Genomic DNA, 72,089 nt, shown 5'->3' on the forward strand with positions numbered 1-72,089 from the left:
TGTTAAAATTTCACAGCCTAATCTCTGTGGATGACTTGCAAGTGAATGTGGATAGTTTTGATCCAACCTAGATCAGTTTAGAGTTTGATGGGAAACCAGCAAAAAAACCCAAACATAATATTTAATGCAGGAATTACATGTTGGCTTAAACTAGTGTCTAGATACTGTAGTCCAATGTATCCTGACAATGGCAAGTACCAGTTGCTTCAGAGAAAGTTGCAAAAAACCCTGAACCATGAGTGTTTATATCGCCCTAAAAAATCGTATTCCTTCTAATGTAACTGTGGATGCTCTCAATATTCATATAAACGTCTAATCCTTTTGTGTGTCTTATTTAACTGTTGGCCTCAATGACATCTTATGGCAACGAGTTTCAATTTCAGTTTTTCAGTTCATATTAACTGGAATCGCAAAGCAATGCTCAGGATGTGACTTGTGTATTAGTGAGGGGTGTGGCTGCAGAGACAAAACATCATCTTCCATTTTGGAAGCAGGGTCTCTGGACTGCAGGGACAGATCAAGTAACTGTAGACTCCAGCTTGTGACAGGCTGTGGTTACTGTGTTCTATCATGTTTAAATAAAAATGTCATTGTTAAATACAAGCTCTCTGTGCCTTACAGAGAAGCATATAGGTGAACCTAGGTGAATATAAAATAAAGAAAATATTTGCATGAACCCTGGTAATGTATGTACAGGCACCGAGTTCCACACAGCTGCACTTAGAACCCCTCAGGGCCCTGTGTCCTGGCTAAGAACATGCATTACTCAAGGAATTTATATTCATGCTATATCTGTGTGGGTTACGTCACTTTGCTAATTGTAAGTAACCTACTCAGCAGGTAATATCTTGTAAGATTTCCCAGAGGTAGCTTTTTTGTTTAAAAGGTATTCCTTCAATACAATGGTATTTGCACATTGCTCCACATACTGTTATGTTTCAAGAGGTTAACCTGACATAACTCAGTGCAAAGCAATATAAATCTTAGGGTGCCACAAAGTTTGAAGTAATACTCTGTAACTATATACCAGCTGCCACAGGTATCAATAAAACAAATAAAAATGTATACAGCCTGAACTACTGTAGTTATGGGTCAGTGGTATTAAATATCTTTGCTGTACACAGTTATCAGAGCAAAACTGGTCCAGCTGTGGATTCTACTTGCAATTCTAGCTTCACTGCCAGCTCTAGGACAGTGTTTTCAGTCACTTAAAGCTTGGTCATCCACAAATGGAGCTGTGCAGTTGCTGTTACTTCAAATTCAAGCCTAAATTCACTGGTAGTAATTCATAGACTATCAAACTGGATTGGATGATTCTTTAATGGTGCCAATCTGCCCCCTATTGTAGAATGTTACCACTAGCTCCTGCAGTGGAATTGAGCCCAATAACTTGTGGTTTCAATTAACAAATCTATCTTGCCTACCCTCAGAGAAGTACTGTCATCTTCATTTTACAGATGGGGAACTGAGGCAGAAAGATTGAGCGCCCAAGGTCACAAAGAAGGAAGTCTGTGGCAGAGTCAAGAATTGAGGTCTCTTGAGCCCCACAATATCATGCTTCCTCCTCTCAGGATCATTTCTGTAAACTCATATATAGATTAGATTTTGTTTCAAACGTGAGGGCCCAATGCTATAGTCCTGCCATCTACATTGTTAATCCCGGATTGCAAGGCTTCACATTTCTCCTGGAGCTGAAAATCATTGAAACAGTAATTCTACCACTCCTGGCAAGAAACTACTTAAGATTTCTTTTAATGAACTGTGCCCCTGCGGAGGATTCTCAGTGCATCCATGGTGGTCAAAGCTGGCATTGGGCAGAGTATGAAGCTGGATACCACAATCTGGAAATTGACTAGATTTCAAGTTAAGCTTCCATTAAAAATTGCAAGAAACAAATCATAATGTAGCTCACATAATGGTGCCTATCTACTGCAGTCAGATTACTTTCTGAGAGCATGCAAATGATAGTAATTTCCACTGTGTATAATATTCCCAGACAACAACTTCATGAGAAGATTTAAGGCTGAAAGTGTGTTTTAGTGCAGTCTGCAAAAAATAAAAGTGAAAAAATCTGGAAATGAAAAGTGAATGAATCCAGCCAGTTCCTTACTCAGTTTACAGATTACAGTTCCATATAATCCTTAATCATTTGCTATCACCCCACCAGATTCACACTGCTCACTGAGCCTTCATCTCTTTCTCTGTTCATGCCTTATTTAAAGCTGCCCATAGTAGCCTTCAAACCTAAACCATTCTTTCCCAGCTCACCTTTTAAGTTACTTCCACCCAGTTTTGCCCAGACTAACGGCAAATTTGAAATTAAATCTCACTACCAAAACATCCCTTTCTCTTTAGGTGTCCCTGGGGTAAGCTTTTCCCAACACTCCTCCACAGTTTTAGAGGGAGGCCAAACAATTCAGGCTCATTCTGCCTGGCCTGAGAGGTTAGCAGGGAGTCCTCGTCCAACCAGTGTTCTCTGCACCCTTTGTTATCAGAGAAGAAGCAGATTATGTGCTGCCCTCCTTTCCAGAACTTGTCCTGGTTGATCAAGGGAATGAAGGCAACTCTGCCTCACCCTGCATTACAAGGCTCACCTGGCCAAAGTCCTAAAAGAGAACAATAGTCTGGTTTGCTTTGACACCAGCCATTATCCTGGGACCCTTCCTTTCTCTTAGCAGCACTGTCTGTTGTTCTCTGGGTTTCTCTGGTGAGAGAGACAAGCTTTGAGTTTACGCAGAGCTCTTCTTCAGGTCTGGCAAACTTACTTAGGCCTTGTCTACACTGCCACTTTACAGCGCTGCAACTTTCTCGCTCAGGGGTGTGAAAAAACACCCCCCTGTGCACTGGAAGTTTCAGTGCTGTAAAGTGGCAGTGTAGACAGACAGTGCACCAGCGCTGGGAGCCATGTTCCCAAGGCTGGTAGCTACTCCCCTTGTGGGGGTGTTTTTTTTACAGCGCTGGGAGAGCTTTCTCCCAGAGCTGGTGCCGCAACTACACAGCCATGTTAAAGCACTGCCGTGGCATACCCTCAGGCTGTGGCTACACTTAGCACTTCAAAGCGCTGCCGCGGTAGCGCTGCCACGGCAGCGCTTTGAAGCGCTAAGTGTAGTCAAAGCACCAGCGCTGGGAGAAAGCTCTCCCAGCGCTGTCCGTACTCCACCTCCCTGTGGGGAATAACGGACAGTGCTGGGAGCCGCAATTTGCAGCGCTGGAGAGGGTGTGTTTTCACACTCTGCTGCAGCGCTGCAAATTTGTAAGTGTAGCCAAGCCCTCAGAGTATCACAACTAAATACAAGGTGGAACAGATTGTTTAGCATAAGTAGTTAACACACATTTCAAGAGGCCATTCAAAGTGAAGTGGCCCATTAACACTCCTTCAGTCATAGGGAGAAAAGGAAAGGAGCCTTGGGGAAAAGACAGGTGATGGGTGGGGGGGGGACTCCTGCAGTGGGGTAGACTGCCCTTCCCCCTGCACACCAAGACTTCCCCCTCTAGCCTTAAAGGGCTAGTATACCCCCATTTAACTCCCCTCAGTGGCCCCCATTCTGTTTGGCACAGGCAGACCCTCAAGTCCACACACTGGAGTTTAACTTCAATGCGGCTCTGCATGGATGCAGGGATTATTCTGTGCAGAGCAGCTTGCACGTCTGAGAGCGTTGTTTGGCACATATCCCTCACTACTTGTTCAACTAGCATCCTCTCTCTCTCTCAAAATCCACTTATCTCATGAATTCTTCCTCTGATCTAGCCTCACTTGCACATTCTATTGCCCTATGCATTTCTTATATGTGATCACACTGTAATCATACTGAATCAGCATGTAAGTATCTTCCTAATGTGCACAGGATGTCTGTGGCAGAGCCAAGAGTTGAACACAGATCTCTTGTGTTCCAGGATAGTGCCTTAAACAAGACAACACTTCTTTTCTAGCTATCTTTATGCTCCACTGTTTTCTGCATTCTGGGGGACCATCTTTCCAAAATTGTACGTGCCTGTTAATTTTCACATGATGCCATTAACCATCTTATGTACTCCACAAAGACGTATAAAGTACAGTATTTTTCATTCCCCCCTCCAACTCATTATACATCAAGAATCAAACTATTCTGTTTCATTTTCACTGGAATCCAAACAGTAGCATGTTATCTGAACAGTAGCATGTTATCGAGCTGTTACACGATGTCAGTTACCTGGGTCCTTTTGTTTTGTAAACCCTTTCATTTGATTTTTGTTTTGAAATAACCAGCAACCTTTTTAAACATTGTGAAGTTTTTATGTTTCTGCCCAGCATGAGTTGGCTCCAACTATTTTAAATCAGACCTTTAGACCATTCATGATTTATTTTACTCACAATAAGCCAACAGATGAGGTTCCTTCTTGATCCTGCAGCTGATCGTGAAACTGTCAGAAGAGATTTACGTACTTACGTAAGGCATAAATCACATAGTTAATCATAATTAAGGTTGCGGAAGTTAGACAGAAATGAGTTAAAGGCAGAAAACCCATCCAGCAGCCATTGCAGCTGCCCTTTGCACAAATCCATCATTTTGAACAAGATAAGCATTCAATGAAAAACAAATACCTTTTGCTTGAACACACAGAATTTCCATACTGAAGAGCTACACTGAGATCCTTAAATAATGTAACTTACTTATCTAGAACATGAATTAGAGATAAAGATTGGATTTTTTTCTTAATGTATTTGTGAAAATCCCTCTCTTGCCCAACTCAGAGTTTGCCTAAGGTGGGAAGTACAGATCATTTTTAGATCTTTTAGATATTAGAAAGGGGGATAACCTGAACCCCTTGAAAAGGTTCAATATCCAAACCTGGGTCTTAGTTTTGCAGCTGACTCCCATCTCTTGAATACGCTGAACTGAAATTCTAGATCCAAAGCATCCTGAACTTGGAGACTTGTGATATCCAGATCAGAATTTTTCAGGTCAGGCTCATCTCTATGAAGGGCTCTCTCGTGGCTGTTAGCTACGCTCTGCAATGTGAAGACTCAACGCTGCAGTGATCATTGCTGACGTAAATATTCCTTTAATGTTTGTTCTTTGTTTCCAGCTATCTCATGAAACACTCTGGCAATAAAATGCTCAGTACAAACACTGCTTAGAGATGCTTGGTACAGAAATTACTGCGTGACATTCCATGGCCTGTGTTATGCAGAAGGTCAAATTAGATGATCCCAATGGTCCCCTCTATTAACTAATTTCCATGACAATTGTCTTTTTGAAACCATTTTGAATAAATTCAGGCTTGACATTGTTAGAGTACGGTGGGGGAAAGAAGGCGATGGGAGACTTTCTCTCCCCCCTGCCCTTTGTGTATACTGGCAGAATGCTGCAACTCGCACTCCCTGGGCATGGGGTAGATGGTGGGTAGCATACCAGGTGGAACTCTGCCAGCTCAAGGGAGTGAGATCAGCTCCAGGGGGGTTGAGCCAGACCCTCCTCACCCTATAGAACTGAATAGGAATTAAACCAACAGGGTTCTATAGAAATTTACTGGATTCCAACAGAAATTACTCTTTAAAAACTATATAGAATTTAATCATGAATGATCTTTCTACAGAGTTCTATTGCAGAGATGTAATTTTCTATCATGTTTTATAGGATGATTTTTTAAAATTCCCTATAGAAAGGTCATCATGTTCTATTGCATTAAAAATGTTCTGTGAGGGCTTCAACACCCACTGGTGTCCTCCTCAAGGCTCCGGGGGAAGCATATTTTGCTTGTTTATAAAACTGTCCCTGCTGGGTGTGCTTCTACTCAGCTGTCTGAGCTATTCAGCTTGCATCTCCTGTGGGCAGGCGGAATGAAGTGGGGAACCTCCACTCAGCCACTGCACACTCAAGTATCTTAGAAATACTGGAGAGAGAAAAATACAGCTCTGCTCTCCACCCACCCACACAATCGTTGCAGGGGAATGTTATGCTCTAGCTTTAATTCATTCATGCTCCCACAGAACTCTGTCCACAGGTGAAACTGCTGGCTGACTAAAGCTACATTGCATATGCCTGGCCTTGGTGCACAGATGCTACCAAAGTGTGCATGAGTAACTCATTTCTCTGGTATCCCGGTAAGTATAATTTGGGTGTTTTGTTCTCACAGAGTTACCAGAAAGGTTGCTGTCTTGGGTTTGTTCTAAGTGTGCTCTCATTAGATTGCTGTATCCCTGCATTAAAGCCAGAGCTGAACAAGCAGGAAATAAAACAACTTTAAAGTGTGTGTTATATAAATGGATCAATGAAATCATCAAGGAAACAGAATCCCATTTACAGCAATTGGTAAGGATTGCCAAATAATTTGATGCACACAGAACTTTTGCTTTCAGGCACCTTATTTAAGGCGCTCTACCCTAAGGCTTTAAAACATGAAAGCCAAAAAAAATCCCAAATCCCATGCTGCTAAAAATGGCTAAATGAAGGTTTTTGTGCCCTCCCCCCCCATAACTGACTCCTTAGGGTTCTGTGAACCCACGTGAGTGGGGGGGAAACGGGGCAACATAGAGATGGTCAAGGGCCTGATCACACATCTGACCCTTTCAAAAGGGCTTAGAGATACCAGTTGTAATATCTTAATGATGAGCACACCAGTGTCATGATAAACTCTTTATTATGACCAGAACTATGTGCAGAATTGAGGTACAGTAATAAAACATTCTACTCAGTGTAGCTGCAGCCTGCAACTGCCCTGTCCTGGGCTTCTTTGTTTCTGCCCCAGCAGGATGGAAGTGTTCCCAGAAACCAAAGAGTGTATCTAGAGTGTACGGGAAGTATGGCATCTCTACATGTATTGGACGACTTATTCCATAGCACATCTTCCCTTTTATAATTTTTTTGACTAAACTAAAATGCTATTAAATTAAACTATCAAACTTTTAAAAATACAAGAACTGACTTAACTCTTCAAGTTTCTTAAACACCGCCCGAATGTGTCTTGATCAATCTCTTAGGGCATTTCAGCAATCTTCCTGATCTGCAGTATTGCAAACCCTCTTTAGTCAAATCCTTGTCTGGTACAGACTGTTCAGTCTCATAGTCAATAACAGGGTCAGTCTGTGAATTTTTTTCAGCTTGTATATCTGCTATCACTTCTCTTGGCCAAGTTGTCAGGTATCTTGAACAGATGCTTAGATTTTACCTTCCTCTGTGATCACTGAATGTGAGCAAGGCGAGTCTTCTCTGACTTTGACTACTCATTGTCCATCTTACCATATTCTCACCATATATATTTTTTTAAATCTGTGAAATAAGTCTTGCTCTTTTATTGTAATATTTGGTTTGATTGTAGTTCCCCAGTCTTTTCCTCCCTGTCCCCTCCTACTTCTGGGAAATTGGTAAAGTCATCCACTCTAATCAGGTGATTGTGTCTTCCCAGATTGAACAGCTCAGTTCTGACTTTGTCCCATGGAATTGCAAACTGTTCATGTGGTCTCATTGGTTCTTTCTGCTGGGAATCTGTACTTCTGACATCTTCCACACTTGCTCATCATTTCTTTGATGTCACTATTCATCTGTTGCCAGAATACAAATTCTCCAGCTCTTCTTTTTGATGTGGTCATTTCCAGGTGCTCTGCGTATATTTGTTTCAATATTTTCCTTTTTATCACTGTGGGAACCATGATCTGTGTTCCCTTCAAGAGCACTCCTAAGATCACTGAAAGTTCATTTTTATAATGGGAATAAGCTGGTGGGAAGTGTTGATTCCCTCCCTCCCCTTACCTATCACTTGTATCAGTGCTTGCAGCATTTCATCTTTAACTGTTTCTGTCTCCAATTCGTCCCATATGCCTAGAGATATACAGCATGTGACATTTTTATCATGCTCACATGTATGTTTACTGCTTGTTCCAGATCATCGGGCTGTGTATTGTTAGATGGAGCATATGGTCTTGAGAGTATGTCGGCCATTACTAAGTGGCATCCAGGTTGGAACTCCAGGGTCATGCAATACTTCTGTATTTTCAAAAGTAGTTTCTGTGTCATGGGTGGTGCTTCTCCAAGTCCCTTTCAGTGTATTGCAATCAGTGTTTTGTGTTCTGCTTTGAAGCTATGACCATAGAAAAAGTCATAAAAATTGTATATCCATATGCCAGACCTTGGTCTCATTTTCAATTTGTGCATACGTCGTCTCTGCAGCTGTTCTAGCCCTAGCTGCATATGAGACTGGCAATGTTGGTCAAAAAATAGCAGCACTGGAGATGATGTCAGAATGTCCTTGAACTCACTGAACTCGCTTTTATGCTCCAGCATCCATGCCCATTCAGTGACCTCATGGAGGAGATGTCTTAAGTGAGTTGTGCAAATGGTATATAGTTAGGTCTGAATTTGCTGATGTAATTCAACTTGACTAGCAGCCTTTGAATTCCCTTTTTATCTTCAGGTCTTGGCATGTTCAGTATTGCTTGAATCTTTGATTCATTGTGCAAGATTTCCTTGGAGGTCATTCTCTCTCCCAAGTATGTAATTTCCATTGTTTGACAATTACATTTGGCCTTATTCAGTTTAAGGTTATTAGCTCTCGCAATTTCCAGTACTTTCTTCAGTTGCTCCTGATTTTCAATAACTGCCCCAAATTATGATGTCATCAATGTACACTTTCACACCTCCTAGTCCCCCTAGCATTTGGCTCATACAGTGAAATTTCTGGAGCTCAACATATTCCAAAAGGCTGTCTAAGGAAGCACGTATCTGCCAAATGGTGTTTTGAAAGTACAGATCTTGGAGGTCTCACTGTCCAAGGGGAACTGCCAAAATCCAATCGATGAATCTAATATGTTGAAGAATTTGGCTCCTTACATTTCAGACAACAGTTCTCTTCTTGCAGGCAAGTGGCAGTGTTCTGTTTTTTTGTTTTTTTCTAGCTCCTTAGAGTCCATATACAGCTATTGTCTCCCTTCTTTTTTCTCTATGATTAATAAGGAGTGAAGCCAATCTATTGGTTTGTCAGTTCTCCGAATGATACCATTTGCTGTCATATTTTTCAGCTCTTCTTCTAGCCTCTTTCTTAAGGCTCGTGGAACTTCTTTTGTCACATATACCACAGGTTCTGTATCTTCTTTTAACTGTATCTTCTATGTTTCTGGGAGGCAGCCATTTCTTGTGAATATGTCTTCATGTGATGTTAATACTTTCGTATCTTGTTCTGTGTTGTCTTTCTGTCTCTCTATGGCATACATCCTCTTAACAAGACCAAGCACCTCACGTGTATAGGCACAAGACTGGTTGCTTGCTTCTGTGTACCACCACAAACTTTTGTCTTCTCATTTTCCCTTTGTCTTTAAGTGCCAGTGTGCATTCTCCCAACACAGTGATTATTCCTCCATTATAGTCCTTCATCAGCACTTTTATATGCTCCTTCCATCTCTCTTTTTCAGTTTCTGTTCAGTTACATCACTCTATTTCAGTTTCACTTGTGCCCCTGTGTCTGTCTTGTATGTCACATATCTCCCATTTTAATTAGCCCATCTTTTAAATGATGTCATCAATGATGTCACCTCCATTATTATGCTTAAGAACAGCTATTTCTTTTCACCGGAGGAATTCCTTTCTGCACTTAATACATGCACTTTTCTGCTTTCTCTGCAAATTTTAGCATAATGGTTGGGTTTATTACAGTTTCTACATATTTTTCCGACTGCTGGGTGTGACCAGTGGTGCCCGGGGCAGCCCTCACTGGAAATGCCAAGTCTGCAAAAGGGAGAGTAAATCTCCCAAGAATGGTGGGTGACATTGAAGTTAAAGTCCCCAACCAGTCAGAAACTGTGCTTCTGGTCCCCCACACTGGTTATCAAGAAGCAAAAAAAAAAAAAAAAAAAGAAAGAAATCACACAGCCCCCTTTATTGCATTCCAGTTCTCTGGCTCCCAAAAAGCACCCGGGTCCAGTACAGTGAGAAGTTATTTAAAAAACTCTGCTTGCATATACAAAATGTTCTTCTGGCCCCAAAGAGTCAGCCACATTACCAGATCAGTATAGGTTTGGATCTCACCGAAAATACCATGCTGCCACCCAATCCTTTAGTGTCTAAAACTAAAGGTTTATTATAAAGAAAAAAGAAAGAACAAGAAGAGAGATGTTAAATGGTAAAACAGTCACATACATACAAAGATTCCAAAGTCCATATATCAGGTTCCTAGCAGAACTGGTGAGTTTACTGGCTTGAAAGTCTCTCTGGAACACATCCACAGCTTGGATGAGTCATTTAGTCCTTTGATCAGAGCTTCAGTTATAGCAAAGTTCCTCCAGAGGTAAGACGCAGGATTGAAGACAAAATGGAGAAGATGCAGCTGCCTTTTATAGTCTTTTGCCATGCGGCCTGTGCTTCCTTTTTTTTCAAACACAAGCTGCCAAGCACATGGCTTGAAAGCCTTAGAGTTCTGTCCATAGGTATGCCCCTGCATGCCTAGTTGAGTCATAAGGTGTATCTGCCTTTTCTCAATGAGTCATTTGTATAGCTGATGGTCCTTAATGAGCCATCAAGCAGGCTAGGCAGTGCTGATGCCAAACTGTCTGGGGGTGTCACCCATAAGCATAGCACAAGTTTGAAATACAGACATACATACATATCTATAATGCATAATACAAAGGTGGTACAAACACATACATGAGATTATCATATCTAGCAAATTATAATATTTTTGCAGATACCTTCCATGGCCTATCTGGCATAACTCATTACAATTTTACAATATTGATATTCATAATATCCTCACGTGTCCCCCAGATTCCATACAGAGTCACACTGGGCATTTCCTATACTCATGCTGGTTGCCAGATCACTGGCATGGGTGTCCTGTTTTTCCATGTTTCTGTCCTCGGACAATTTAATTTCTGTGAACTTTTCCATTGATGATGTAGCTATAGTACTTAGAGTCATGTGTTCTGTGCCTTTATCTAGGCTTTTTATTTGTGTTAGAACATAAGAACGGCCATATTGGGTCAGACCAAAGGTCCATCTAGCCCAGTATCCTGTCCTCTGACAGTGGCCAATGGCAGGTGCCCCAAAGGGAATGAACAGGCAGGTTATCATCTAGTGATCCATGCCTTGTCACCCAATCCCAGCTTCTGGCAAACAGAGGCTAGGGACACCATTCCTGCTCATCCTGGCTAATAGCCATTGATGGACCTATCTTCCATGAATCGATCTAGCACCCTTTTGAACCCTGTTATAGTATTGGCTCTCACAATACTCTCTGGCAAGGAGTTCCAGAGGTTGACAGTGCGTTGCGTGAAAAAATACTTTCTTGTGTTTGTTTTAAACTTGCTACCTATTAATTTCATTTGGTGGCCCCTTGTTCTTGTATTATGAGAAAGAGTAAATAACACTTCCTTATTTACTTTCTCTATACGACTCATGATTTTATAGAACTCTATCATATTCCCCCTTAGTCGCTTCTTTTCCAAGATGAAAAGTCCCAGTCTTATTAATCTCTCCTCATATGGAAGCTGTTCTATACCCCTAATCATTTTTGTTGCCCTTTTCTGAACCTTTTCCAATTCCAATATATCTTTTTTGAGATGGGGCGACCACATCTGCACGCAGTATTCAAGGTATGGGCGTACCATGGATTTATATAGAGGCAAAATGATATTTTCTGTCTTATTATCTATCCCTTTCTTGATGATTCCCAACATTCTGTTCGCTTTTTTGACTGCCGCTGCACATTGAGTGGATGATTTCAGAGAACTATTCACAATGACGCCAAGATCTCTTTCTTGAGTGGTAACAGCTAATTTAGAACCCATTATTGTATATGTATAGTTTGGATTATGTTTTCCAAAGTTAGGATTATGTTTTCCTGTTTGTTCTGCTGCTTGTCACATACATATTGCCTTTCTGGTGTCAGATCCATCTCCCTTAAAAACTGTTCTTGGACTTTTTTGATATTCTGGTCTTTAATGAGAGTGTCTTCTAGTATTCCATATTCGCAGGACTGACTTTTTAGTTTTAAGTCTGTGACAAAGTGCTCTCTTTCCCCTTCACTCTGTGTTCCCCTGAATGTGTATTTTTCATAAGTAACATTTTTTCTAGGGACACAATAATCTGACGAAGTGGGTATTCACCCACGAAAGCTCATGCTCCAATACAGCTGTTAGTCTATAAGGTGCCACAGGACTCTTTGTTGCTTTTTACAGATCCAGACTAACATGACTATCCCTCTGATAATACTACTCAAACATTTACATTATTTCTGTAAAGCTTTCCTCTCTTTCCCCTCCATCATCCTTATGGAATGTATTGTAGACATCTAGGGCTTCTGTGCCTGCTGCTATTAGAAGCAGAGTAATCTTTTGCTCATTCTCCAGTTTATTTGCCCATGTGGCTTTCATATACAGTTCAAATTGCTGTTTGAACATTTTTCAGGCATATTCAGCATTTTCCCCTGGTTCTCAGGGCTGGTGGAGAAGTTACTTGTAGTTGCACAAGCTCTGTAGCAACCATTGCAATGTTACCTCTCTCATCCAGTACACTGTACCTTCTACTTCTGGTACCATGGAGTATCTTGCTGATGAGCACATTGGTGTCCAGAAAAATTCTGTATTCTGAGCAGAACTATGCACAGAAATGAGGTAGCCAAATGTCCTACTACTCTTTATAGCTGCAGCCTGTTACTTCTTTGTCCTGGGCTTCTTTGTTTCTGCCCCAGCAAGAAGAGTGCTTGGAAATCAAAGACTGCATCTTTGCACTTCCAGAAGGACTTACCCCATAGCAAACCGCTCTTTCACCTCCCCAACACGCACATACAAATAGGAGCCACAGGCATGCAGGGCCGGTGCAACCATTTAGGCAAACTAGGCGGCCGCCTAGGGCACCTAGTGGTTGGGGGCGCCTAAAAGCCCCCTCAGGCGAGGAGGTGGAGCGGAGGTGAGCTGGGGCAGGGGGGCACGGGGAGGGCCGCCCGCAGTAACGGGGGGAGGGCGCACAGGGGAACCGCTCCCCGCTCCAGCTCACCTCAACTCTGGCTCCTCCACTGAGCACACAGCCCCTGCTCTGTCTCCTCCAATCAGCGCCCTGGGCGGGGAGGAGAATTAGAGCAGCGCTGGCGTGCTCAGTGGAGGAGGTGGAGCCGAGCCGAGCTGGGGAGAGTCTCCCCAGGCAGGGTTAGCTGCCGTGGTGGGGAGAGTCTCCCCAGGCAGGGTTAGCTGCCGTGGGGGTGGAGGGAGTCTCCCCAGGCAGGGTTAGCTGCGGGGGGGGGAGAGTCTCTCCAGGCAGGGTTAGCTACTGTGGCGGCGGGGGGGAGTCTCCCCAGGCAGGGTTAGCTGCTGTGGTGGGGAGGGGAGCCCTACTAAAAGCCCTCCTAAAAGCCCTCCAGACACACTGCAGAACTGGAGCTGCACAAAGAAGATGGGAGACCACCAACACAGCGAGTGAGCAAGCATGTCCTATGGAATTTTTGGGAAAGGACTTGGAAGAAGGGGGTGAATAGCTATCAAGTAGTGGCCCCATCCCCAGGGACACAATGAGGGATAGTGGAGTGAGAAGAAAGAGGAGACCATTGTGACAAGAACAAGCCACCCTACACAAGAAGTTTAAAAAAGAAAAATGCAAGTTTGCTGTACTTGGACCAGCAGCAGTGTCAATTACAAGTACAAACATAAACATACAGCATCTAGCAATGGTCATCGACACAATAACCAAGTAGCAGTACATAAAATGGTCTATGCATCTTGCGAGACCTAGGCTCAGTTCCCTGCTTTACCACAATTCCCTGTTTCTGTGTGACGATGGGTACATCATTTAATCCATCTGTGACTCAGTTCCCCATCTGTCAGAGATAGTAATGCCCTACTTCACAGGGGTGATATAAATACACTGAAGATTCTGAGGCTCTCTGATACTACAGTAATGGGGGCTGAATAGGTATGTAAGATTGATTTGCCTCAACAGCTGCCTGGGAGAAAGGGCATTGCTGGAGGAAGCAGAAAGATTGTCTTTTTGTGCATGTCCAAATGGTTTGGAGAGCCATTTACTCGTAAGAAAATTTAAGAAAGGTCCACACCTTTATTATCTGATGTTTAAAGATAGAATTAACAAATATAATTGTGATGGGGTGGACTAGGCCCTGAGGCCCCCTGCTGGAGGCCCTGTGGCCTTGCCACACCCTGCCTCAGAAAAGGGCAGAAGAGAGGTCCTCCAAGCTGCCTAGAGTGGCAGTCTGGGAGGCAGCCAATCAGGGCCCAGTGGGCTTGTATAAGAAAAGCTGCAAGGCCAGAAATGTGAAGTTTCTTGCCAGAGCTGGAGGAGAGTGGGTGCCCTGGGCTGGGACTCCACCAGGACAAGGCCTTGAGGTAAGGATGAAGAAGGTACTAGAACTATGGGGAAGTGACCCAGAGAATTGTAGCAGCAACACAGTTTATTTAAATGGACATGGTGGATGGCTGCTATCTATGGGGTCCCTGCCCTTCCTCCCCCCCCCCCCCGCCACTGTGAAAGTGGTCTGGACTTTGATATGCCCTACAAGGAAACTGAATTTTTTTTAGTGGCCAAGCCAAATAATGTGGGCCAGAGAGGTAAAGAATCTCCATGGAGGGAGGCCTGGTGGGGATGTGCTCTATAGCAGGGCCAGGACTGCTCAAAGAGCAGGGACAATTTGAGAGAGCCTAGAAGGGGCTGAGACAGTTTAAGCTAGGGTACTGTGATAGGCCATGCTGGACTGATTGAGGAGCAAGCTGAGAGATAAGGCTGCTGATTGAGGGCCCTTACAAAGCGTACTGCGATAGGTCACCTGTTGAATTTATACCCCAGAATGGGGTTAGCTTTGTTTTTATTTCACACATAGATGGTGTCTGACTTGGCCGGAGGGTTGAGTCACCAAAGACCTACCACAAAGTGTGTGAGAGAATGCAGGTGCACACACTCAGCCAGAGGGTGCTTGTGAGAGGTGAGGGCACTTTGTTACAATAATATTTTGTCTCTCTGATCCACTTGCATTTACTCAGCTTGTGTTTTAATGTCGTCCTGTGGGTTTTTGAGCCCACAGTCTCTCAGAGGTCATGTTATAATTCTGAATGATGTCATGTGTGACCCAAATGAAAAGAACAGCACTATTGTGGTGATATCATTCCTTGATGTATAGAGAAAACTAAGCACAAAGGTCCAGATCCTCAGGGTATTTAGGTGCCTTATAACCAGGGAGTTAGATGCCTACATACCTTTCAGGATCTGGGGTTAATGTCTTCAGTGGGGAGCTATACGGCTCAGGCCGTCTGAAAACTGCATTCTATAGGTAACATTTTCAAAAATGCCTAAGTCACTTAAGAGCCTACATTCCATTTTCAAAAATAAATCAGGAACTGAAGATGAAGTCTCGCTGAAAGTCAATGGGATTTGAGCTCTTAAGTGCTTTTGATGATTTCCCCCATATATTTTATCTGTTACAGGTTCATGAATATCTCCCTTTGAAACAGCACTTAAATTGAGCCTTTAAAGACTAACTTGCCACATTCATGGGAGTGGATTATGGAAGGACATTGCATCACTGGAGGCAAAGCAAAATGCTTTAGGGGGCAGTGGACTCCCAGCCCTTCAAGTTAGCGTTCATGGCTGATGGGAATTGGTGCATGGTCCTGTCTCCACCTGGCCAACCAACACTCCCCCGCCCCCGGGATGACTTCATTCCAATGTTTTTTTGCATAAGCCATGTACTGTATTTTAACAATTAGTTTAGATGCTGATTAGATACCAAGTTCATGGTTTTCCATTATTTATACTATCATTTCAACAATGGTGCAGATCAAGTTTAGTTGCTATTAGCTATGCACATACCCAGCTGGCTGTATGATCCATGAAAAGCAAGTTTAATTGTTTGGATACAGTGTTAAGGATATTTTTTACCCACATATCTCAAATAGGAATGACAAAATGACTTGATCTATTTCCTGTACCACAGTCTCACGGTCTATTTTTTTTTCTTTTTTCAAAAAGAAAAACATTGTTTTGTAGGGATATTATTAGGCAATAAAAAATTCTGTTTGTTTTTTCTGTCCACTGAGATAACAGCAGAATGTTTTGTCTACGCCCAGCCAATTTTCATTAGCTGCTGGAAGATGTGAAACTGATTTGAAGTTCTTGGAACTTCAGCTCAATAACAAGCATAATTTATAATGTTTTGGATGGGAAGTTTCTGAGAAAAGAACTTTTTTGTAATAGTTTTTAGAATTTTTGTTTAAAATAAATTTTCAATTAATTGCTGTGCTCTGACTGTTTATGGTTTTTAATTTTGTGTGTTACCTTTTTTGCTATCTAGTATATCTGCCTTGGCATGTCACAGACAGGTTCAACATAACTTATTAGTTTATTATTTTTATCATTTGTAATGCCTAGAGGTCAGCTAAGAACAAGGTCTTGCTGTGCTAGGTGGCATGCAAACCAAATAAGAGCCAGCCCCTGCCCCAAAGCCCTTACAGTCTCTAAATAGAGAGTTGAGGGAAAGGAGTATGTATAACATGCAAGCAGAGTGAATGCCATGTTAGTGCCACAATTGTTTGTTTACATCCTTTGGGTGGGATTTAGTGAGGAGGGGATTAGCTGAAAGGGAGAAGGATCACTGAAGGGAATGGCATGGGGGGGGGGGGGAAAGGAAGGAAGGTGAGAGTCTGAAATGAAGAGAGTGTGAAGGAGGAGGTGGAGTAAACAACCAATGGGGACAGCCTGAAAACTAGAAAGCTTCCTGATGCACTAAGGGCTTGTCTATGGGTACGTCTACACTACAGGATTATTCCGAATTTACATAAAAACGGTTTAGCAAAACAGATTGAATAAAATCGAGTGCGCGCGGCCAAACTAAACACATTAAATCGGTGGTGTGCCTCCACGGTCTGAGGCTAGCGTCGATTTCTGGAGCGTTGCACTGTGGGTAGCTATTCCGTAGCTATCCCATAGTTCCCGCAGCCTCCCCCGCCCCTTGGAATTTCCGGGTTGAGATCCCAGTGCCTGATGGGGCAAAAATCATTGTCACGGGTGGTTCTGGGTAAATGTCATCAGTCACTCCTTCCTCTGGGAAAGCAACGGCAGACAAGCATTTTGTGCCTTTTTTCCCTGGATTTCCCTGGAAGATGCCATAGCATGGCAATCATGGAGCCTGTTTTGCCTTTTGTGACTATCGCCGTATGTGTACTAGATGCCGTTCAGAGGCGATTCAGCAGCGCTACACAGAAGCATGCTTTTGCTTTTGCATGACAGCAGAGATGGTTACTAGCCATACTGTACCATCTACCATACCATAAATTGGTAATAAGATGATCATGGCTACCAGTCCTTTTGCACTGTGCCATTTGCTGCTGTCATAAGTGCCCCTGGCTGATCAGCCAGGGGCGCAAAAGCCAAAATGGGAATGACTCCCTGAGTCAATCCCTCCTTTTTGGTATGTAAAAATAGAATCAGTCCTGCCTAGAATATGGGCAAGTGTACTAGAGAACCACGCTATCATAGAACCAGAGAGCACACTGTGTCAGATCCCACAGAAATTATGAGCTGTATGCTATTCACAGGGGGTGCTCCTGCAACAACCCCACCTGTTGATTCTGTTCTTCCCCCAGCCTTTCGGGGCTACCATAGCATTGTACCCCCACTTGTGTGATGAAGTAATAAAGAATGCAGGAATAAGACACGGTGACTTGTTAGTGAGAAATGAGTGGAAGGCAGCCTCCAGCTGCTATGATAGTCCAGACAGGACAGTAAGGAGTGTGGAGGAGAGGAGCCCAGCATCCCTCTGCTAGTCCAGGGGCAATTGAATCTTTTCTTTACACATGAAGGGTGGGGGCTGATGGAGCTCAGCCCCCTGTTGCTATGATGACGATGGTTACCAGCCATACTGCACCATCTACCAGGAAAAATTAGGACCAGGCACCCTTGATTGACCTTACCGATGCTAGTCGGCATGGTTACCAGTCCTTTTGCACTGCCCCATGTGCCAATAGGCTGATGATGAGGACGGGTACCAGTCGTTTTGTACCATCAGCCACCCATGGCGGGGGGGGGGAGCAAGGATATTGGCGTTGAGTGCTGCAGCATCGCATCTATCTGCAGCATTCAGTAAAGATAGTGTGACATGTAAAAGAGTCAACAGATTGTTTTCCCTTTCACTTCTGGGGGTGGGTGGGGGGGTGCGTAGATTGCCGAGCTATGCCCTGACCCACCGCGGACACTGTGTTTGACCCTAGAAGCATTTGGAGCTCAGCCAAGAATACAAATACTTTTCGGAGACTGCAGGAACTGTGGGATAGCTTGAGTCCTCCAGTCCATGAGCGTCCATTTGATTCTTTGGCTTTCCGTTACGCTTGTCACGCAGCAGTGCGCTGAGCCTCTGCTATGGCGTCTGTCTGGAGATTTTTTTAAAATGATTTTGAATTTCGTCTTCTGTAACGGAGCGCTGATAGAACAGATTTGCCTGCCCTTACAGCGATCACATCCGCATGGTCCATGCGGGAGCTCTTTCTTTATTTTGATTTTTAACTGCATCGCCACCCGTGCTGATCGGAGCTCCACGCTGGGCAAACAGGAAATATTCAAAAGTTCGCGGGGCTTTTCCTGTCTACCTGGCCACTGCATCCGAGTTCAGATTGCTGTCCAGAGCGGTCAGTGGTGCACTGTGGGATACCGCCCGGAGGCCAATACCGTCCATCTGCGACCACACTAACCCTAATCCGATATGGTAATACCGATATTAGCGCTACTCCTCTCGTTAGGGAGGAGTACAGAAACCGGTTTAAAGAGCCCTTTATACCGATATAAAGGGCCTCTCAGTGTGGACGGGTGTGGCGTTAAATCGGTTTTACGCTCCTAAAACCGGTTTAAACGCCTAGTGTAGACCAGGCCTATGCTGCCCTGCAGTTCAGACTACAAGGGTGTGACTAGCAGTGCTGTGCTGTAACTCCCCCGTGTGAACATGGTGGATGCAGGCTAAAAGGTTGCTAGTTCGTATTAACATAGTCCTCTTGGAGCAAGCCTACGCTAGTGAGAACTAGGAACCTTTTTGTTTATGCCCATGCTACGAGAGTCACAGCACAGCACTGTGATGTGCACTGCTGGTCTCACCCCTGGAGTCTGTGCTGCAGATCAGTGTAGACATAGCCACAGTCAGCATCCAACAGCCCCTGGTTAAACTGCTCTGCAGCAATCCTGCTGGTTTATTAATAGTTTTGTCAGTAAAGGTTAGTTTCTTTACTGGGGGTCCACTCCAGTTGGATGACTGGCTTGTGGAAGTTTCCAGCATCCCACATCTTTCTCCCTGCAGATAGGTGTGGCTGAGGGACAGGAGCATGTCTGTGGCATTCCTATGCTTCTCCCCCCATGCCTGCATGGTTCCTGGCTGCTGGATGAACTCCTTGGGGCTGTTGGCCTTAAACTGCTTTAATTTACTCTGAGGGACTGAGCAGCATGTAGCCAGCCCAGGATTAGGGGAGCACAACAGTAGCTGACAGCCACCTTTGCTACCTGCACTTCAACAGAGGATCTTAGCCTGTCTATTTTGCTATGGAAAAAAGACAGGTAAGTAAGCGGTGTGCTTCTAAATATTTCTGGGGAACTTGCAATCTTTTTGATGATTTGAGTTTCAAAAAGAGTCTGCCTTCATGTGATGTAACTGAATGGGACTCTCTGTTAAAGTGTAAACACATTGGTTTCTATGCCTGTCACATAAAACTTCCTGGCCCATGTGACCTGAACAGTTAGGAGTACCTGCATTGTGCAGGTTTTGCTTACATAACCCTTTTTTGGCATTTTCCGGCTTCTGGAACTCTGGACTGAGCCTCTCGGGGCATGTCTACACTCCAGCTGGGAGCGGGCCTTGCAGCCCATGCGGACAGACTCCTACAAGTGGCACTCAAGCTAGCATGCTAAATATAGCAGTGTGGTGATGCACCTCAGGCTGCAGCTTAGGGTCTCGCGCCTAGGTGGGCTCAAGACCCTGAGCTATAATCCAGCTGCAATAGCCACACTGTTTTTAGCATGCTAGCTTGACCCCATGCTAGTGCAAGCCAGTTTACCCTGGTTGGGAGGCTTGCTCCCTATAGGGTCCTACCGTATGGACGACAACAGTAATAGTATCAGAGGGGTAGCCGTGTTAGTCTGGATCTGTAAAAGCAGCAAAGAGTCCTGTGGTACCTTATAGACTAACAGACGTATTGGAGCATGAGCTTTCGTGGGTGAATACCCACTTCGTCGGATGCATGACACACGAAAGCTCATGCTCCAATACGTCTGTTAGTCTATAAGGTGTCACAGGACTCTTTGCTGCAACAACAGTAATGGCTACCATAGCCCAGAGACACCATTTCTCAGCATAGACCTCTACAGGATTCGACCCAGGAAGCCTGGAGAGGAAGACACAGTAAGGGAACTTCTTTTTTTCTTTTGTTTAAGCTGGCCAGCATTCACAGTGCTACGTACTCGTATATCTGGACTCAACCTTAGCATACCATCTGCCTGGGGAGGTTCCAGGGAAGGATCTGGGGGTTATGAAGAGCTGGGGAATTTGTTGATTTGTATGTTTTATTACTTATTCGTTAATCCTAACCCTTTCCTTTCCCAGATCCTATTTTCCTGCTCCCAGTAAAGTTCCCCTTTGTTATAATGTTGGTTTGGGGTGTGTCATTTCTTTCCCGAGGTTTGTGTTGATGTTCTTCACTGTTTCATGTGTACTAGGTTTTAGTCTCCTTTCCAGCTGTAGTAGCATTATTCATTTCCCCAAAACACACTCATTAGGTCTCTAGCACCAGTGAGGAGTCACCTTGGGTGGAAGCACCAGCTGTCACAAAAAAGAGCCCAGGATGCAACCTATGCAAGGATAGGGGAGAACCTCTCCAAACAGCAGTCACCAGGGAGGAGGCTTGAGCCACACCTTGTGGGAGGGGCTATGCTTAGTTGATATTTTTAATATATGTATGAATACTTGAGATTTTATGCCCTCATTTTACCAGTGCTGCAGAGACTCAGTCAAAGGGAAATCCTTATCTGGAATCTCACATGAGGCCTTTTAATGAACTTGAGCCTGGGCCATCTGCTAGCCATACTGATAAATGGGAGAACTACTACTTTCATGTTACTAGTCACATAACGGTTGACATGCAATTTGTTTTACGCACAGTAAACACCTCAGAGCTCTTTTGTTTATTCCAGTGTACATAGGAGCTGTCTTTGCCACAGCTGCTGCATTCTCATTATGTTCAATTTTAACAAAATAACTTTGGAAAAACCAATTATATAAAGTGTTTACATGCCAAATGCCTAAGCTGTGGTGACAACATTGTTGGATTTAAAAACTAAGTAATGTGGTGTATACTGGAATAAATCATACGAAACAATAAAGGCCTTTATTAATTCGTTGCCAAACAGTTTTTTCAGAATAAGATAAGTCACTGACCTTCATACCTTGTGGCTTTGACTAATCCTCTGATGGAAGAGGACAGGAATGGTTTGGTCCTGAATTCCTGGCTCAGGAGAATAAAGGTTGAAGGATCTGGCGCCTGCTTATGAGGAACAATTATTATTTATTTGTTGAAACTGACAGTTCTCAGCCCTGCACAAAACATACCTTTTTGCTTCAAGGTACTTACCTTCAAAAATAAACAATATAGCACAACTATATAGAGTCACACACTGCCTTCATTTACACTGCTACCACTGAGTTTGCTGTTGCCTGCAAAAGAATGGAGCAGAAAACTGAATAAAGGTCCAGTGAAAGAGGTAAACCAGATGAAGTTTAATAAAGACAAATGCAAAGTGCTCCACTTAGGAAGGAACAATCAGTTTCACACATACAGAATGGGAAGAGACGGTCTAGGAAGGAGTACGGCAGAAAGGGATCTAGGGGTTATAGTGGACCACAAGCTAAATATGAGTCAACAGTGTGATGCTGTTGCCAAAAAAAGCAAACGTGATTCTGGGATGCATTAACAGATGTGTTGTGAGCAAGACACGAGAAGTCATTCTTCCGCTCTACTCTGCGCTGGTTAGGCCTCAACTGGAGTATTGTGTCCAGTTCTGGGCACCGCATTTCAAGAAAGATGTGGAGAAATTGGAGCGGGTCCAGAGAAGAGCAACAAGAATGATTAAAGGTCTAGAGAACATGACCTACGAAGGAAGGCTGAAAGAATTGGGTTTGTTTCTTTTGGAGAAGAGAAGACTGAGAGGGGACGTGATAGCAGTTTTCAGGTATCTAAAAGGGTGTCATCAGGAGGAGGGAGAACCTGTTCACCTTAGCCTCTAAGGATAGAACAAGAAGCAAGGGGCTTAAACTGCAGCAAGGGAGGTTTAGGTTGGACATTAGGAAAAAGTTCCTAACTGTCAGGGTGGTTAAACACTGGAATAAATTGCCTAGAGAGGTTGTGGAATCTCCACCTCTGGAGACATTTATTTAACCTACTCTTAAATATCTATCAGGGATGGTCTAGACAGTATTTGGTCCTGCCATGAGGGCAGGGGACTGGACTCGATGACCTCTCGAGGTCCCTTCCAGTCCTAGAGTCTATGAATCTATCTTAGATTTTTAGTGGCCAAAGAAGGATAGGGTCAAACTTTTTTTTTTTAAACCCTGAAAGACTTAAGTTATATTTGAGTGAAATAGGAACTTTATATTTCTTTTTGTTCCAATGGAAGCAGTAGTAAAACGCAGGGACTTAGAATCGGGACTCCTGGGTTCTCTTCTTAGTTCTGACACTGATGACTGATCTTTTCTAAATCTCTTTTCCATGCAGCAATTCATTAATCTGTGACCTAGATATATTTACTGTTTATATTGTAGTAGTGCCTAGAGGCTCCAGTACCGTTGTGCTAAGTACCATACAAATATATACAAGGAAGTTGATCCTGCCCCAAAGATCTGATATCTGTAATCATGCTTAGCTACCTCCCATGGTGTTGTGAAAATAAATTAGTGTTTGTAAAGAGCTTTGAGATAATCAGATGAAAGGTCCTGGATAAGTACAAAGTATAGTTATTGCCCAATATTTAACATGGATTTATTATCAGAATATTGTCATTGTAAACAGTATTTAACTTGGTAAACAGAAAGTGAGAGCTGAGTTGCCCACTTCACCATATGGTATTACTTTAATCCTTCTGGAACCCATCTTTAAAAAAAAAAAAAAAAGACTTCTGGCTTTAGCTTGTTTCAGCTTAGTCACAATATTCTCAAATTAGGCTACTTTGTTGATTAAATATTGTTTGTTTTAGTTATTTAAAAACTATGCAGGAAAGATCCACTTGTTTTCAACAGCTGTTTTTACAAGGATGTCTTGGCAAGAGTTAGTCATTTATTCTACCAACAACAGAATTAACTCATTCAAAGTTTCCTCTTAAACTCTCCAAAGGAAATACATATTTAAAGATGAAACTACATCTTTAACCTCCACTGTGCCTATGCATTGCAACACATGTGGGTCTGGTCCTCATCTGGTGCAAACTGAGGAAGAGCCATTAACTTCATGGGGCTATGCTGATTTACAGACTTATATAAGCTGAGCATCTGGCTCATAATATTCAGCCACTGTTTGACCATACTACAAAAAATAGGTCATGTGATTTCTGATATGAAGGGATTTCAAAAGGTATGACTGTAACAGTGACAGACCCCAATGGTCAGCAGATGGGATTGAACCTGGGACCTTTGGAGCTAAATGCAAAGAGCCTCTACTGCATGAGCTAAAAGTGCAATGCCTATTAGCCAAGGCTGTAGAACAGACTCATTAATATCTCTCTGTAGGTGGCCTTGGTGCCACTAGAGGAGACAACACCACACTGCACCTAGGAGGTGTGTGGGTTACAGAAGGACCAAATTGTGTTATTAATCAGCCACAGGGTTTCCAAAGGGCTATAATGATATTTCATTAGGTCCTATAGCACTTATTGTATCAGTGTGGCTATGTTGTATACCTTTGCTGCACCTATTACTTTAAGGGTGAAATTTGAAGAAATGAAGGTCAATGCACAACTGTGCAGCTGCAGTTACACTAGGTGATATGTATTTAATGAAACATGTTCTTTAAACAAAATGGTAGAACACCAACCAAACACTGCTTTGCCCAGCTGTAAAATTATATTACTGTACATTTTCTTCTTTTAAAGGATAAACCTGTCCCAAGAAGGGATTTTTTTTAAATATTCAGATTAAAACTATTGATCAGTTATAGTGGGACTTATTTGTCCAATGATGATGTTTCTGTTCCCTGACGAGGTATGTAAAATTCTTAGCATGAGGTTGCTGGTATGAATATGCCCACTGATTAATTCAAAATTCACACTTGCTCTAAACCCATTCACTAATATGCTTGATGAAATCAAACAGAAAATGGGCACAAACACAATGGAAGTTAGCCTGCAATGGTGTCAGTTATAGGACCATCACTGGAGTGCTCTGGTACACCAGTCATCTCTAAGGGTCTATCTACACTTGAGCTGGAGGTATAATTTCCAGCTTGAGTAGACATACCCACACTAGCTCTGTCAGCACTAGCATGCTAAAAATAGAAACATAGCTGTGGGGATGTGAGTGGCAGGTGGGGAAGTCTGCCCTGAGGACGTACCTTTCAGATGGGATTGTATTCAGGGCAGTTAGTCTCTCCTGCTGCTTGCCCACTGTGACTAGACTTCGAGTTTTAGCCTCCTAGCTTGATCAGAGCTAGTGAGACTATGCTACCTGAGCTGGAAATTGCACCTCCCACTCTAGTGTAGACATAGCCTTACTATCTTATTGCCTGCTCTATTTAGACTGTAACATAAGCTAAGAGGAAAGCACTAGACTCTAGAGGCTCTACCCCTCGCAGGATTCTGATAAACACACATTTTGAGTAATATTAGACTAAACTGAAGGCTGAGGGCACTCAAGAATCTGCTGGATTTAATTTAAATTTAGCAGTGTCAGTGGAGTGAGCTCATAGATACCTGAATGAATCCTCCTTATTGCTTCAAATCTGTCAGATTTTCATTTAGCAGCTGTTGTCACTAATGCTTTTCATTCTTTTGCCCTGTTTAATTCCAACAAATTGGGGAAGGGGGTGGGGGAGAAGTGAAACAGTCTAACAAACCTCGAGGCCTCATAATCCCTTACAGGGGAAAAGGCATATTCCTGCAAAGGTCATTTTAAGGCTGATCGGGGCAGCAAAATGTTCACTGATTAAGTGTTGCCCACAGTAGTTATAAATAGAACCTTTCCTCATTAATGCAAGCTAGATCTGAGCCCACAACATTCACAGCCCAGCTCCAGGCAAAGAGATCTTGTGCCAAACAGCAGAAAAAATGGAAGGTTCTTCAGATGTTAACATATGGGATATTGAAGACCAGATGATGAACTTATTTTAAGCCTGCAATCTTTGCAGTAGAAGTGATTAAAATATCACTAATGCTGGACAAATTTTTCCATATTGTCTTTCTTGCTAGATGAGCAGGCATCACTATGCTTCTCCCAACACCTTTTCTTTCAAAATTAGTTTATTTAGTCATAGAGCAGGGCCCGCTCTTGCAGTTTTCACTCAGACAAAACTCTATTAATGTAAGTTTTGCCTGAGTAAGGACTATCTAGTCAAGTCTCAACAGATTAATATTAAAAATGTCATGTTTTAGTGTGCTCCCTTTTACACACTTGCTACGCAGCATAAGATTCTTGTTTCTGTACTTCTCTAACAGTGAAATGATCAATAACAGCAAATAATTCTTGTTTAACATCAGGCTTTTATACACCTGATCTCTTCAGTTCTATGTGTGTTTCCCTTCCTGAACATAAAGCCCTAAACCCTTCTGTGTAGCAATAACTTATCAGTCTAGCAGCAAAGAATCCTGTGGCACCTTATAGACTAACAGACGTTTTGCAGCATGAGCTTTCGTGGGTGAATTCCCACTTCTTCGGATGCAAGAATCCGAAGACTTGCATCCGAAGAAGTGGGTATTCACCCACGAAAGCTCATGCTGCAAAACGTCTGTTAGTCTATAAGGTGCCACAGGATTCTTTGCTGCTTTTACAGAACCAGACTAACACGGCTACCCCTCTGATACTTATCAGTCTAGATTTTTTTTATCAATAGTCCTCAAGCTTTGTGTGCTTAACAGGTAGTTCTTCAGTATTATTTGTATTGTGTTTGTATCTAAAGGCCCAATTAGAAATTGGGACCCTAGGTGGTGTATGCACACAACAAATTATTGGTTCTTGCCCTCAGAGTTTACAATGTAAGTAAGAGACAACAGGTGGGTTCAATAAACAGATGGGGGGGGGGAACCCACAAGATAATAATGAGACTACTCTAAGTTTAATGAGCAGCAGTCACAACACAACAAACGTCTGGCTGCTATTGAGTATTTTGCAGACATGTCAGCAGTTTTAAGGATCGATTTGGAGGAAGTCGGCAGATAGTGACACTCTCCAAATGGCATTGTGGAGATGTTTGTTGTGTCTCAGTTGTTTTCATATCATAAAGTATTCAGTTTTACAAGCACAAAATGGTTTTTGGGTTTCTTGTTTTGCAAGTCCTACAAGCTCAACCTGGGAACTGAGAATGAAACTGGGTTTATCATTTCATGTATATCATGACCAGTCATGAAGATCCTGCAGGCCAAATTCTGCCCTCAGTGACACCTGTGCAGCCTCCTTGTTTTTAAACAGGGGTATCCAGATATAACTGATCAAACCTTATTAAAATTTTATAAAGATACAGAAGGGATAGACTTCACTCACTTATTCCTGTTACTCAGCTGTATTAGCTCTGCAGTGCTACGACTTCTTCACAAATGCCAGCAGATGACTGAATGTACACAGGTTGCAAATCTCTTGTGTAAAGAGGTGCCATTTTTTACTTATCTTGGGTTGGCTTCTCCAGCTGGGAATAATCGGGTGTAGCCGAGCCTAGATAGATTTAGAACCTTAAAGAGAGAAAAGTGTTGCTATCTAGAAGGCCTAGGCCCAGAGCTCTAGAGATAGGAGAATTGCTAGGTTCATGCTGTTTTAGTTTCTAGGTGGTTCAGGGGTGTGTGGAAGGATTTAACCCACAAACAGGGAATGTGGTCAGAGATGCTGTTAAGGTTTTGCTTTGTGTGGCTATGCTTTTGATCCACCAATGCTACCCCCATGTTTATAATTCCTTTTCAAATTGTAGTAATGCTTTTCCAAATACTTGGAATTCCCCCCTCCCCCACTACAGCTGGTTCTTCACCTTCGTCAACACTTTAGTTCCCAGACTGTTACAGGGTGGGGGAGCTCCCACCTTCATGGTGATGAGCTTGCACCTACAGACCTTGTTGTCATAGTTCTCCTACATCCACTGCAGCTTTTGCAGTCTCTTTGGTCAGGGTTCCATAGCAATAGACACATCACAGGGCAATAGCAGAGCATCCTGCAAACTTCTTACCAGAGCCCCAGGTGTCTGAACAAAAGCATAGGGAACCTGGCCATTGCCTGTTGCGGTGATGCCCCAGGAAAACTACCAATTAAAATCCACTGGTAACACAGAAGCTGCTGCAGTGGATTTAATAGTTTCTTCACATCTTCAGAGAGTCTCCTGCTCTAAGTGACTACAGTTTTCCAAAGTTAGCATATAACCCCATCTCTCCTCCGTCAGAGACTGCAGCTGTTTTGGCATTCCCACAATTCCCCTGTAGTAAACTTTTCTTCAGCGTTGCTGATTTAGAGTAGGTGCTTTCGTTCCAGTCCAACAGAAGCAGCATTTCAGTGTTTGGTGAGTGATCTTTATTTATGCTGTGTTTTAAAAAGTCTAGAGTGTTTGGGAATCTTTAGGATGAAAAATGGTTTTGATGAAGGCTAGCTGACTGTGAATTTAATTGTAGGAATTTACTCAGCTCCAGGCAAAAAGAACTATACAGTAAAATGCTTTCATGTAACCCAGGTAACAAATTAGTGGATAGAAAGCCCCCAAAACAAACCAGCATATAGAATTGTTTTGACTTAAATGTATCACTTAAATCTCTTGGTGGTTTGACTAAGGCCTGGTCTACACTAGGACTTTAATTCGAATTTAGCAGCGTTAATTCGAACTAACCGCTCAACCGTCCACACCAGGAAGCCATTTAATTCGAACTAGAGGGCTCTTTAGTTCGAATTTGGTACTCCACCCCGACAGGTGGAGTAACGCTAAATTCGACATGGCTAGCTCGAATTAGGCTAGGTGTGGATGCAAATCGAACTTAGTAGCTCCGGGAGCTATCCCACACTGCACCACTCTGACGCTCTGGACAGCAGTCCGAGCTTGGATTTTCTGACCAGCCACACAGGAAATGACCCGGGAAAATTTGAATTCATTTTCCTGTCTGGGCACTTTGAATCTGACGTCCTGGCTGGACATCGGGGTGAGCTCCGCAGCACCTGCAACGATGCAGAGCTCTCCAGCAGAGGAGTCCGGCCAATCCAAGAATAGAAAGAGGTCCCCAACATGGACAGACCGGGAAGTCCTGGATCTGATCGGTGTGTGGGGCGAGGAGTCTGTGCTGTCGGAGCTGCGCTCCAGCAAGCGGAATGCAAAGACCTTCGAGAAGGTCTCCAAAGCAATGATAGAGAAAGGATACAGCCGGGATGCAATGCAGTGCCGCGTGAAAATCAAGGACCTGAGACAAGGCTACCAAAAAGTCAGAGCGGCAAACGGACGCTCCGGAGCCCAGCCCCAGACATGCCGCTTCTACGAGGCACTGCATGCCATTCTAGGTGGGTCTGCCACCACTGCCCCACCAGTGACCGTGGACTCAGTGGATGGCATAGTGAACCTGGACAGTTCCTCCTCGATGTTCGCCGATGGGGAAGATGAGGAAGGGTCTGTGGAGGACGGCGCAGGCAACAGCGAACACAAAACCGCTTTCCCTGACAGCCAGGATCTCTTCATCACCCTCACAGAGATCCCCTACCAACCCTCCCCGGCCGTTAACCCGGACTCTGAATCAGGGGAAGGATCAGGCGGTAAGTGCTAGAAACATGTAAACATTTATTTTTTATAAAACAGGTATAAAAAAAATAGAAATGCTATATATAAAATTTTCAATGAAAAACTATATGAAAAGTAGGTCCACACATATAGGGATTGAACAATAATCCTCCAGGGACAATTCAAGAAAGGTCTCATTTAGGTCCTCGAAAAGCCTCCGCAGGAGGTTCCTGGGGAGAGGTGCCTTGTTGGGTGCTCCGTGGAAGCACACTCTTCCTCGCGCCAGGACATCCTTATGTAGATGGGAATCATCGCCTCCACAAGCATGGCCGCATATGGTCCTGGTCTCTGCAGGGCTTCCCTTAGCATCCGCTCTTTGTGACTCCGAGGGACCCGCATCAGGGTGATCTCGTTCATGAAATGCTACATCTAATTAGGGCAATTAGTGTATTGTTACTGTTGTGAATGGTTGACTTTTACTTTGCATAACAATGACCCTCGCTTAACAGCTACGTGTTGTAGGCCACATAGGAAAAGCATACATTGATCTTTCCCGTGCACTGGCGGGAGTGGCTGGAAAAGGGTCCGAGTATATGATTTCCAGATTGCCTTTAGCGGGAGGGCACAGCTATCCATTAACTGATAAGCAGAATGTACTGTAAGGCTTACCAGGACTGTCTGCTAGACGGATTCAGCTGTCTCTCCCCACTTGTCCGCTCTCCTGTGCAATGCCGTAGCCAATGAGAGCGTATTCCGAAATCTCGAACTTGGCCCGAGATCTCGTGAGACTTGTTGCCCTGTATGGTCTTGTTCAGAGAAACTGACTAGACTGTGTTCACTGTTCGCAAATATGTATCTGTTCAAGGAAATCAGTTACTTTTCCCATCACACAGCTTCGGCTCTTTCCCGGACTGCCCCGGCATCCCCCTCGCAGAGGCTGGCGCAGATTAGGCGGCGAAAGAAAAAGACTCGGGACGAGATGTTTGCGGAACTGATGGCCTGCTCCAGAGCCGAGGCGGCAGAGCAGAGACAGTGGAGGGAGACCCTATGTCAACAGCATCGCACACACATCGAACGGGAGGATAGGTGGCGGCAGGAAGACCAGCAGGCGACTCAAACGCTGCTTGGCCTAATGAGGGAGCAAACGGACACGCTCCGGCGCCTTGTTGATGTTCTGCAGGACCGCAGGCAGGAGGACAGAGCCCCCCTGCAGTGAATCTGCAACCGCCCTCCCCCGCCAAGAAGTCCTGCCCCCCCCTCACCCAAAAGTACAAGACGGAGGGGCGGTAGGGGCCATGAGAACTGTCATTGCACCACTGCATAGCGCTAATGTACCACACACCTCTCACGCTATACATTTGTAGAAGTGCTTCCCTTACAGGCTCACCCAGTCCCAAATCCAAGTTTCATCCCCCCAGTGTGTATTAGATTATTAAAAGCTGTTTGCTGTTATTCACTGTTTCGGTCACGTCTTTCGTGTCAGAGGATTTTTTTTTGTATGGGGGAGGAGGGGATTTATAATTGCACGATATAGCCTACATTACCAGGGTACAGACTTGGGGGCATGATCAACTGCAGGGCACACACACACTGCAGTCAGTAGGCACCAGGGTCATTCTGTGATGTGTATGCTTGTCCAGGGTCCTAGCGCCTGCCACCCCCTTAATGTTAAGGCACGCTGCCCTTACCATGCACTTCCACCGTAGCAACGAGCCTCTCCGCTGCCCTGAGCCCCAGCAAGAGCCCTCATCCACGGACAGATACTCACCCTTCCCCCACACCCCTCACCCCTTCCTACGCCCAAACCCGCAGCCCACTGCCGTCATCCAAACCCCTATCCAAAGAAGGCACCACTCGCCCCTTCCTGCAAACCCACCCCTTCCTGCAATCCCTCCCCTTGATGCACAACCACTTGCAACCGTCCCCCACCCCAGAGACCTATGTAGGAGCAGGAGGATGTCATTCCTCTATGGAACAAGCGGTCTGTACATCAGTGCACACCGTGCCCAGCACAGTATGCGTCCATGTTTCAGCAACTGAACAGAAATGCAAAGTAAAACAAAGATTTATTAATAATGAGTGTAACAATTAATTTGATTTAAAACGTGCTTTGGAAGTGGGGGAAACTTGGAGAACGGGGTATGTAACCGCAGATCGAAATCGACACATACAGACACAGGCCCAGGGTCAGTTTCTCTTGAAAGCAAGTGGAGAGTCATAGGTTACCCTGCTCTCCGAGGAAACTAGCTTTCAAAGCCTCCCGGATACACAGCGCTTCCCGCTGGGATATTCTCTCGGCACGGGTGTCTGGCTGAGCGTAAACTGCAGCCAGGCGATTTGCCTCAACCTCCCATCCGGACAAAAAGGTCTCGCCATTGCTCTCACAGAGATTGTGGAGCACACAGCAAGCAGCAATAACTACGGGGATATTCTTTTCGCTGATGTCCGAGCGAGTCAGTAAGCTCCGCCATCTCCCCTTGAGACGTCCGAAAGCACACTCCACCACCATTCTGCACTTGCTCAGCCGGTAGTTGAAGAGTTCCTTCTCTCTGTCCAAGGCGCCTGTATAGGGCTTCATGAGCCAGGGCATTAGCGGGTAGGCTGGGTTCCCGAGGATCACTGTAGGCATCTGCACATCCCCAACCGTTAGTTTGTGGTCCGGGAAGAAAGTACCTGCCTGGAGGCGTCTAAACAGACCAGAGTTCCTGAACACACGCGCGTCATGAACCTTGCCCGCCCACCCAACGAAGATGTTGGTAAAACGTCCCCTATGGTCTACCAGTGCTTGCAGCACCATAGAAAAGTAGCCCTTTCGGTTAATGTACTCGCTGGCCTGGTGGGCTGGTGCCAGGATAGGGATGTGAGTCCCATCTATAGCCCCACCGCAGTTTGGGAATCCCATCGCGGCGAAGCCATCTATGATGTCTTGGACGTTTCCGAGAGTCACTACCTTTGAGAGAAGTTGCTCAACGATTGCGTGGGCTACTTCAATCACAGCAACCCCCACGGTAGATTTGCCCACGCCAAAGTGGTTCGCTACTGACCGGTAGCTGTCTGGCGTTGCAAGTTTCCAGAGGGCTATGGCCACTCGCTTCTGCACACTCAGGGCTGCTCGCATCCGGGTGTCCTGGCACTTCAGGGCAGGGGACAGCAAGTCACAGAGTTCAAGGAAAGTGCCCTTACGCATCCTGAAGTTTCGCAGCCACTGTGATTCATCCCAGACCTGCAACACTATGCGGTCCCACCAGTCCGTGCTTGTTTCCCGGGCCCAGAATCGCCGTTCCACACCATGAACTTGACCCATTGCCACCATGATCTCCACGGCGCGGCGTACCCTGCTTTATGCCAGGTCTGCGCCACTCTGTGAATTCCTGTCCTCACCGCGCTGCCGGAGCCTCCTCGCCCGATTTCTCAGCAGCTGACTGTGGAAGAGGTGGACGATAAGGTGCGAGGAGTTGACAACGGCCATAAGTGCAGCGATGATCGCAGCGGGCTCCATGCTCGCAGTGCTGTGGCGTCCGCGCTGTAACCGACCAGAGAAGGGCGCGAACAGATTTCCCGCCGGAGCTTTCAGGGAGGGAGGGCGTGATTGACGGTTCAATGATGACAGTTACCCAAAACCACCCTCGACACATTTTTCCCCCCAGCAGGCATTGGGGGCTCTACCCAGCATTCCAATGGGCAGCAGGGACTGCGGGAACTGTGGGATAGCTTCCCACAGTGCACCGCTTCCAAAGTCGACGCCAGCCCCGTTACTGTGGACTCAGAAATTCGAATTAGTGTATTTACTGTGGATACACAAATTCGACTTCATAAGGTCGAATCCACAAATTCGACTTAAGTAGATTCGAAATAGTCTTGTAGTGTAGACAAGGCCTAAGAGACTGACCATTCTTTAATTCAGGCCTAGATGGTGATGGTGTAGAAACTAAATATGTAGCCAAACTTGTCTACCAGAAAACCTGCTAAAGAGTTGCACTAAGAAAGTTTGAGTGACTATAGGTTGACCCATCTGATCTATTTAGATTGTGAATCATTAAATATTTAATTGATCAGCAGTTGTTCATTTTCTCATGCTTAGCTTGCTAGGCAATGGAGATTATTAGGTTTAGTAAAAGATGAGCTCTGGGGCAAGCATGTATGGGGCCAGATCCTGCTGTTAGATAGGATGGTATAAATCCAGAGTAACTCTGCTGAAGTCAATTATAACCAAAGGATTAATTTAATAGAGTCCAACATACAGTTCATAATACCAGAAATCTTTGAGCCAAACAATCTATATTTCAGTTAAGAGGTGCCTTTTGGCTTGCTTGACCCTGTTTCAAATTGTTTGTCTAATAGAAGAGATCATGTTAGCTAAGCTAGCTTGTATTTTTTGAGCAAGGGTTTTGCTGTACAGTAGAATGTTCTTAATTGGAATAGATGCTGGTGGAAAAAGAAACATGGCAATTAAAGTTTTGTCCAAATTGTCAGAGGAATATGTTGTGCTGACAGAGCTGCTTTTATTTCCATTAATTGTTTTAAATATATACGGTGAGTGCAACTATTATGTCAAGCATGTAAAAAATAGGAACCTAACTGTTGAAATGTCCTATCATAACATTAATTAGATCCCACTGCCCATCCTGCATGTTGAAGGCTAATGGCTAATTTACATAAATAGTGCAGTACTTTAAAGTGTGCGTGTAACAGGGAGAACAGGAACATGTAATGCTATTTGTGTGCAGTGTACTGAAGATAACATTGCTGTGAGAGCCCTATGACTTTGAATGCTTCATCTCTCAGCCTTAATTTTACATCAAACCAAATATCTGTGGTATCTAGAGATAAGCCTAGTAAGATCTTAGATCCACAAACCCAAATTTTGCAAATAATTTCTACCTTTATAAAGGGATAATGTGAAACCTGGGATCAAAAAGCCCCCTAAATCTTGGGGTGGAGGGGGAGTTGAAAATACGGATGCAAAATTTGCATCTTCGACCACATTTCTCTTGTTCCCTAGAGTAGTTTTTGGGCAAGACGTGAATGTATGTTAATGCATATTAAGAGCTGCTAATGCCCTGATCTTGCAATGAGTGCATGGAGTCCCACTGAATTCAGTGGCGCTCCAGGTGAGCATAGGGTTCTGCCAGCGAGTATCTCATTGAAGGACCAGAGCATAAATGCTTCACTTACCTAGTCTACTTGGTCACAATTTATTTTATGAAGACTTAACAGAGGCCTTTCGAAAGCTTTATTTTTTTTTTAATAAAAGTTAAAGGTTAGCTAGACATTTAAAGGGATATAGGGATGGCTTATTTTGTTCTACCTTTAAACGTTAGGATTAGTTTGAGAAGCAGAGACAGTGCAGAGATTAATGTTATGTATATAGAAAAGAAAATATTGTCAAAGCCAAATTTCTGAAGCATTGTGTATACAACTGAAGTAAAATAAAAGACCAATATTTTTCATCCTTGTGGGTTTTTTTTTTTTGTGAGGGTGTTTTTGAATGTATTGGGATGGTGGTTCTGAATACCTTTTTGGTATGTTTAAAATACGTTTATAAATCATTGTGATATGAAGGGTGGCAGATGATTCCATAATCCTCCCTGTGAAATGGTGAGCCTGTAACTATACAGCTTATAAAGACTTATTACAGCTCTTCCCCTTGCCATGTTTTTTCCAGATTTGTACTCATAGGCAGGACACCTTCCTAAGGCATCTGAGGGAGTTGTCTTTTTAAATAAAATTCTATTGATGGGTTTATTCAATTTATAAAGATCATGGATATAGTTAATATATAGCATGTATCAGATGCTCATCCAGGAGCAGAGGTAAACAGTCTACGGTGAAAATAATGAACATAACAAAATTAACCATACAGTACACTGCACAAGGACCAGATAATTAAGTATTTGAGAATTATGGCCACAGAAATACAGGGTGACTTTCTTGTCCCATTAAAGTCAATGGTGAAACTCTCATTGCCTTTTATAAGGCTGAGATTTCATAAGAGTGTCTATGCAGGTTATTTGGTCCCCTCCTTGAATATATGTTGGAGGATAAGGAGAGAAAAGATGAATGAAAAGGGGGAATTATTCCACTATAGAATTTGAAGTAATATGAATGCAAATGTTATGCTGCTCCTATATCTCTAGGCCAGAGGGTTTTTAACATGCATTTATGATTCCATAAAAACGGTAAGGGATCTCTTTATAGGTTTCTATTCATACCTATCACTGTAGCATCTGTGAATAACTTTTTGTGTACAAGTTGTCTGAGGGTGAACTGAGCACAGGTCTGGGGGTGTGGGGTCTGGAAGGGAGTTAGGGTGCAGGAGCAGGCTGGGGGTGGGAGTGCAGGAGCTAGGGTGAAGGAGGGGGCTCAAGGTTGGGGCAAGAGATTGGGGTGTGGAGCACTTACCTGGGGCAGCTCCCATTTGGTGCGAAGGGTGCAGGTGGGAATGGGTCAGGGGGGTGCAGAACATTTAGAGATACTGTGCTTTTAAAGATAGTTATAATGGACTCCGCAGACAGAACTTCTGTTCTTCTGTCTGAATGACTGGTCACCAGTGTAAGTACATTAGCTTTACTGAAGTTACTCTGATGTATATTGGTGTATATCAGAGTAGGAATAGCCTACTGTTTTTAAGGTTTTGTCCAGATGCCGAGCACATTAAGCTGCAATAGCTCAGTTGAAGTCAATGGGAGATGTGTGTCTAAATCCTGTGCAATCTGTTGAAATTTAAATAGTGAGACATTATAGAAACGGTTTTCAGATAAATACTGCAGATTGCGAATGCAATTTCACACAACTCTCTTTAAGGAAGCAGCCTCTTGACAAAATGCATTCTTTAATCCGGTAGTAGGCTTGCCTAATACAATAAAACCACTATACCCATTTGCAGACAGTAATAAGCATGTATAAGATAAACAAACTTTAGTGGCAATTTCCTAACTTGGCTTTCAAATATAAAAATTACACGTCTAAAGTATTTGTTGGAAATGAAATAAAATGGAAACTGTGTGACATAATGGGTCTGATATTGTTCCCAAGCTGTTTTTGACTTCATTGTCTTCAATGGAGCTGTTTCTTATTCAGATTCACACAGATGTAAGTGAGGGCAGAATTGGACTCATAGTCCCAAAATTATACCCAGGAAACAGTCACTGTAGAAATTGGGGTGTGATTAAATCACAGAGCTTGGGAATTATCATGCACAGTCCTGGCAAGTTAGTATATACTCCTATCCCTTTTAGAAATCCCCAAAGTGTAGGGTGGATGCTCAGGACCCAGTCAAAATGCCCCTGTTTGGTATTGGCCAGTTATCACTGTTTAGTGCCACTGCCATAGCACAAAAGAGAAAATCAAAATGAGACTTTGATTATACAAAATTATAAAGGCCCTTTTTAGTTTTTATAATTTATTTTGAATCTAATGGTGCCTCAGCTATCAATTTTTTTGCTTAATTGATGGGGAATGTTTTAGTGTGGATTTTTTTTTTCCTGCTCCCTTCAGAAACTAATAACCAAAAAAACCCCTTATATTGTACAAGGTAACAGACATGGTAGAAAAAAAGGGTTGAAACAATCTTTAACATATACATTAATGCAGCATATCAACAGCAAATGAGAGGATACAGCACTTCCTTAGAATAGTGAAACTACATCTGGATCCTAATCCTTTTTGTTTCTTTTAAACTCTTATCCACCAACATTTCCTCCTCCCCACAAGAAAAAGAAGTTCCCATGTCCATCTAGACACCCATCAAACATTTCTCCACCCGATCAGGAATCAGCTTCCGCCCATTAATTAACCCACCCTCCCCCTTCCGAGAATAAGAATTTCAAAAGAACAGAACAGATTTGGGGTGTGGTATGAGTTCCCATTCAACATGACTCAGTAATTATTTTGTTTCTTTTGAAAGAGAGGTCAGATAGAGGTAGACCTGAAAGAGAGGTCAGAGACTCACTTAGCACTAGTGTAAATGACTGGTGTGAGGACAACAGTAAATGGGGAATCCCACAACTGAGAATTGCTACTAATATAAACCATCACTCAAGTGTCATTCTCAGCTTTCAAACAGGCTTCTGCACATCTGCAAGGCCTCAGCTATCTTCTGGTGGGCAAAAAGGTGCTATTGCACTGGGTTCCAACTGGATTGGCTACCAACGTGTGCTTTTAGGACATAGGGGTTTAGGAGAGAATATTTTAAGCATCTCTCTCTCTGACATCTCTATGGCATCCTTTCCTTCTGTAGTGGGAAGAAAAGTCTTTAAATAAAATGTTTTTCTTTTCATATTCCCACTTCTTCCTTTGCTGTAATGCTGCTAAGAGAGCTTGCTGTATCTGGGAAGCTATAGAGCTGCACTCTTACAGTTTTTGGCCTTTTGTGGGTGGGTGGGTGGGAATTAATGCACAACGATTAAGGTGGATTTTTAGGTGATTATGCTTGCATTCCTGATTGAAGACCTCAGGGAGCCACCTTTCAAGGAATGGTCTCAGAGGGGGCATTCAGCTCTTTTCTGGAGTTCCACAAAACACACTGATTATTCCTTCTATTTCTGTATCTTTCATATACCTTCCCAACATTGCCGCCTCCCAGATGTGAGGTAATTTTCATTGAACCTGCAGTGTGAAATCCTCTAGGGCAGTGAACCTTCTTTCTGTCCACTCTGGTTGCTGCACACATTCAGTTGAGTCTGCCTTGTATTTTGTCTATTGATGAAGTGACGATGGAGGCCTTAGGATCAAGTCTACAGCCAAAGTGATTTTAAGATCAAGGCTTTTAATTACTGCTTCTGAATTTTTTTTTACTACTAGGGCTTGTTAAAGACTGCACGCTGCTGGGCCAATACATTGGGTGATGCATCCAATAACTTTCCCAACAGCAGGGTGTCAGGCTTTTTTCTTTAGGGTTGAATTTTATTTCTCCAAATCAAAACAGTTCAACATAAATCCTATAGATAAGCGGGCCCTTTCCCTTGACTCAGGCTAGAGCCTCCTGCAGGAGCCTATGTCCTCCCTGCAGGTCTGCACTCCCAGGCCTTCTGCCTGGGAGCTAAGGAGAGCCTCCCTGTATAGGGTAGATCAGACAGTGCTCCTTTGAGTCTCTCCCTGCACTCTCCCAACGGAACTTGAGCTGACCTTTATCTCTCCCAGCTGGCTGAGTCCCCAACCCTCTTAAAAGACCTGGTCATCCTGTGACAAGCATCACTTGAACCACTCATTTCTGTTCATTCCTCTTCTTGCTTTGGCCCATAGTGGGATGTTTTTTGCATCTTCACCTCCTGCCCGTGGCTACGTTTATAAGTCAAGATTGGTCTAGAGACACTCTTCCCCGAATATTGGTATTTTCCCCTAGTTTTCACGTTGCTAACTGGAATCTTAAAAAAATGAGTCCCTGAGGTGGGAAGCTGGGCTGTGGTGCCACTCTACTCTGTATTAGTGCTGTTCTGCCCATCCTGTTTTAATACAGTCAATTAAACACAGGCAAATAACCGGGAAGGCTCATACTCTCCCTCTTCCCCCCTGCTGCTACTAAGGATGGGAGATTTGTGGGAGGAAAATGTCAGGTGCCCACTGTTGGTTCTTAGGCCTTGACTCACTCTTCCACTATTTCCTGCCTTTATTTCTCTATCAGTTTTCTACTAGCGCTCATTGCTGCAGTTTTTGAGGGCTTGCCTACATAAACATTTACTTGGTGGCAAGCTGGGGTGTAAATCTATCCTCATTAACACACTAAATGGACCCTGCTACCATGCACTAAAAGGTCCATAATGCAATTTAATCTACTTCCATTTCAAAGAGGGGTTGATCAAAGCACACTACAGAACTTTGAGTGCATAATAGCTGGGGTGTAAATTCTAATGCGTACCAGAGTGGTGTGCATGAACTGGCTTGTACGTGGACTCTGTTGGTGCATGGAGTACCCTGGTGTGAGTTAACAGAGTACTGTTGGAAACAGGATTACATTAACAGGCAGTAGGGAACTTTTAATGTGCTCCCACAGGGACCATGTGGGTTGGTTAGTGTGCAATATGCTGGTGCACTAGTGAGGATTAAGGCACCATGTAGACAAGCATTTAGTGCATGGTTGGGTGGATTTATACCTTTAGTTTGCTGTGAACTAAGGCTGTGTCTTCAATATGGGCACTACAGCTGTAACACTATAATGCAGATGCTTCCTGCAGCAACAGAAGAGGTTTTTCCATCAATGTGGATAATCCTACTGCCACTCAGGGAGGGAGTAGGTCAGTGGAAGAAGTCTTCTGTTGACCTAGTCATGTCTCCACTAGGGAATAGGTTAGTTTCATTATCACACTCGGGATGTGAAAAATTCACACTCCTGAGTGCCATAGATATGTCAACCTAATTTTTAACTATAGACCAGGCCTAAGTGTTTATACATACAAGACCCTTATTGCTCCCTATTTTAGTTAAATTGGCAAAGTGAGATTCCCTAGTCAACCTCAGAGAATCATCTTGTCTTCTCCCTTTTCTGGTTATAGGGGACTCTGCTTAGAGTAGACTTTTTGTGGGGGTGGGAGAAGCAGGGAAGGTGTTTGTTGTTAAATCTATTATAGAAAGGCTTGCCACCACTAGCGGTGAGAGGCTCCCTTAAGGAAAAATCCTTTCGAATTTAATAAGGAGTGAACCTATAGGGTTCTATAGAAATATAATGGGGATCTCTAATTTTAAATGTTTGTGGTATTCTAGTCCACCTATAGAACATCATAGTTAGGGATATATTTCTGTATTGCATTCTATAGGATGGAAACAAACAAACAAAAAGACCAACCAAACACCCCAACAATTGTGGAAAAATTTGTATACAATTCTGTAGGACTGTTCTGTGGGGGTGGGGGAATAGAGGAGAGAGGATTTGTCCCTTCTAGAGGAAAAATGACCATTGGTGCTGAGTTCTACTGCTTTCTTCCCCATCCCCCCCCCGCCCTTTCCCTCTCCTTGCAGTATTATTCCATTAATATTCTGTAAACAAATGGCACTTCAATACAAATACTGTGGTGAATTTATTACTTTGTTGGTTTAGATAACAGTGTCTCCAGTGAAAATACATCCAGGAGAATAATAAGCATGTACACAACTTTAATATAAATTGTAATATGTGTTTGTGCATAAATGATGACTAAGGTCCTGATGCAACATATCCCTTAAGGCTTAAGCATATGCTTAACTTAAAGCACATGAACAGTCCTGTTACATTTAATGGAACTACTAGTGCTTTCAGTTAAGCATGTGTGTAAATGCTTTGTTACATCAAGTCAGGCATATGCTTAAGAGTTGCTGGAGTAGGGCCTAATATACCTAAACATACACTTTTGTTTTCTAAGAAATTAAAGTTTCCCTTGTTAACAATAGCAGATTAAAAGATAGTCTTAGCTTGTCATTTATTTTTTCAACATTATGCTGCATGACAAATTCATAGTCCTAGGATTTTGACCTCCAGGTTATTGTGAAATATGCCTGCAGTTTGTGTTGGTGAGATTAGGGGTGTTGGTTAGCTTTGGCGATTGGCAAAGCAGTTTGTATAAAATACGCTCCTGAACTCGTGTCAAATCGAAAGGAACCATTCAGGAGTTAATACAAATGTTAACTTTAATTCATTGTTTTGAAAGTTTGCCTGCCTCTGCACTTAAGGCTTCTGTCTGGGACTGTAAGTAGAAATACAAAACAGAGAGGCTGTTTCTGTTTTTGTTCATAGCCAGACTGGAAGCAGGAAGTACCAGAAATCTTTTGAGAGAGTCAAACCTTCTGGCTCTGGAAATCTCATAACAGGCTAAGTGGCCACACTTTCAGGTATATGAAAGAGAGGGGCAATGTCCGTTGGTTAGAACAAATGGCTAGTCATCAAGATAATCTATTCCTGACTCTGCCGCTGACTTACTTTGTGACCATAGACACTTCACTTAACCCCTAATTCCTCTTCACTACAATATGTATAATATACTTAAGTCTGCTGTGAATCCTGATTCATTCATATTTTTGAAGTACTTTCAAATCATTTCATGGACAATGCCATACAGATGTAAAGTACAGAATTATCTTTACTAAGCCCTAAACAATAGAAGTAAGGAGCCTAACTACTTTTGAGCATATTAGGACCCAGTGGAAAGACTGCTATTGACTTCATTTTCTTTGTATCAAATCTTTAGATGTTCACCCATGACTGACTAGCTGCTGTGATGTCTGTCACTGCCCCATAAAATTGCAGTGTCATATCTTGTTATCCTTCGTGTGTATGTGTGTATACACATATCTTCCGGTCACTGCCAATCCCCACACCCTAGTCTAAGTTACTTTTATTTAAGTGCTGTTTGTACTGGTGTAAACCTAGAAAATGCAGCTCTTGCATAGTTCTCATAGTGAATAAGAGTAAAATTTAACTGAGTAAAATTGAGGGGTTTATATCATCAGCAAAGAGAGGCTGTTTTCAAGACTGATCATTCCTCTCTTTTCTGAACTGGGAGGTCAGGTTCTACTATTGAAAAAAATTAGTTGTTTCCTACAAATACAGTACATATTCCAGAATGAGCCACTCACTTGCAAGATCCTTTCCTGGTTTTATTGATTAGCATATCACCATAAATGCTGTTCTGCTGTCACTTGCCATCTTACTATTAGGTGATCTCAGGAGGGGGATCTCTGATATGTTACAGTTATTACAAGTTCACCTGTTATTAATCATCATGTCCTCATGTACAGTGTTGACACCACCATCATATAGGTATACTTGGCTGGTTCTACCCTGTGGGGATTGATGATGATCCTGCCCTTGCAACTTCCACAGAACATCTTACATGATTAGAGTGTAGTCCCTGCATGGGAGGACTCTCCTCACAAAATGTAGCTCTCAAGGACCTCTTGGACCTTAGGTGGAAGGCACTTAACTAGCGAAAGGAGATGTTTACATCCAATCAAGTGTTAAACTTATTTCTACCTATATAGTAAGCAGCTATGACACCCTGGAGAATGTTTCTGTTGAGTTAAAATCACTGTAGTCCATTTTCAGAATAAAACCTCATTTTAAGAGCTAATATATTGAGGATATTATGCAAACTGCAGTAAAGTAATACAGTACTTGGGCATAGAAAATTATTGGCCTTTTAGGGACTTTATTTGGATTTATTTTTCATAAAAACTGAGACACATGATACACATTGCACCCTAATCCTACTAAACGTTTATTGCTGCTTAAGAACATGGAGGAGAGAGAGTGTGTGTGTCTGTGTGTGTGTGCGCGCACAATGAGGAAGTAACTGGTGTTACTGAGTCTTTTTATATGAGAACCTTAAAATGTAGACTCTCTGCTGGGTGGTTATAAATATCAGCCTATTTAGCAAAGATAGATTGTTAAAGAGATACCATACAATAGAAAGGAGGATGTGTGGGGAGGTGCGGTAATGAATTATATGAGATACAGATCATAACTCCATCAGCAAGATTCATGATTCATAAGAGCCTGCCATGTACTACAATACATTAAGGGGTTTTTGATTAAAAATTAAACAGAGCATCTAATTTACAGTAGATGCAGCTTCCTGACCTGATTTTGAAGGGGCATATATAAATAAAACAGTGATTTCAACGTCAAAAATCCTCTTTAGGCTGGGCTGTGGGACCCTGGTGTTCAGCGGAATCTCATTTTCCAAAGCAAGCTACTAACATTTGTAGCTGAACAAGATTTCTGTGGGTAAAGACGTGACGGAAGCCTATTCTGACTGAAATTCAGATTGAGGTACCTTGTGGAAACAAACATGAGGAAATAAAGATCCATGCAAAGTGAAAAATTAGATTTTTAAAAATGCCAGTTTGTTCTAAGTACACCTCTACCCAGATACAACGCCGTCCTCGGGAGCCAAAAAATCTTACTGTGTTATATCAAACTTGCTTTGATCCGCTGGAGCGCACAGCCCCTCCCCCCCCCCCCGGAGTGCTGCTTTACCACGTTATATCCAAATTCGTGTTCTATCGGGTCACGTTATATCAGGGTAGAGGTGCAGTAAAATGCCTACAGTATGATAAGACTTGAGCCAACCCACCAGATCCTAGCTCCTATGGAGAAATTTGAATCTGAATTTCACTGCTGCCCCCTTTGTAGGGCTTTCAGGACTCCAAATAGGAGGCATGACTTAAACAAGGAAAAATACAGTGCACAATACAGTATGAGCTACTGGACATTCAGGGAGGAAATGAAGGATAGTCACTCTGGCCCCTCCCATCACATAGTCAATCTGTAATGTAAAGGAAATTCCAGGCTCGTGCTTCCACCCACAGCCATAATACCAACAGAACAGGGAAAAACAGCAGGCTCTTGAAGATAAATTGATTGCCATGGAGCTATATGACTTAAACCAGCTAAGGATACGATCCCTTTAAAGGGTCATTTCATAGGTGAAATTTTTGTCCAAAACTATTTGCCAAGGAGAACTTACTGTCTCTTCTTTATAGGTGGCTTGAAACCAAACCATCGATTGAAGTCTAAGCCCATGTCTATTCTCCTTGTCTCATGTGACACTAACTTTTTTTTTCTTGCAGGACTAAGGGGAAATGAACCTGGAGAGAGAGTGTGTGGGGGTTTTGTGTGTGTGTGTGCAGAGAGCAGTGGATATGTTGTAAAATATTTTGTCGTCCTTTGACCCTCACTTTCCATTTAGTCAGTTTCACCAGAAAGAGTGAGAAGGAAATGAGGGCATGATTATATGAATAAATATAAGCAAGGCAACTGAGAACAGGTGAGATTTAAAAATTACTAGGTTATTTGCACGTAATTACATCCAATATTCACATTATGGTCAGAAGGCACATGGTACTAATGTGTGAATGATATTGTTCTCTCTCTCTTTCCTTAGCACTTGTGTTTATTTTAATTACACATGCATAGCAGGAAGCCTTCATGTGAGATCTCATCTGCCCATGACGTTAATAAAAAGTCCTTGATAGAGGGGTGGGGACACCAGAGATTGGCCTACCTATCACTTCTGTGCACTTCCCTTTTCCCCATCCTTCCATGAAGCCCCAGGGAAGTTCAACGAGATCAATCAAGAACACAGGGCCCATAATTGTGCCTGGTCCTTGTGCTTGCCTAGCAAGAGGTAGAAAGGCCCGTTGGATCCCTCTCCTACATAAGGGCCAGGCACCATATGAACGAAAGGTAGCAGCCAGAGATTTGGAATGAGAGGCCGAGACCTTGCCACTCTCTAAATAAATAAATACATACAAATGTTCCTGTGAATGTGCACTGCAAGCACAGGACAGCTGAAGGCTCCACACTGCCCAGCCAAATAGTCTGCAACAGCGTGTACTCTTTTGAACTCCTGCAAAAATTCACATCATTTAATTTCCTACTTGGCTCACTTTCAGGGGAATGCAGAGCTCTAACCCAGTCCTCCCTTTAGAACGCACAAGAGACTGACCCACAAATATATTTCAGCTAGAGGCACAAACTCTACATACACAAGCTATTAGCAGGTGTGAGCAATAGAACCTCATTATAGTCAGAATAATTGTCATCACAAAGGAGGAACAATAACAGAACAGAATAATTTTTCCCTGTTACTACTGCAGGCAATGGGAGGTACCGGCATGAACACAGTGAATAAACCAGCAGAATAATGCTACCTTGACTGGTGTACTTTTTAACCCTTTACAGGTAAAGCCTCACACTACAAGAAGGATGTTGAAAAATTGGAGAGAGTCCAGCGGAGGGCAACAAAAATGATTAGGGGGCTGGAGCACATGACCTATGAGGAGAGGCTGAGGGAACTGGGATTGTTTAGTCTGCAGAAGAGAAGAATGAGGCGGGATTTCATAGCTGCTTTCAACTACCTGAAGTGGGGGGTTCCAAAGAGGATGGATCTAGACTGTTCTCAGTGGTACCAGATGACAGAACAAGGAGTATAGTCTCAAGTTGCAGTGGGGGAGGTTTAGGTTGGATATTAGGAAAAACGTTTTCACTAGGAGGGTGGTGAAGCACTGGAATGGGTTACTTAGGGAGGTGGTGGAATCTCCTTCCTTAGAGGTTTTTAAGGTCAGGCTTGATGAAGCCCTGGCTGGGATGATTTAGTTGGGGATTGGTCCTGCTTTGAGCAGGGGGTTGGACTAGATGACCTCCTGCGGTCCCTTCCAACCCTGATATTCTATGAAGTAAAGAACAGCTACCAAGAGGGATTTTACAGCTAACTGGCTGACTGGGGAGCTATCCCCCCACTTTATTTATCACACCTGGGCTATAGTGACTGAACCAAATGTAAATCATAATCAGACTAGGATAAATTTGGAGAAACTCCACCCACATTTATAGAATTACTCCAGATTTACACTGATGTAGTTGAATGCAAGATAAAACTTTCTAAAACACCTAAGTGATTAGGAGCCCAAGCCCCATTGACTTTTAATGAGACTTTGACTCCTCAGTACTTAACTTTTGAGAACTTAGATAACTGTTGCTCCTAAGTCAGCTAGGTACTTTTGAAAATGGTATCCTTTGTTCACAGAGCCAAGAATTTGTCTGTACCTATTTAGTAGATTTGTGGGAACTTGTTTACATGTCCTAGCAAATGATCACAGACTGTTCCCACCCTGTACTATAAATGGCAGTTTGCAGACTGATCTGTACTACTAATGAAGTGTGCATAACGGACTGAATATACATCAGTGGCCCAATTAGAGGAGATGAAAATCATTGTTGCACCTTTTCCCATCCACTTTGTGATTTCTTCAATACATGGGGTTTTTAGGGGGGGGCGCAGTAAGGAGGAGGGATTATTTAGCTCTCTTTCAAGGTGAAAGATGATATGGGAAGCTTTACTCTCACTGATCAGTTTCAAGATTAACCTTTTACTTAAAAATATGCTGTTCAGGCTATTTCAGAAGTCACTGAGGTCCTATTAAATGGCGTAATTAGGATGGATGGAGTGATGGCTGGAGGTTTCCTTGAGCATGGTTGCTGCTATTGTGTTTTGTTGTTTGTTTGTTTGTTTTTCATGTAGCGAGGTGCAGGCCTCAAAAAGTTTGGATGTCTGGCTTGGCTTGGATATATATTGGAGAAGATGCTTCTCTGAATGTACTCCAGCTGCTTTTGTCTGGAAATCTGGAGTAACATGGCTGATTACCAGTATGCTTTGGTTTTATGCAGTCCCAAGAATAGCCTGTCTCGTATTACTTTCTCTTCTGCAACTGAGATGTAGAGAGCCACGTCTTTGTGAAGAACCAAATAGTGTTCTCTCTGCCATCTGCCAAACTCTACTGCTTCCAGGTACCAGTCTAATTTTCCCACAACCTCTCTCTTGCTCTTATTCAGTCTTCAACATTACTTTCAAGCCACTCTCCCTTCATCAATGGGCTTTCAGCACCAGGCAACGTTATTGGTTATACTGAAACTGATGACTCCTAGACACCATTGACAGATTCTATCATGATTGCACTGCACTTTTGTTGCTAATGCTGTTTTCAGGCTACTTCCTCTCTTCACCTATTGCTGAATTTGGTGTACTTACTAGAGATTGAGATGCTCAAATTTGCTTCAGGGAGCTGTTCCGAAGCAGATGATGTGATAAAGCGTGCTTGAGGCTGGGAAGTGTCTTTGGGAAATCTCCCACTTGTGGTTTTGAAGTTTCCTGAAAAGCAATAGCTTATTTCAGAAATAACCATGGTAACAAAATGAAGACAGTAGGCTGAATTTTGTTCTTATACTAGTGTAAATCCAGAGTAGCTTCACTGAAGCCAAAGGAGCTACTTTGGATTTACAGTGATGGAAATGAGAACAGAATTTGGCTAAGTGAGAAGAGAAATGTTTAATGTATGACTGTGTGTGTCTAAACTATCAAATGGGCACAGTCATGCAGGTTGAAACACTCAAGCATAGAAGATCCAGTCCTGATCCCATTGAAGTCAGTAGCAAAACTTCCACTAGAATCAGGATCAGGTCCAGAATTAGGACAAAAGAAAAATGTCCTATTTCTTTTCTTTAGTTTTTGTTAAGTCTTACTGCTGGTTCTACTGAATCATAAGTCTCTCTTGTCTGCACTATAAGAACTTTTTCCTGGATCAGAGATTCAGAAAATGAAATTTATTACATTCCTCAAGTGTAGTTCATCTCCAATAAAACTCTGTTTCAACCATTCAACTTTCCAGATTGTAAACTTGAACAAGATATTCTTGTCTTCTATAATTATAAAATCTAAGGTCGCAAATTAAACTTTATAAGGTTAACATCTGGCACTCTGTGGAGATGGATAAGCCATTCTTTTGCCCATAGTCTGTCTTCATAGTGAAGCAAAACTGACATGATACATCAGAAAACACAACTTTTTCATGAAATGCAATCTGATTTGGCTGAAGTTTAACCAAGTACATTCTCAGCTTCATGGGATGAAGGAGAAAACACAGAAATGGAAGGAGTGACCAAAAAAATAGTAGTCAGAAGCGGGGGAAAAAACCCAACTATACATATACCCTGGACTATGGTACTTGGTTGGGAATGGGAGACTTCAGTGGTGTGTGTGTGTGTGTGTGTGTGTGTAGATATACATACGTACATACACACACACACACACACACACACACACACACACACACACACACACCTCCACAATGGAGCTATGATCATTCAGACCAACTAAGGATCTGCCCCATAACTGTCATGACCTATGAGTCTCAAATGTGGGTCTGCAGGGTTTATAGGAGCAGCCATGCTCCAACCCTCCATCTGGCAGCCTGCTGAAGCTTGCTTACCCTGCAACTAAGAAGCCCAGCCCCAGTTTGAGGCTCCACCCTGCAGTCGTAGTGGCAAAGTCCTGGAGGAGCTGATTGGTCTGCTGGCCCTATTTAAGCCAGCATCAGGAACAGGAAAACATCTGAACAACTGGGCTCCACCCTATTCTGGGCTATATGCCTTGTGCTTTCTGCTCCCCTTGCTTGATTTCCTAGCATCCTGACCTGGCATGACTTCTGGCATCTGATTCATGGTTCTGACACCCTGGTTTCTGACTCATGGTTCTGATCTTCAGTGTTTCCTGCTTCTGACTTCCCAGTATCCTGACCTAGCTGACTCCTGTCTTGTGACTGCAGACTCCCGTTCTCACTACTGGGTCTGGTCGCCCACGACCCAGCTGTGACAATAACGTTCAGATCCAGATCTGAACTACCCCAAGATTTGTGGCCACTCAGGTCCAGGCTTTTTAACTATAGCCCACGAGTTCATATGCACTAAATTTTGAGTAGTTTTGTGAGGTTTTTGCACCAGGGCCAATGCTAGAGAGAGGTTATTGGACTTGGTTATCTATTGATGTGTTCTAGGATTAATTATCTGAAGTTCATTTGAATTAAACAGAAAAGTGTGCCATGTGCAGAAGTAATACAGTATGCAGACTGACAAAAAAAATCAGTTAATTTAATTTGACATTTGTCATTTACTCTGTTCTCGCTTGCTCACCTTCAAACACAAAGTAGCTTGCTCCAGTCAAAGAGCTAGTTATTAAGGTTCAGAAGAGAAGGGATGAGATTCTACAACCTTAAGCTTCTTAAAACAAATGAAAGGTGCACTTAATGCATTATACCCCTTTATTCCACAATTGTCTCCATTAAATTAGAATCCTCTCATGAGCATGTGAACATCCACTGTAATACAGAGATTTTGCCATTAACTTCACTAAGAAGCAGGATTGGGCCCTAAATTATTAGGTAAAGGATATGTACAGTTCCTAGTGCACAGGTGTAGATGTAACAGAAAATCACTAATTTGCCCCATTCGAAGATGAAATAGGCATGAAGACTGAATTGCGTTCTTGTTCATTTGGGGTAGATTGGAGAAGAATTGAAATCTGGAACCTCAGGATCCAGATACAGGACCATTCTTGGGATAAGATGGGGAAGTTTGCACAACTGCTGCTGTTCACTTACAGCTTCTTTGGATAGAGAATGTCAGCTTGACACTTTTCATGAGCATTATATTCATTTAAACCAATTTTTTAAAAAACCCGATGTTTGTTTAGCTTTAAATCAGAATAAAAATTATGCTTACAAAAAAGCTGTGTCCTAACTCTTATTTAGGCTTACAGCCCTAAATGATATGTACAAATCATGAATTATTTCAGCCAGCCAATACAATAAGAGTTGCTTGGATTCCCTCTGGATCATACCCTCAACCTTCCCCATTTACTCCATCAAATACATGGATATTGCAGCATGCTTGGAAGGTTAAGTTTAGGCTATCATGCACTGAGGTGGGAGGAGCAAGTTCCAGGGTCCTGAGGCCTCCAAAAAGGGCATCCAGCCAACAGCTCCACTCTTAAAAATGACAGGGGAGTGCTCTGCTGGTTGCAGCTGTGACAGTATGGGATGGGGAGAGATGCAGTCACTCAGGGAGGCATGTTCAAAGCCTTTGCATTGAAGGAGCATTATGAGAGCACCCTTTAAAATACTGTCCATTTTTTTACTTCATTATCTTCAGCGTTTTCTTCTCTTGCACATGTCACACACCAAGATGCAGTATATCAGGTCAGTCAGAGAGCAGGAAGTTTTAGTGCAAGGTTTTTGCTTCCTCATGCATATGCAATTCTCACTCCTGAACTGTTAGCAGCACTGTCAACCTAGTACCTTTTCGCAAGCCGTAAACTTGCATATTTTATTATTTTTTACAGGGAACTGGCTTTTTTAACCTTTTGATCACAAAAACATTTTAAAAACAAAAACAAACACACCTTTCCTCCCTTCATAAAAAAAATCAATCCAAGAAATAATTTCAAGTTTACTGCCCGCATCCCCAATTGCCTGATCTCTGATTTACTGAAAATCTCAGTTAAATGCAGTCACGTATCCTAAGAGTAATGTATAAACATGCATTTCACTCCCACTTATCTGCACTGTTAATTTTCCCAGCGATTTCAGATATACCCAAAATATTTTAGAAAATAAGGACTGCACACTATTTCAGTCAGAGTAAATAAAATCTAGTAGGGAGGGTGGACATCACTGTTTTCTAAGAATGTCCCAAAGTTGCCTACAGTCCAAACGGATTTGGTCTCCTCTAACTTTTGAAAACTATGTCAGAAATATAAAGAATTATGAAACTGAGGCAATAGAGTTCTTTTCTCTAAAGGAATGAATCCCACAGCATCTTAATTTTCCTGCATGAATATATTTGTGTCCTGCGTATTTGATCTTTTGCTCACACTTCCAATATTGCCAACTCCACATGCTCAAAATTCAGGAGTCAGAATCGTGAGGTTGGCTAAAAATCTTGATTTTAATAATAAAAAACTCCCAAATTATTATCTGCCTCCTGGGTTTTAAGCCTTTAAGGCTTTGTTTTCTGTCCTTTTCTCTGCCACTGTGAGAGTTATCAAACTTCCTGTTTTTGCTGAGATTTTTCAGATAATATGAATCTAGGAGCTGGGACTTTAAGCAAAACATGAAATACTGCACAACTCACTGTAAGATTTGACTACAAAGTGGAATAGGAAAGAATCAAGGCTTAGTACAGAGCAACCAGTTAAACGCCTAATTTTGTGTGTTGGTTTTTTTTATGTTGGTTTTCTTCCTCATTTCTCTTTGTGCTGACTGGTCCAGTTGAACTATTGGAGTTTCCCTTTCAGGGAATGAGCAGGGATCAGTAGCAGAGAAGCAAATATGAAGTACAGACTGCTTCCCACTGTGTCCATCTGCACCATGTTAATAAAGTTCAGGATGAGGGAATGATTAATGAGCCTCCCCCCCCCCCCACCCCCCGAAAATTTTGACTGCAACAAAGTTTGCAGTATGCTGCAGTCTCACTGGAAAATGAAGGTAAAACCCCGCCAACTGAAATGAATGAGGTGGATAAGCAAGTAATACCTAAAGAGGAAAGTCTAGACTAGTTGGTTTTGAAGAGCTCACACAAGACAAAGAAAGTGTGTTTTGAAAACAAGATGTAAAGAGTTGCTTACAAAGATCAATTTAATCCTTCAACAAAGTGTGGAGCAGCATGCAAATCAAACATGATGACACTTGGCTTATCTACCTGCAAAGCATTACAGGCCCAGTGAATTTCATGGAGCATGAACATTTCAGTGCTTCCAAATCTGCATTTTTTTCCCCACTAATTGAAAAATTTTGCACATTCTGTTGGGTTGAGATTCTACACGGCTTTAAGTTTCTTTTACTGGGGCAATACAGCCCTTCATAGTGCCCACTGTAGGTTGATAACTTCAATGGAATAACCTGACCTAAATCTTCCAACCATTTAAAAAAAAAATTGCTAGCCCTAATCTTTCCCATAGAGAAGATTCTTATTAACTTCCTGTGGCAAACCATTCATGACTCATTCAATTTTGTGCTACCTTTTCCTTATGTTTGATTACTGTTCTTTAGCACATCAGTTATGTTCCATGGCATCAGTGACTGGTAGTCTCTTTTCCCTGCTGAATTAAAGGGTAACTCATCATATATATTACTTTCATGGCTTGGCTTCTCAGTTTTTATTATCATATGCACCTAACCCATTGTACAAAAAATGGGTAGGAGGAATTCATTCATGGTGTCAGGTAGCAATCATCTAAAATAGGAGCTAGTACTCTTTTCTAAGTATGTATTTTCACTCATTTTAAGTGCTGTTACTGATCAGAACTTTTTGAGAGTACAATATTTTCTGTGCTTTTTTTTTTTTTTTTTTTTTTTTTGCATGTAACCTGGTGTAAATTGTCATAGCTGGCTCCATTGAAGCAAATGGTACTATGGCAATTTACACCAGTTATGGATATGCCCCCCAGATATCTGTATTGTCTTTCAAATGGAAATTATAAACCACAGAAATGATTTTGCTCTGATAAATTATATGCTGTCAACTCCCACACTTTCTTTTAGAATCTTAGACTTGAAATTATTTTATTTTATCCCACTGAAATAGGAAATATTGCCAAATAAAAAGACAATTGTATATGATGTGATTTATTTAACTATAAGGAAACCTTTCAAAAATAAAATGTGCACATCTACATAGCAATCTAATACTGCATAGGTCATGTACTGGGAGCAGTGCCACTGGGAGGCCATTTTATTCTGTTCTTTTTTCGCCTTAATACATACTGGCAGCTTTTTCTTAAAACAACTTTCATTTCAGCTCTCTACATAATTGTTCTGTTTTGGCTGGTTAGTAACATTAGCTGAAATACCACTTATCTTCAATCTCACTTCTGGCTGTTGTCCACTTCTCAGCTACTCCTCTAAGTTCTCTGTTTTCTTAAACTACTTGAAGAAAGCATTTACAGTGCTTTACTGTCTTCTCCTTGCTTTTGCTGCTTTTTCAGTAGTAGTCCCACAATTGCATCAGTAAGGCATCTTACAACCTCTTGTAAATAGCAAGGGGGCTTTGACTGCATGACAGTTGCTTGGAGGACTCAGCTTACTTCACTTGCAGAGCTTCACAGGTGTTGAGACACTCGTTATCTATGTTTACCTTTTGATATCCCTAGAATATTTGTGTGCTCACTAATGTGTCCTGCTGTCACTGAAGTGTTATCCCAAGGTGTTATTTCTTGCTGTCAGTGCCATTAAATATCCCCTTTCCCCCTCCCTACTTGTGGAGTTTATAATGCGTGCTGTGTGGGAATTTGTCCTCTCATTAGGAGTGACAGATTTTTAAGGAATTGCTGCAATATGTCTCCTTGTATTCTTAACTTTTTTCAGTAAGAACCTGGATTTACTCATTGTGTGTAGTCAGTCAAGACTTTTACGATTCTCAGAGCAGGGTATGGTTTTTGTTCAATTGTTCCAGCTGAAGTCTAGAGTGGTGAGTATAACCAACCCTAGAGAGACTGATACACACAAGTTCTATAGGGCTTACTTAGCCCTATTCTTCTCATGTACCTTCTTTGTGTGATTATACCACAGTGTGGCATTAGCTCAGTCTCATTTTAGGCCAAAATGAAGTCTTTCCAGTCAAACTTTTCATTAGTGTTTTGTTTTTTTTAATTTCTGGATTTAAACTGTTTTGAAAAACTCTGCAAGACCATTTCTGTGGAGAGAACGAAACAAATCCTCATCACACTATATGAAAAAACATGCTGAGAGTTTTTTGGTTAGCCACCAATTTCTTTTCTCATGCTTACAGTCTCAGATTATAAAGCTATCATCTGGCATTCTCACATGTGCTAACTAATTGCTGTGGAGTTGACAAATAGCACATTTTACAAGTTCTGGAGGATGGCGTGGACTGCACTCTCGGCAAGTTAGCAGATGACACTAAACTGGGAGGAGTAGTAGATACGCTGGAGGGTAGGGATAGGATACAGAGAAACCTAGACAAATTGGAGGATTGGGCCAAGGATTGAAATCTGATGAGGTTCAAGTGCAGAGTCCTGCACTTAGGATGGAAGAATCCCATGCACTGCTACAGACTAGGGACCAAATGGCTCGGCAGCTGTTCTGCAGAAAAGGACCTGGGGTTACAGTGGACGAGAAGCTGGATATAAATCAACAGTAAGCCTTCTTGCCAAGAAGGCTAACGGCATTTTGGGCTGTTTAAGTAGGGGCATTGCTAGCAGGGACATGATCATTCCTCTCTATTCGACATTGGTGAGGCCTAATCTGGAGTACTGTGTCCAGTTTTGGGCCCCACACCACAAGAAGGATGTGGAAACATTGGAAAGAGTCCAGCGGAGGGCAACAAAAAAGATTAGGGGGCTGGAGCACATGACTTTTATGAGGAGAGGCTGAGGGAACTGGGATTGTTTAGTCTGCAGAAGAGAAGAATAGGGGGAGGATTTGATAGCTGCTTTCCCCTACCTGAAAGGGGGTTTCCAAAGAGGATGGATCTGTTCTCAGTGGTACCAGATGACAGAACAAGGAGTAATGGTCTCAAATTGCAGTGGGGGAGATTTAGGTTGGATATTAGGAAAAACTTTTTCACTAGGAGGGTGGTGAAGCACTGGAATAGGTTACCTAGGGAGCATAGGCGGCAGGTTTGTATAATTTTTGGTGGGGCCCAAAATGGTGGTGCCCCCCCGCTCCCGCCCTGTAAGCCGATATAAAATGAAGCTATAACGCGTCAGTGCCACAAGATTACAAGGGTCAATTAAAAGTGGAAAGTCAGAAGCAGCACTTGCCTACTTCAATATACAGTATTATATTTTGTTGCACTTGTGATGAAGTGGGAATGTTAATATTTTCTCTGAATACTGTGTGGGTGCCTCAGTTTCCCCTGCAAGATGCCAACTGAAAGTGTTGGGGACAAAGAGATCAGGTGGCCTCCTTGTCCGGAAGAGACACAGAGGCCAGAGGAGGGAGTGTCAGTTTGGAGCTGGCTGGGGAAATGGGGAGAGACCCAGAACTTGGTTCTGGGCTCCCCACCCCCTAAGGTAGACCTGACAGAGGGGTTCTGTTTTCTGTACCAACAAGCTCTGTTTAAACTGTGTTCCCGTCATCTCATAGACTTTATCATAATGGTCCCTTCTGTCCTTAATCTAGTCTGACCTCCTGCACAATACAGCCCACAGAATCTCACCCACCCACTCCTGTAACAAACCTCTAACCTATGTCTTAGTTATTGAAGTCCTCAAATCGTGGTTTAAAGACCTCAAGGTGCAGAGAATCCTCCAGCAAGTGACCAGTGCCCCACGCTGCAGAGGAAGGCAACAAACCTCCAGGACCTCTGCCAATCTGCCCTGGAAGAAAATTCCTTCCCGACCCCAAATATGGTGATCAGTTAAACCCTGAGCATGTGGGCAAGACTCACCAGCCAGCACCCAAGAAAGAATTCTCTGTAGTAACTCAGATCTCATCCCAGACCATTGGGCATATTTACCTGCAAACCTTCTGTTTTACTGTCTGGCTGAGAGTCACATCTGACTGCGGAGTTGGGGTGCAGGGACCTCTGGTTGCCCCAGGACCAGCCTGGGCAGACTCGCTGTGGAAAGTGCATGATGTGGAAGGGCAAGCTGAATGCTCTGAGGTCAGACCCAGGAAGGTGTAAGCTTCTTGCCCTGGAGACAGTATGCTCCGAGAGAGGAGGCTCCCCCAGAGTCCTGACTGGCTTTGTATGGAGTTGTTCCAAAGCATCACAGCATCCCCTTCCACACCATGCACTTCCCAGAAGTCCGCACAGGCACTGACACTCCCTCCTCTGGCCTGTGTCTCTTTTCCAGGCATTAGGAGGCCACCCGATCTCTCTGTTTTCCAACACCTTCAGTTGGCACCTTGCAGGGGAAACTGATTTGGGAGAAATGAAGTAAAAGCTGCCCAAACGGAGCTTGAATTTTGAGGTGTTCAAATCTGGAAGGCAGGTGCTGGGGGTGGGAGAGGGCTGTGGGCTCCATGGGGGAGCATGGCAGCAACTGTCTGGAGCTGCATGGAGCCAGACACACTGGTCTGAGTGGCACAGTAAGCAGTTTGGGGGTTGGAGAAGGGGTAGGGGGTTCCGGGGGTCAGTCAAGGGACAAGGAGCAGGGGGGGTTGGATGGTGCAGAGGTTCGGAGGGGCAGTCGGGGACAGGCAGCAATTGGATAGGCATGGGAGTCCAGGAGGTTTATCAGGGGACAGGTAGGGGGTGGGGTCCTGGGGGGAAGTTGGGTGGAGTCTCAGGAGGGGGCTGTTGGGGACAAGGAGAAGGGAGGCTTAGATAGGGACTGGGGTCCCAAGGGGCAGTTAGGGGCAGGGGTCTCGGGAGGGGGTAATCGGGGGACAAGGACCAGTGGTGCTTAGATAGGGGGTGGGGCAATTGGGGCAGGGGTCTGGGGAGGGGGCAATCAGCGGCCAGGGGCTGGGATTCAAAGGGCTCTGGGCTGCTGGCAGCCGCAGGGAGCCCTGAGTCCTTTAAATCCTAGCCGCGGCCGGGAGTCAGAGGGCTCTGCGCTGCCTGCAGGCTTTGCGGCGGCGGCTGGGATTTAAAGGGCTCAGGGCTCCCCGCGGCTGCCAGCAGCCCAGAGCCCTTTGAATCCCAGCCCCTGGCCGCTGATTGCCCCCTCCCCAGACCCCTGCCCCAATTGCCCCTCAGGACCCCCACCCTCTATCTAAGCACCACTGGTCCTTGTCCCCAGATTACCCCCTCCCGAGACAACTGCCCCTTGGAACCCCAGCCCCTATCTAAGCCTCCCTTCCCCTTGTCCCCAATTGCCCCCTCCTGAGACCCCACCCAACTTCCCCCCAGGACCCCACCCCCTACCTGTCCCCTGATAAGCCCCCTGGACTCCCATGCCTATCCAATTGCTGCCTGTCCCCTGACTGCCCCTCTGAACCTCTGCCCCATCCAACCCCCCCCTGCTCCTTGTCCCTTGACTGCCCCCCGGAACCTCCTACCCCTTCTCCAACCCCCAAACCGCTTACTATGCCACTCAGACCAGCATGTCTGGCTCCGTGCAGCTCCAGACAGTTGCTGCCATGCTCCCCCATGGAGCCCACAGCCCTCTTCCACCCCCAGCACCTGCCTTCCAGATTTGAACACCTCAAAATTCAGGAGTGCTCAAGCTCCGTTTGGGCAGCTTTTACTTCATTTCTCCCAAATCAAATATACTGATCCACTGTAACTTGCTGTAGAAAAAGTAGGATAAAATTGAGCAAGAAATGCTTATTAGCACTGGAATTGCTACTTTCAACAGCCATTGCCTTTTTGTTTGTTTGAAAGGAAGACAGTGAGATTGCATTGGCAAATTCCCCATAGAAAGAAAGAGTGGAACAAAAGAATAATAAAGGCACCTCAACTTTTCCTCATTTATGGAGGACAGTCTTATAATATGCATCCAGATATCCTCCAATCACACAAGCTGAAAATTGTTCCACTTTACTGCAGCTCTGTAAGCATATGGGAACCAATCCTGTCTGTGTTTTGTGCACATCCAAAATTCCGGCTGAACGACCCACCCTGGGAGCGAGTTACCAGTGACCCAGGGCTGGGGCGGAAGGAGGTGTGTGGGGGGGGCACTGGTGTGGGGAGCCCAGGGCTAGGGCAGCAGCAGGGTGGAGGGAGGGCATTGCTGGGGAGGAAAGGGGGAAGCCCAGCGCTGGGGTGACAGGGGGTGTGTGTGGGTGGGGGGAGAGCCCAGGACTGGGGCAGCAGGAGGGTACGGGGGGAGCCCAGGGCTGGGAAGGGGGACAGCAAAAAACCTAGAGCTGGCCCTGCCCACAACCCCCAGCTGTGTCCTTGTGTGTGTCTGTCTCCATCATCCCTGGCTGTGTCTGTCTGTCCCACAACCCCCTGGCTGTGTCCGTGTGTGTGTCTGTCCCACAGCCCCCCCCCCCAAGCTGTGTCCATGTGTCTGGCTGCCCCCACAGCTCACCGGCTGAGTCTGTCTGACCGTGACAGACCCTGCTGCTGCTCTGCCCAGGGCTGAGAGCCGCTGCCTGTGGCTCCCTCCCCCTCCCTGCTGTGGAGGCGTGGCCAGGCAGCTCCGGCACCGCCCCCGGCAGCTCCCATTGGCTGGGGTTCCCGGCCAATGGGCTGTGAGCCAAGTCAGCCCCGGAGAGGCTCCGGGGCTGGGGAGAGCTGCCGCTGAGGTGAGAGCGCCCACATTGCTGGCGCGGGGACCCCCGGAGCACAGGGCCTGGGGCCCGAACATTGGTGGAGCTGGGCCCACCCTCGGGATTATTGGTGGGGCCTGGGCTCCACGGGCCCATAGAACTCGCCGCCTATGCTAGGGAGGTGGTGGAATCTCCTTCCGTAGAGGTTTTTAAGGTCAGGTTTGACTAAGCCCTGGCTGGGATGATTTAGTTGGGAATTAGGTCCTGCTTTGAGCAGGGGGTTGGACTAGATGTCCTGCAGTCCCTTCCAACCCTGATATTCTATTATTCTAAGTTAATGTGTGGTATGTACAACTAGCTATATTAATGTCAATTTACATGTTGCCTAGAAAGAAGTTTTTGTTTGTGATTAGGATTAATTAATTTCTTAATTGTTTGGCATAGAGAAACTAAAGGTACAATCCAAAGTCCTTTGAAGTCAGTAGAAAAACTCCTGTAAACTTTAAGGGGCTTTGTATCAGGCCTTTAATGCAATGATGGCCAACTATATTGTGGTTCCAAAATAAAATGTGTATTAAAAATGCACAGATGCAATTCAGTAAAAGATGGATATAAAAAGGTGCTTTACATTTATCTTTATGCATGTAGCTTTTAACATGCTGGAGGGAAGAGCTGTATGTGAATGTACCTATTTTTTTTAAAAAAAGTAGGTTAAAAGAAGATTTGGGTTGTAAAGTCAAGCACTCAAAAGTCAGGAAGTGCCAGAATTAAGGTTGCCTATGTAACCTTAATCCAGCTCACTGTCCATTATGCTACATTCTTTAATTACATGATCCCATACTGCTCACTTTACAAGCAGCTATTCAATATCTCCCCACCCCCATTGTTCAATGTGTGGGCCTAGGCCTTATTTACTGCACACTATTCTGAAGAGAATTATTAGTTTCCTCATGGGCTTTTATATGGGCTCATTACTACGGTATCTGAGTGCTTCACAAACATTAATGAATTTTCACAACACCTCTGTGGCATGAGGGGGCATTATTATCCCCACTTTACTGACATTCTCCTTCACTACACAGTGCTGATTCATCTTCAAAGCGGGTCCATCCTACGCACTGAAAGAAGCGGTGGGATCTATGGGGAAAAAATAGTATGTGATCCATGTAATTCAAGTCTGTATCATAATGCTTACACACCTGGAGGCTAAATTAAGGTTGCATTGCCTAACTTTAGAGTGCTTGGCTTTGCAGCCTTAATATTCTTTTAGTGTGTGTGTGTGTGTGTGTATAATATAGTATAATGAGAGACAACACCTAATCTGAAACTAGAGCATCAGTAGCTTTGACAAAACAGGTATGGATCTGAACCTTACAATTTGGACCTTGCTCTCTAATGGGCTGAATTGAAATACCAAACCCAAACAACCCAGAACACAGAAGAGATGCAATTTACAGACACATCTGGCTCTGGACTCCACTGCCTGAACTCATTTCTGAAGTCTGTATGAATGTTTTTTTTGTTTTTTGTTTTTTTGTTTAGTTGCTGGGCAGTCACTTTCTCTTTGGTGTGTGTCTGGGTGCAAGACCCTTTTAAAGCATTAGATAGCACCAGGAGGAACTTTATTTAAATAGCATAAGAACATTATGGCTGAAACAGTCTCTGTTGAGGAGACCAGACTGCACTGTAGGGAAGATCCGAAACCATGCATGGTGGGAAGACAGACAGCACAAAAAGGAAACCAGTGCAAGTTAATGTTAGTCATCGTCAACTTGTCCTAGAGGTTCTGTGAGGGAGAAACAAGTGAAGCTTAGCTGGCTCCAAGCCAACCACTTCGGCACCCATTGAGTTTGTAGGTTGTGGTTTGTAGGCTTCAGGAGGCCTCCTACAGGGTTAATGTCACAGTGTGACTTGGCCTCCGTGAGAAAGAGAGCAGGGTCCAGTGCACCTGGACTTGATGACCTGCTGCTTAGTGGGGTTGGCACCTGGGCCTTATAAAAGGGAAAACAGCTGCAGGTGATTGGGAGTGGTGTCTGCAGACATTGTAGGGAGTAAGATGGATATTGCAGGGCCCTGAGTCAGCAGGGAGAAGACATCAGAGGGGGAGTCCTGTGAAAGAGGCTCAACTCCAAGCAAGAGGTGCAGGGAGAACATGATGACAGACCCCCAGGGAGGAAAGGCTGTGCCCCAGCTTGGACTGAAGAAGAGTGTTGGAACTCTGCAGGGAAGTCAGACCCTCAGGGAAGAGGGGCTGGGCCCGGCTTGAGACTGGGGCAAAATAATTGTTAAATAGAGGATAGACCGCAATGGAGGAGGGGCCGGGCCCAGCTGAAACGGGAATGAAAACTTTTATAGATTTGAGATTTCTTTTGAAAGATGTTGTGTTAGATGTAATAAATAGGACACCAGAAGGCAGAATGTTTTGAACATGTGACCCGCATGGACTTTTTTAAGGGAGCCTGAGTTAATGAGAAATCGAGGCTGGCGCAGCACAGCCACACTTGGCCATCAGGGGGCACTACAGGGCATTTACAGGTGGCAATCCCCTTTCTATTCAACACACCACAGCATACCCCCAGTTGGTATCCAGATAATGTCGAGGAACATTTGGCCTTTGAGTTTAGTGCTCCTTTGAGTTTAAAAGGCTTTGAGGTACGTAATTCCACTTTGATGTATGTAATTCCATGTTCCTTTTAGCGTCTGTTTGATTACAACATGGGATGCTCTTCTCCTCTTCTGTGAAGCAGGTTAACGGCAATTTCCATCACCAAGCTCTCAAAGTGTGGCAGCAAGTTCTAAGATTAAATTCTCTTAGGAAAAAATGGCTATATGCTCTTTCTTAAAATAGTCTAACTGGGCAGAGGTTTGTGGATTTTAAAAGGCATTTGGGAGGTTGTCACAACCTGTAGTTGTGGATGTTCAGTGGGGATCTTCTCTTCTATAAATAAAGGCATGAATCAACAGGTGCCAGGGTTTCAGATTATGTGGAGCATTGTGACTCGACGTCTTGGAAAAAATTAGTCAATGACTCCAGTGCCAAAAAGGAGCGAAATGTCACTTGTGAAGCAGGGGGATGCTTAATTTTGAGGTTCAGATGTCAATCACAACTCTTGCTTCACAGGCTCATGGAGACAAAGACAACACAGAAGTGATACGTTAAGTCTATGGTGGGGATCGGAGGGAAATTGCCAGAGCTGAGGAAGGGCCGCTTACTTTTGCTTTGTTGGCTTTGGCCCTGGAGCAGTAGGACTATTCATTTGCATTCCAAGCTACTGTAACCTGCAGAAAAAAATCAAGAAAATGGGGAAAGTCAGGATAGATTAGTTGGTCAAGAAGACCTAACTGCGGTAAGGGATTCTTAATGGGGTACAGGAGTTTTCTCCTCTAGGTCTCCAGTTCAAATCCAGCATGGGTTGGTAGGGACTGAAAGTCATCATTCAACTGCTGCTTGGTGGCCTCTGAAATAAAGTTGGGTGGTCAGTCCAGTTTCTAACTGACAGGCGTCCATTTCACAGATTACCATTGCAGTTGACTCTGATTCTCAATCTCAGCAGAAATGCCAAGAACTAAATAGTCCAAAGCGATTAAATTATGCTTTCACCATCAGAGGAGAATCCTCTAAATCAGGGCTGAGGCACCCATTGGCACTGCAGTGTGGAGAAGCTTTTTCCCGTGGCTGCTTCTTTCATACCTGTCCTGTACTTAAATAAGGGACTCCATCTCAGTCTGTCACTGTGGTACTCTGATAAGTACTTGGAAAACAAACAGCAGGCCCGCATTGAGTAGAGTCCCAAAAGATCACAGTGGAGCACTTGACTCAAAGAAGAGGAATCTGCTATTTTAGGTGCACTAGTTCTCTACTTGCTCAGAAGTACTAGGCCACTCTACATGGATCTCTAGTGGGGATATTCATGCTCAGTATTAGGGAGGACAAAAGCCTGAATGGACTCACTATCTATTTGATGGACACAATACTATCCATCTACCTGAACTTCAGTCTGACCATTGTAGGCAGTTCCATTTCCTCCCATATATTAAAAAAACTACTTGATGGTAAACAGAGATAAGTACGTTTGAGACAGTCATTCTGTTTATTATATTTTCCTTCATGCATCACCTGATTAGATTTTTTTGTTGTTGTTCATCCCAGCCTAGTTCTGAGATCAAATGCTCTGAATTGAATCCATGAGGGTCAACATACAAGCTATGAACCTGTGTTAGTGATGAAAAACTCTGTCAAGCCACTAATGCAGTGGAATAGATAGATGGACTGTCTCATCTGAAAATACCAAGCCACCTAAAAGGATCTAAAATTACCACAGTTGTTTTCAAAAGTGATGAACGGAGGCAGACAGTTAACAGACAATACATACTATTCAAGGACATACTTAAACAAAAGCTGTGAATTACATTCTGTTTCATTACAAAGAGAAGAGCTGAATTATGTTTGTCAAATGGAATTTTCCACTACCATGCCCTACTTAAACTGCAACCAAAAATAAAATTTGACAGTTTAAAAAATACAAATAGAATTTTTATTTATAATTTCATCCCCCCCCTCCAAAAAAAAGTTTATTGAAAAAATCCTAAATTTCTATAGCATCTCAAGCCTTCCTCTGGAAGTGGTTCATTTCTGACTTGTTTTTGTTGTAAAAGAAAGGCTCTGTCTTATATGTTGTGATGGACTCATGAGTATGCTTCAAAGATCCCAGGGGTCATGGCATTTAATTTTTACCATGGGCCTAGGTATGCACACCTGGACAAATCTTGCACCTATTTATCTTAGTGTAATTCATCCAGGATTCATTTGGGCAGTAGGTAGTTCCCCTTTTCCATCAGGTTCCCTCAGATGAAGTGATCTACAGCAGTAAAGATTTCCTATTCCTAAGAACACCTTCTTCCCATTTAACACTATCTGTCCCTAAACAAAGCAGTTTTTATAACCTTTTAAAAGGTCAGTTGCCTTGCAGCCAGCCAGCCAGAGTGTAGATACCTCCTAAAGGTTGATCCAAACTTTATCCTGCTTTTCTCTTTCTCAGTTGATTTTTCAGGGATCCAGAAAAATGGGTTTCTTCTCTGAAATCTTATGGTTGCTTCACTACTTTAATGAGCCTCCATGCATGTGCTGTTACCTAGTGAGAATCTGGAATGCCACAGTAATTATCACTGTTTACATGGCAGAGCTATATGACTCGCATATAAAATAGGAACATACCCATATCATTTCATCATGTAAGGCCTCTTGTTAAAAATTACTACTACTATTTATATATCAAAAATGAGATGTGCAGTTTACAAAAATATTTAAAAGGTCTCTGCCCCAAAGAGCTTACTATGACAGGTATTGCAATTTCCTGCAATATGCAGGGTAAACCTTATTGGATTAAGTTTGAGCATCCTAGGAGTTCATTGTATTAAGAATGCAAATGTTTATGTATTGCGGAATTGTATGTAACTTTAAGAGGAAAACAAGAGAAGTGTACTCTTTTGAAAATGTGCTAGACAAAGTTAAGTGATATTCCTAGGAAATACTTAGGAAGAGGGGAATGCAAATTACCCACCTCTAGATCTATCCTTTTGAAGCTGTCCCTTAAGGAAAAACCCATAGTCTGGCTGACTATCTATTCACCGTCTCTTCAAAGACCCAGATGAACCCATTATGAACCTATAACCACAGAAAAAACACCTGCCAGAGTCATTTTTCAAGGTGGGGTGATTGCTGGTAAACTTATTAGTATTTGTGTAGGTTCTTTTTATCCATTTTAATGTTTTCTCTGTAATTCATTTACCTTAAGAATAAACGTATTTGCTTAGAAAGAACTGTGTGGCAACTTAATTGTGGTGCTTATCCTGTTTACAGTCTGAGGAGAAAAGTAAACCAGACCTGCTTGAGGCAGTCTGACTCTGCAAGGGAATTCACAGAAGAGGCAGAGAATTGCGCAGCTTGGAAATGCACCAGTTGGGAGGGGGAGGGAGAGAGATGTGAGTCTTCACCTAAGAAAGATGACTTGCTGAGGAGCTGGAAGCCTGAGAGTGGCTGGACTGTATAGTGGGAATATAGGTGCAGTTGCCCAGAACTGAGACACTTACAACCATGGGCAGATTTGGGGTGGGGCATAAGGGGGTGTTGTCCCCCCAAACTGCAAACCTCTGGCAGGCTGCCTTAGTGTGCAATGTAACCTTCTGCAGAGGAGACAGGAGACTGCTCCCATCTTGCGCCTCTGATACAGGGAGTCAGATTTTTGTTTATAAACCAAGTGATTAACAGGTGATTAAGTTAAGAAAGGGCTGTTAGGATGTTTCCTAAAGTTAAATGATCTGTTCCAAGTTCATTTGCAAAAAGTAAGTAGCCTAAATGATAGAAAGTAATTGACGATTTTTCTACAATTGTTTCAATTCTTATTTTCAAGAGGTAGTAACAAAATTACTAATATTTCTTTGAGAAGATAACTGGTTGTTTTAGACAAAAGAAATGCATAGATCTAATCTACCTGGTTCTCAATAAGACATAGCAAAACTGGAGAAGATGGCGATTAATGTGAGAACTGAAAGGTGGATAAGGAACTGATTAAAGGGGAGACTGCAATAGTAACACTAAAAGGTGAGCTGTCAGGCTGTAGGGAGGTTACTAGTGGAGTTCCTCAGGGATCAGTCTTGGGACAAATTTAATTTAACATTTTTATTACTGACTTTGGCATAAAAAGTGGGTGTGTGCTAATAAAATTTGCAGATGACACAAAGTTGGGAGGTATTGTGAATATGGATGAGGCCCGGAATCTCATACAAGAAGATCTGGATGATCTTGTAAACTGAAGTAATAGAAATGGGATGAAATTTAATAGTGCAAGTTCATGCATTTAGGGACTAATAACAAGAATTTTTGCTATAAGCTGGGGACTTATCAGTTGGAAGCAACAGAAGAGGAGAAAGACCTGGAGTGTATTGGTCGATCACAGGATGACTGTGAGCTATCAGTGTGGTGCAGCCTTGAAAAAGATTAACACAGTCCTGGGGTGCATCAGGTGAGGTATTTCCAGTAGAGACAGGGAAGTGTTAGTACCATTATACAAGGCACTGGTGAGACCTCACCTGGCGTACTGTGTGCAGTTCTGGTCTCCCATGTTTAAGAAAGATTAATTCAAACTGGAGCAGGTGTAGAGAACAGCTACTAGGATGATCTAAGGAATGGAAAACCTGGCTTATGAGATGAAACTCAGAGCTTGGCTTGTTTAGCCTAACCAAAAGAAAGCTATGGGGAGATATGATTGCTCTCTATAAATACATCGGAGAGAGAAGAGTATTTAAGTTAAGCACCAATGTGGACCCCAGAACAAATGGATATAAGCTGGTCATCAGCAAGTTTAGGCTTGAAATTAGGCAAAGGTTTCTAACCACTAGAGTAATGAAGTTCTGGAGCAGCCTCCAAAGAGGAGCAGTGGGGGCAAAAACCTAACTGGCTTTGAAGCTGAGTTTCATAGGTTTATAGAGGGGATGGTATGACAGGACTGCCTATAATGGCATGTGGCCCATTGTTGATTGCCTGCAGCAAAAAATCTCCCTAAGCAATTTATTCCAGTGCTTAACCACCCTGACAGGAAGTTTTTCCTAATGTCCAGCATAAACCTCCCTTGCTGAATTTAGGCCCATTGCTTCTTGTCCTGAGAGGTTAAGAAGAACAATTTTTCTCCCTCCTCCTTGTAACAACCTTTTATATACTTGAAAACTGTTATGTCGTGTGTCTTCCCCCCCTCACCCCGTTTTCTCTTTTCCAGATTAAACATACCCAATTTTTTTCAATCTTCCCTCATAGGTCATGTTTTCTAGACCTTTAATCATTTTTGTTGCTTTTCTCTGGACTCTCTCCAATTTGTCCACATCCTTCCTGAAATGTGGTACCTAGAACTGGACACAATACCCCAGTTGAGGCCTAATCAGCGCAGAATAGAGTGTAAGCAAGACATGAAAAGTAATTCTTCCAACACTCCTGCTAATACATCCCAGAATGATGTTTGCTTTTTTGCAACAGCGTTCCACTGTTGACTCATATTTAGATTGCGGTCTACTATGACCCCCAGATCCCTTTCTACAATACTCCTTCCTAGGCAGTCATTTCCCATTTTGTATGTGTGCAACTCATTATTCCTTCCTAAGTGGGGTACTTTGCATTTGTCCTTACTGAATTTCATCCTATTTACTTCAGACCATTTTTCCCGTTTGTCCAGATCATTTTAATCCTATCCTCCAAAGCACTTGCAATCCCTCCCAGCTTGGTATCTTCAGCAAACTTTATAAGTGTACTCTGTATGCCATTATCTAAATAATTGATGAAGATATTGAACAGAACCAGAACTGATCCCTGTGGGACCCCACTCATTATGCCCCCCAGCATGACACTGAACCACTGATAACTACTTTCTGGGAATGGTTTTCCAACCAGTTTTGCACCCACCTTATAGTAGCTCCATCTAGGTGGCATTTCCCTAGTTTGTTTATAAGAAGGTTATGAGACAGTATCAAAAGCCTTATTGAAGTCAAGATATACCACATCTACTGCTTCCCCCCTATCCACAAGGCTTGTTACCTTGTCAAAGAAAGCTATCAGGTTGGACTGATATGATTTGTTTTTGACAAATTCATGCTGACTGTTACTTATCACCTTATTTTCTAGATGTTTGCAAATTGATTGCTTAATTATTTGCGCAATTATCTTTCTGTGTACAGAAGTTAAGCTGACTGGTCTGTAATTTCCTGTGTTGTCCTTATTTCTCTTTTTATAGATTGGCACTATATTTGCCCTTTTCCAGTCTTCTGGAATCTCTCCCATCTTCCATGACTTTTCAAAGATAATCGCTAATGGCTCATATCTCCTCAGTCAGCTCCTTGAGTACTCTAGGATGCATTTCATCAGGCCCTGGTGACTTGAAGACCTCTAATTTGTCCCAGTAATTTTTAACTTGTTCTTTCCCTATTTGAGCCTCTTCTGATCGTACCTCATTTTCACTGGTATTCACTATGTTAGACGTCCAATCACCACCAACCTTCTTGGTGAAAACTGAAACAAAGACGTCATTAAGCACCTCTGCCATTTCCACATTTTCTGTTATTTTTCCCGCCTCATTGAGTAATAGGCCTACCCTGTCCTTGGTCTTCCTCTTGCTTCTAATGTATTTGTAGAATTTTTTCTTCTTACCCTTTGTCTGTAGTTTGATCTTGTTTTGTGCCTTGGCCTTTCTAATTTTGTCCCTACGTAGTTGTGGTGTTTTATGGTCATCCTTTGCAATTTGACCTAGTTTCCACTTTTTGTAGGACTTTTTTTTTTATAAGATCATTGAAGATCTTCTGGTAAAGCCAGGATGGTCTCTTGCTATACTTCCTATCTTTCCTATGCAGTGGGATAGTTTGCTCTGGTGCCCTTAATAATGTCTGTTTGAAAAACTGCCAACTGTCTTCAGTTGTTTTTCCCCATAGACTTGGTTCCCATGCAGGGTGACCAGATGTCCTGATTTTATAGGGACAGTCCCAATTTTTGGGTCTTTTTCTTATATAGGGTCCTATTACCCCCCCATCCTGATTTTGCACATTTGTTGTCTGGTCACCCTATTCCCATGGGATCTTACCTACCAACTCCCTGAGTTTGCTAAAATCCACCTTCTTGAAATCATTCATTTTGCTGTTCTCCATTCCTTAGAATCATGAACTCATCATTTCATGATTACTTTCACCCCAGCTGCCTTCCACTTTCAAATTCTCCACCAGTTCCTCCCTATTTGTCAAAATCAAATCTAGAACAGCCTCTCCCCTAGTAGCTTTCTCCACCTTCTGCAATAAAAAAAATTCTCCAATACATTCCAATATTTAATTTATCTTTCTTGATATAGGAATTAGATGCAGTGCTCCTGTCAGATAATTTAGAAGTTATCTGTTGCCTGAGTAGCCCCTGGAATCATGGTTAAAGTCATCCCCTCCCCCACCCCACCCCCCAAAAAGGCACCCCTGTGGGGAGGCACAAAATTTGTCCCCTGGGCACACATGACCCCATTGGCCTGACTAGAGATGTCGTCATCTTCCCCCCCCCCCCGCATATAGAAGTCAAACTATACCTATACTTACAACCTAAAAAGACCACATACAAACCAAGGAAGGGGAACAAAAGGAATAAGGAACAAAAAAATCATTGCTGGAGTGGGTGGGTGGGGGGTGTGTGAGAAATTTTGATTCCTTGTCAAAGACCCCTAATTAATTTTTTTTTAAAAATTTTTTTGCTGTTTGAGGAAAACTAATAAGTTCATAGAGGATAGGTCCATCAATGGCTATTAGCCAGGATGGGCAGGGTTGCAAAACCAAAAACTGAAGTTTTTCAATTATTTTTAAACAATAAATTTAAAAATTTTCAAGGGAAGCTGATACTTTCTGTGAAAATGTTCATCTAGTTGAAAACCCCATTTTCTGTTTTTTCTGGGGTGGGGTGGGGGACTTTCAATGGATACTTTTTTTAACCTGCCCTACTCGCATCCTATTTCTTTCCCCCAGTTGTTTATAAGGAACTAAGGGATTAGGTTTTTTTGAAGGGTTGTAGAAAAAGATGAAATAAGAGGCAGAGGAGAAAGAGGAAGGATGTTACATGGCATATAGAATCAAAAAGGACATCTGAGGAGTGCATGGCAGCATGTGGGAAGGACAAAGATGCCTATGGGAGAAAGGAACAGAAAGGTGAGTAGAGGGAGGTGGAGTGATGGTCATGTCCGAACAGGAGAACGGTTGATATTTGTTAATGACTTATTTCCTTTTCTTATGGTATTTACCAAACATACAAGGCACATTAAAGGAGAAATGGGCTAGAAACCAGGTCCTGGGTCCAGGTATTCCTAAAATTTTGGGAACCAGACCTGAACACCCTGGCTTGGGCCCATCTGTGGCCACTGGGTTACATCAGAAATCCTCAAAGAACATTCTTCTCAAGACTGTTTTCAGCTTCATATACTGGACAGCTGTTTCTCATTGTTCTTGAACTCAATAACCCTGAAATTTGATTCAATTACTGAAAATATAAAAAGAGTAAAATTTGAATTCTCTATTACACCTGTGCCACCACAATGAGTCCAGGGTCCTATGTGGTTGTATTGTAGTTTTGGTCTTGTGGTTAAGGCAATGTGCTGAGACTCAGGAGATTGGCATTCAAGTCCTGGCTTTGCCATAGAGTTCATGTGTGGTCAGGGGCAAGACATTTTATCTCTGTGTGCCTCAGTTCCTCACCTCCAAAATGGGAAGAATATTTACTTTCTCCCATGCTTTGTTTGCCTTATCTATTTAGATTGTGAACTCTGGGCAGGGCCGCCTTTTTCTTGCTATGTTTCTGTACAGCACAAATGGGGCTCTGATTCAGAGGGGAGCCTCTACATGCTACAGTTATATAAATAGAAATAATAGTGGTCCCTATTACTTTTATTATTCTTTTCAACAGTATATTTTGTTTAATATTTTACAAAACAAATGTTTTCCTTAAAACAATAAAAAACAATGCATTTGTTGTTAATTCTAGTGTTGCTTTGTGTAGTTATTCCACAGTAGCTGAAGGAGAGTATTCTGAAGAGAATGGTTTAGGACAGCGGTTCTCAACCTGTGGTCTGCGGACCACATCTAAGGGGTCCACAAAAGACTTAGACTGAAACCTGACTGAATAGAATTCAACTATATATACAAACAATAGATTTCCAAAGGGGTCTTGACCTCCATTTGAAATTTCCCAAGGGGTCTTCATCTCTATTCAAAAATGTTTAGGGGTCTGCAGATGAACAAAGGTTGAGAACCACTGGTTTCGGAGATCTTCAAATCTGTTCTCAAGGCCAGCTTCTACAAGAAATTAGTCAGCTGGTAAAGTGGACGGGGACAGACAGGTGGGAATATTTATTTTCTAGAAATTTTGTATGTATTCCTCTCCTTCACTTCAACCTTTGTCTGTTGCCTTTCTTTTCAGATGGTGAGCTCGTCAGGGCAGGGGCTAGCTCTTCTTGTGTGTGTGGGCACTCTGTGAGCACTATTATACCATTATTAAATGGGGAAAAAAAAGGCCAGATCCCTGGGTACAGTCCACGCTGGACTCTTATTTGTGAGTTGGGGAAGGTGGCTCTAAGCTACCTTTCCATTCTCGTGATCCTAGGGTATATGGGATCTGGCTTGACATGTGTAATTGGAAATGAGTGAGGAGGCCTCATTTATTGGGAGACAAGATTATGGAGGTAAATGGATCAGCAGGCTGGAAACAGAATGTCTGTACTAGCTAAAATAAGGGGGAACACCCAGGGAACAAGTTAGAATGGACAAGATACCAATGAAAAAGATAAGCCTGGAATATAAAATGCAGTAAAGAATAAGTTGTGCTTGGATATGTATGGACAGAGCATGCTGTACAGGGATTGATTCCTGCAAAGTGACCAGGAGAAGCCCAAAACATGTGATGCAATGTATAGCAAATGCTAGTGTGTGTGTGTGTGTGTGTGTGTATATATATATATATATATATATATAAAGGCAGAGGTTTGCTGTGTAACTTTGAATGTGCGGTATGCCCTATAGCTACCCCCTGTGGTTGAGTGTGATCAACTCAGCATAGCTTTGCTGTATGCCAAATAAAGGAGCCTGAGTGACGAGGCTGGAGTCAGACTGAATTCTTGGGGAACTGAGTGGAAGACGTCTCAGGGGAACCCCAACATGGGGGCCACAACAGCCTTGGGTGTAACTTAGCTTTGTCTTCACTGACACACAGATATTGTTTAGCTGTTATCCAGCTGTAACACAAAAGTGTGATAGTTATCTGGCTGTAAAATCCTAAGTGCAGATAAGGCACTTCTAGTGTTTACCATGAGGTAACTACGCAAGGTCAGCACTATAATCTTGCCTAGTTTACCTCACAGTAAAACTACAGTACCTTGTCTCTGTTATGTTTTTACAACGAGATAGTTAATGCATGTTATCCCATGGTAAAAACACACCTTTTTTTTTTTTTTTGTCAGTGAAGACCAAGTCTTACAGCACCCTTAGGTTCACACTCTGGAAGAGCTACACCTATATCTCTGCTACCAAGGGACGCCTCTGCATTAGGGGAATCCCCAGTTGCCCTTCAGAGCAGCTTTCCAGCTGCTTTGCACTGCCTGAGTACGGTGAAAATTGGCCACCTGAGCATTGGGTCATGAATTTCAAATATTAGGTGATAAAGAAAATAATCCTGGTACTTTGATGCATTTTTCAATTGAGCTTTGTTAATCTAAAAACAAGTTTTTAATCTTTTTCCTCTCCCCAGAATGGTCCTTCTCGACAAAACAAAAAGAAAATAGTTTCCTCTGCCCATTCCAGGCTGCACACTAGACATCCCTTGTGCTTTTATTTTGGTTAGCAGCTTGGACTGTGTTACTCCACAAATAACCTTTACAAATATTATGCCTTGCTTAGATCATTTCTAGAGAACAACTTCCAAAACAAGCAAAGGAAACTACACAACAAATCTCCTTCTCAAGGAAAAAGACAGCCAATTAATTACCCTCCCAAAGAATGATAGATAATCATTTTGGGGCATTTTGCAAAAACAAGAAGTACAAGTCCTATAGATTTTTAAATCAGGAAGCCAGGGGGGAGAAGGGGGAGAAGAGAGAGAAAAACATGCACAGTAGTTTGAACCAGCTTCAGCCCTCCTGTGCTATGTAACAGTGTAATAATATCCTTAGTAAAACAAGGAATAGTTTATACAGCCCCATGCTGCATAAGAGCCCTGTAAATACTGGAATTTTATATAATATACCAGTGACAGCAATTATTGCATATTTTTGCTACTAGAAGTGAGGTGGTGTGGTCAGTAAAAATATTCAGCTTTGTCTTAGGCTGCTGCTGAGTGATCTTGAAGTCAATGTGGATTTTAGGATGCTCTCTCCTCTCGGGATCAGACCCCAACATATCTGCAGCCAGTCAAACATACAAAAATATATCCCCATTCTTGCAGGTTCAGCAACCCGTTAAGATTTATTATGAGGATTGCTGATCTATTCCCAAACCACAGACCCACACATTATCGCTTGGGCAGCCATCATTTGAACTCACAATCTCTGCTTCCTTAAAATAAATACATTAAAAAAGGAAGAGAACCAAAGTTTATTTACTGATAAAGTGATTGATCTTGTCCTATGAATTAATTTTGGTGGCTTACTTCCTGAGCACAGGGAAATTTTTACTTTATAGATGCTGCTCCGTATCTTAAAAATAGCTACCCGAATGCATATCTGTTCTGGCTGTTGAAGGAAGTAGGAAAAGGCTTAGTCTCGCAGACAGTGGAGGAGTTGACTCTCCAGGAACCTGATGCCTTCTACAGCAATGACCAGCCCCTAGTTTTATGCTCTGACCTGGATCCATGACTGGGTCTGAGGAACAGTTAGTGGCATGTGTGCAGTAGTGTTTCCAACATATGACGCTTGTTTGGTGTTTTGGCATCAACTCTTACAATATGGGAAGTTTTATTATGTGATAAATTCCAGTAATTACTGCTAGATGCTAGAAAGAAATCTTGCAAAATATAATGGGAGATAAACCAGTCCCACTAAAAACTATAATATTTACAGGGGGGAAAAATCTAAAAATTCTAAAATCTAAACATCTCCTTGTCTTTTCCTGGCACTACCCACCACCTTTTTAAAAGTTTGTTCCCTGTCTTGTTGACTTACTTTTTCTGGTTTTAACTGGGGAAAAAAATTCATTTCAGTATCTTGCTCACAGAACAGTTTGCTCCTCACGTCCTCTGCTTGCCCGCATGAAC

At 43.1% G+C, this 72,089-nt stretch overlaps 2 long non-coding RNA genes across 2 annotated transcripts; both read left to right on the top strand.

Annotated features, from left to right (window-relative positions):
* Positions 1-14,139: 14,139 nt before the first annotated feature.
* LOC123362008 lies at positions 14,140-16,097 on the top strand. The gene is made up of 3 exons (XR_006576313.1): positions 14,140-14,299; positions 14,791-14,892; positions 15,392-16,097. It is a non-coding gene; the product is annotated as an uncharacterized LOC123362008 (long non-coding RNA).
* A 3,278-nt stretch (positions 16,098-19,375) lies between these two features.
* On the top strand, positions 19,376-20,886 carry LOC123371307. Its single transcript, XR_006579755.1, has 3 exons — positions 19,376-19,499; positions 20,226-20,340; positions 20,715-20,886. It is a non-coding gene; the product is annotated as an uncharacterized LOC123371307 (long non-coding RNA).
* The last annotated feature ends 51,203 nt before the right edge of the window (positions 20,887-72,089 follow it).

This window comes from Mauremys mutica, chromosome 1 (assembly GCF_020497125.1).
Source record: "Mauremys mutica isolate MM-2020 ecotype Southern chromosome 1, ASM2049712v1, whole genome shotgun sequence".
NCBI lineage: Eukaryota > Metazoa > Chordata > Testudines > Geoemydidae > Mauremys > Mauremys mutica.